Below are 72,089 nucleotides of genomic sequence, written 5' to 3'. Positions count from 1 at the left end.
CCATAGCAGTTGTAACTGGAGGACTACCTATGTAGTATGACAGCTTGTCCCACAAGGTCTAGTGGTATGAGCATGTTCTGGGTATCTGCTATCAAGCAATGCCATCTAATGGGATCCAGGAGGCATAGTGTCTGCTGAAACAGCCTTTCCCCTCCAAGATTCATTCATATGGTCCTGACCTGGAGGCCTTCAGTTAAGCATTAAAGCGTTGGCTCTACCCCAAGCTTTGGGCCTGAGTTCTGAGTCGATTTAGTGTGGTGACTGTCAGCTTACCATACTCTCTTAATGTGCTTTAAATGGTTATTGTGGTTATTTTATTGATTGTTGGGCACTTAACAGTTACATGCTAATTGGGCAGCCGTATCCATCTATGTAATGACTTAATTAAACCAAATGTAGATTCTGGACTAGAACATGATGACTTATTCCTACAAAAATAAAATATTCTGGAGACAGGTTTTTCCCTCTTCCCCCCCCCCTTGCAGTTCCTTGCCAATGTCCAAATCTCAGTCAACACTATAGCAAATGGTCTTAGTTCTCAGCTTTTCTTAGCCTCAGCTCACCATTTCTAGAATTCTGCTCCTGATTTTAAAATAACCGCTTTCTTCCCCAAAGCCAAATCTGTGGATATCTGCCTTGGTGTACACAATAGAGAGAATCTCTCCCTCATGGGAACGTGAATTGAAATCTTAACCAAGAGTCTTCCCAACTGATAAGATTGTGTTTGAATGGGATCACTACAAACCGCCTAGGTAGGGAAGTTCATATATTTGAATTATTCTCAAGCATGCGAAAAGTTCAATATCAGTGGTGGTGCAGTGGTTAGAATGCAGTATTACAAGCTAACTCTGCTGACTGCCAGGAGTTCAATCCTGACCAGTTCACAGTTGACTCAATCTTCCACACTTCTAAAGTCGGTAAAATGGGGACCCAAATTGTTGCGGAGCAATATGCTGACTCTGTAAATTGCTTAGAGAGGGCCATAAAGCACTATGAAATGGTATATAAGTCTAAGTGCTATTGCTATCTTCTAAGTTTCTCCTTAATCTTCTATCTCTCTGATGAGAAACATTTTTCATAAAGCCATCAAGGGGTATTCTGTCTTGTGTCTTCAGCTGAAAACTTGGACCACAGATGCTGCACTATGTGACAGAAACACCAAGTGACAGACCCATGATCTTGTGGAACATTTCTTATCCCATAATATGCCTAGTCTTGCTCTTCGAATCCAGGTTCTTATACGGTATCCTTTTGTGTAGTTTTCTTTGCTTCCTGTTGTTAGAGGGAAATTCTAATTTACCCTGTGATTTTTTACATGGAGAGGATTAGAATAAAAGAATCAGGAAGGCTGAAATGGGGCAACTTTCTGTCAGCCTTTCATGCTGAGGGCAAGTCACCCTCTGTAGATACTCCCTTGGCACATTTTGTAAAAGTTTTGAAACTGGAATGTGACAAAATGGATAAATAAGCTCACATTAGAAATGAAAGACAAGGAAGACTCTGAATATTACACAGTATGGGATAAGTGGTACGAGTGATTAAAAACAGATATAAAGATAAGGAAGAAGGATTATGGTGAATAAAGCAGGAGACCTTAGTAGATTGTCAATATGACTATAAATATATGTATATAGGATATATGTATTTGTTGATGTCAAAACGTTGTTAAGACTATGGGTGAGATTGTATTTTTGAAAACTGCAAAAAAAAAACAATTTTAAAAAAGTTTTGAAACCTATTTAAAAGTAAATAGAATTCATTTAATAAAAAATATTTTGTGTGTGGCTTTCTTCTAACAAAATAAGGAATTAATGCGTTATCATTTGCATTCATCTCAACCTGCTGGCATCTTGGAGGAAGAATTCAGTGTTTACTCAAATTGATGGAGATTCAGAGAAGCCATTTCAGGCTGTGTGAACATAAGTGGTCCCTGAGAACAACTCTCCAAGTGGGCTTATGCACTATGCAGCATAATGTGTGAGAAGCATTCACAGATGTTTATTTTCCACTCTTTAGAAAGTCTCATTTCAGCCATAGAAAACGTTACAAGAAGCATAGCTCCATTTTCCCCATTTACCCACAAAAAAGATTTTATATTTCACCCTATAATTTTAGCCAATGCTGGAATTTAATCATATGCAGCAAGGTTTGTTTTCTTTCCACTTTGTTTAACAATACACCAATTTATAATGTCCCATTATAAATGCTGCTAGTTAATTGTAATGTGTGAACATATTTAGGCAAAAAATAGAAAGGAACTATCACAAACATGAATTGATTTCCTACAACAGGAAGAAATTTGGCATGTGACTTCATCCAATTATAGTTTACTTTCTGTAATTGTTAATAGATGGGCACCATAATTTCCATGGTAGTTCTTCCTAATATTTATTCCAGTAGCCCACCTACCCATTCCATCAAGGCTCTTTGCTTCCCTTTGTAATGGTCTTCTAGAAACTGACATCTTCCAGATGTGTTAGCTTGCAGATCCAGGAAGTTCCAGTAAGGATCTTGCTGGATATTCTTGGAATTGCAAGAAATAGTTTGCAATTTGCCAATTAAATTTGCGATTTAATGTCTCTTGAACCTTCTTTTCCATGGGCAGCTCTGATACCTTTAAAGCTGAGGAAGGACAGCATGGGCAACCCACTACAAATTGTGCCAATGACAAAATATGTATCCCAGGACAAAGCTCAAGATCTTTTTTTATACTTGTGCTCACACTTTGGGATGTAAGTTGGCCAGTCACAGGGTTTGCTACATGATGTCAGGATTCACATTTTATCATTTGCCTCCTAGGGTGCAGGAAGGGGGTCAAAAACTCAAGGTGGCACTGTGTGACACTGTGACACTGTGGTGTATAAACCACAGTTTGTGACACATGTCAGATATAAAAAGGAGTGGAGACTTGATTGCATGGTGGTGGCTGCCATTCTCACCGCAAGTGGACACCCTGCTTGCCCTCCTTGCTGGTCCATGATTTCTTAAGGAAGGACAGATACAAGCTGAGATGGTAGTCATTTCTACTTCCCTTCTTCCACCTTTCATTAGCCACATCATGTTCATTTGCTTAGCAAAGCTTTATGTGCCTTTTTGTGCCTGATTGAACTTGCTTATTGATGTCCTTAATGGCGCAGCTATTAGAGTTTGCTACGGAAGCCAGTATTTGCTTTTCTGAAGCAGTGAACACAAATACCATCACACTCAGCATGGCTTTGTACTTAAAAGTGAACAGGCTCACTTCCAATAGAAATCATGCGTCAAGAAATCATCAGGATGGAAAGCATGGCCTTTCCCTGTGGTGATAGCAAAATATTATTAGCAAAACAACATGGCACATAGACCACAGAGAGAAAAATATAGCAAGTCGATTGGAAGAGGCAGCCCATTTAGATGTAATCTATATATATAAAAGCAAAGGACCACTCACGCAGCATCACGAAATCTCCAGAACCGTAAAGCCTACAAACTTGAAATTTGGCACGTATGTTCCTCTTGGCTTCTAGATGCTCGCTAAGAAAGGATTTTTCAAAATGACCATCACAGCATTAGTATTTTCTATATTATTATTAACACACTCTGATGCTAAAGAGTTCTACTCCCCCTCCCCACCTGAAAAGAACTCTGTTCCAACTGCCAGTTGCCTCACATTCCGTTACCTCACATTCCGTTACCTTAGCAACTCCACAGCCATTTGCACCATTCAGGTGACCCAAGGACACAGACAAACCTCCAAGTTGCCTCAACGATTCTCTAAAAGGATGAAAACTACGCTTCCAAACAGGAAGCTACTTTGGCATCAAAGGTTGTAGCATTTCTATTACCCACCATCCAGTCAGAGCTGAAGAGGCTTCTTGGATGAGAAGCAAAACATCTTCAAAGAAAAACCAGGAAGTCCAGTTGTCGCTTGAAGAAAAGCACCTTTTACAACACTTTTGCTGGATAGTTTAGATAGATAGATAGATAGATAGATAGATAGATAGATAGATAGATAGATAGATAGATAGATAGATAGATAGATAGATAGATAGATAGATAGATAGATAGATAGATAGATAGATAGATAGATAGATAGATAGAAAGAAAGAAAAGAATGAAGGAAAGGAAAGGAGGAAGGGAAGGGAAAGGAGGAAAGAAGGAAAGCTTGGGCTCCTGTATAGTCTGATCATAAAGTTTCGTCACAAAGCATGGGTATCCAACTAGTATCCTTCATATGTTTTCCTTCCTGCTCATGTAGTCCTTATATAGCTGAATCGGGAGTTATGCCTGTATCAGGAACAATTTTAAGATAAGAGTCAAGCGGACACAGAATAATACAAAAAGATGTCAAGGGCTATGAATTCCCAAAATGATTCTTAGGAACTCTGCAATAGCTGTTCTATTGTACACTGTGTGTGTACAGACAATGTTGCCATTTTTTTTTCTTGTCAGTTTATTAAAGGCATAACAGCTGATCTGCACATGAGGATTGTTTTTCAAATGTATTCTGTACAGCTTCAGAAGCGGTGGTGGAATGAGTGTGTCTGTGCTCTTATCTTTAATCTGGGATGAAGGAACACTCACCAAATGGCTTAATTGCACTGCTGCTCCAAAGATCTCTTTAAGATAACTGTCTTCAATCGTGTTTAAAAAAGCAGGATGCTTTACAAACCCTTATGTAGACTCCACTGCAACTATGAGTTTGTTTACTTTTCCACAGCTCCAAGCATTCAACTTCATGACACCCACAAACTCTCTTCAGATCTTGTCAGTCTTTATGTAAGAAGCCATTTTTCAGAGCATACATCTCCCAGCTTCACCTTATCCAAAGAGATGGTGTTGACTTGGGCTTAACTTCAAGTCACTGGTCTTCACTGCAGTATTACTTCCTCTGTTTGCAGAGGCGCAACAGTTTGTAATTTTCCTTCACCTGGAAGCCAGCATTTAGAATTTTGACAAAATATGGTAAGGGATTTTTTACAACATGGCTGTTGGAGATTACCTAGAATTGTCAGTAATTGGGAGGGGGGAATATCCAATAATTTACTGAGGAATGGTGCAGTGGCCTAGAGGTGGAGCTCTCACCTCACAATGAGGAGGCTGTGAGTTTAATCTTAGGTAGAGGTAGATATTTCTGTCTCTGGGCACACTGAGAATATATCTGCTGAACAAAACTCCACATTGGTGACAGGAAGGGCATCCAGCCATTAAAACACTCTGCTAGCTCCATTCAGTTGCCCAGACTCCATTATGGGGTTGTTAAAAGAAGATGATCTCCAATAACTTACTGGTCCTCTCTGACCAGTTGTGATTGTCACACAGCATTTATATGTGAGGAAAAGAAACAGAAAATTTGTGTTTTAGAGCATGGCTTATTGGAGATTAACAACAACAACAACAAAAAAAAAAAAAACCATGCCTGAGACTCACCACACAAAGCATAGCATGGTTCAGATTGTAACTTTGGTTGCAAAAATCTGAAAGAAAAACTGCATGGCTATCTAAAGCCAGAAAACATCACTTTTAAAGCAGGGCACGTTTGGAGGATGCCTCCATATTAGGACAGGGACGAGCTAAGGGTGACAATATCTTCTCAAGCTCCTCTCAATGTGACTGATGAAATGTTCCTTCTTGCAATAAGTGGACCATGCAGATGGACTGTTTGTGTCCAGAGCTGTAGGATTTTCACCTTTCTCAGCTGACAGATTGTCTGCTCTTAATCAAGTAAGTTTAAATAATATAGAAAAGTGAACTCGGGGAAATAGATTCAGAATCATTCATTCAAATGAAATCAGGGGCATGGTACAGGGAGGAGAGGACATTAACTTGAAATATTTTCTTGAATATTTATGCAATAATTATTATTGCATAAGAACAGAAATAAGAATAAAAGAAAAAGACTCTTAAATACTTATTTTCTGTTTTCTCTGACTTGTAACATGCATGTCTCTTCCTTAATAATCCTGAAAAATATAATACTTTATGGAAAAGATATATTGTTGATTTTGCAAGACCGGTTATTGAGAAATGAAGCTGTAGACACTTGACAGTCAGTTGAAAATGTGTGAGCTTCAGAAATAAAAGCCACTCAGCTTTTGATGAGGTCATGTCCCAAAGAGATTTCCTGTCATTTAAATGTTCATCTCATGCTAGCAAACCTACTAAATGAACTCCTCATACTCTATATCAGGTCTGCCAAACTCCCGGCCCACAGGCCTGATGTGTCATGCACTGGCCATGCCCACACCTGCTTTAGCAAAGGGGGGGAAAGTCCTGATACGTCACATGACAAAGCCGTGATGACAAGAGTTTGACACCCCTGCTCTATATTCTATTCCAGGAGTGGGCAACTACAGCAACTTGATGACCTATGGATGACCTATGAATTTCAACTCCCAGAATACCTGAGCCAGCCATGCAGGCTCAGGAATTCTGGGAGTTGAAGTCTATGGATCATAAAGCTGGCTCACTTGCCCACTCCTACTTATTCTAAACAATTTTGAAAGAAAAAGTTAATATTGCCAACAATATTTCCTCCATTATATTTTATCAAAGATTCTTCTCCCCACTTGCATTAAATCATGCAACTACTTCTGCATTAGATCTGAAAGACTGTCCAGGTGAGACTCACTAGATTAAATTGTTTATTTTAAAAAGGCAAATCATGTTATTTCTCAGTTTTAGATTTGATAAAGTCAAAGACAAGAATAATTTTAATAAAATTATTTTTCAATGGGTTTTTTAATGCACTGTTGGAGTACCATATTGCATTGTAATACTGCACTATTATGTAATATCTAGTACAGCAGTATTGGTATGGCTATGCTGTATAGAAATGAACAAAAGGAATAGAAAAATGGAAACACAAGTACAGGAAAAATAGGATTAGCAACAGACCTTGGCTGGAATCAAGGTCAAAAGCAGAGAAAACAATAAACAACCAAAGATGAAAACAAATTTAACTCAGCTATTTTCTAAAGGTGAAATATTTTGCAACTTTAGAGCTAAATGAATGTCCAAAGAAGTATGGTGACAGTGCTACTTTGAGAGATTGTGATAGATAGATTAGATAGATAGATAGATAGATAGATAGATAGATAGATAGATAGATAGATAGATAGATAGATAGACAGATAGATAGATAGATAGATAGATAGATAGATAGATAGATAGATAGATAGATAGATAGACAGACAAACTGAAAAAAGTTCAAATATGATTTGGCAGTCTATTAATCCTCTTTGGTTATCATCAGTTTGCAAAACATGTGGATTGAATGGATTACTTCCTGCTGATTCAAATTTACAAATGTGAACTTTTTTTTCTTCCCATACAGCTGTACTGGATCATAGAAATAGCACTTAGACTTATATACCACTTTATAGTGCTTTACAGCCCTCTCAAAGTGGTTTACAGAGTCACATATTTCCCCCAACAAACTGGGTCCTCATTTTACCCACCTCGGAAGGATGGAAGGCTGAGTCAACCTTGAGCCTGCCAAATTGCAGTAGGAGTAGCTTGCAATACTGCACTCTAACCACTGTGCCACTGAGGCTCAATATTTTTGGAACATGCACACATACACACCTACACTTGACCTAAGGTTTAAATTTTAAGGTGTGGCATCCTCCTAGCCAGAAGTGGGATTCAAATTTTTTAACAACCGGTTCTGTGGGTGTGGCTTAGTTGGTGGGCGTGGCTTGGTGGTCATGTTATTGGCTGGGCGTGGCCAACTCAATATCACTCACATCGAGGCACGCATCTCCTCACCTGGCCTCTCAAGACTGTGGGGATGCTGCAACAGTCGTAAGTGTGAAAAATGGTCATAAGTCACTTTTTTCAGTGCCATTGTAACTTTGAATGGTCACTCCACACAAGCAAAGTACCAGCAAAGGAGGAAAAAAAACTCCAGAGATGTTCCTGAGACAGGAAGTCTAGTCTTGCCAAGAATGTAATAAGGGTTAACAGAGAGGCAGTTTCTGTAAGCAACACCAGAATGTTTCCTTCCTGCCTTCCTTACAGGATTAGGCCAGTAATTTCTTCTAACAACCGGTTTTCCGAACTGCTTAGAATGTTAACTGTTATATCTGGAGGAGTGGGCGCAATAACGGAGACAAGGCATCGGGTAGTGACACAACTCTTTAATAGTGACTTCAGAACAGAGCAACCAACTTGGGCAGCAGCAGCTCTTTTATAGAGCTGGCTGCTGCCGCAATAACCAATGAGAACGAGTTTAACCGCACATAGTCTTCCAATCCGGGATGGCCGCTGTCAGCCAATCAGGTTAGCCGAAGGCAGCCAATCATGATCGCTTACTCGCGGACCAATCCGAACTGCAGGTTTACGAGCCTACAGTTGGAGCGAAGCTCGAAGAGTTTTTAATAATGAGTTTATTTAGTTAGTTCGTAACATTAACAACCGGTTCTAGCGAATAGGTGCGAACTGTTAGAATCCCATCTCTGCTCCTAGCCATTTGCTTTGAATACATGGCTTTTTTAAATAAGCCGTTTATCATCTTGAATAAATTCACATTTTCTGTGCAATGGGTAATAGCTATCCTTCCAAAGATTGCTTTGTTTACTTCTGTACCTGGAGTCTGTTTCCCTCACTTTCAAACACCAACTGCTCCAAAACCCCTTTTTAAAGGCAGGTTTCCCAGCGAGCTTTGTTTCACAGACAGGCTAAAAGATGTTTCTGAAAGTTCCAGGGCCAAATTACCCCCTTTGGGAATAGTGTGCCTGATTTGCCGGCTGTAAGAGATTGTAACAGGTGGCAGAGGCCATGCACCTGTTCTCTCTGTGCAGAGCTCAGTATGACAGGGCCTTTGCCTTCTAAACCATTACCGCATTCATATGATACACTTCCACAGTTCAGAAGCTTTATAATTGCAATGCTTTCAAGAGAACAGGTTGCCAAGTTGACTAGACATAATTAGCTCCATCTTTAATTCAGCAGGCTGGCTCTCCACTGACCGCAACATTGCCAGACAGATCCAAATATATGAGGGCTGAAAGATGAGAGAGCCTGTCACAGACTCGAAGGTATCAGGGATGAGTGGAAATCTAAGTTCTGTTGCCAGAAACAAGAGTGTCATGAACTTCCAAAAGAATCAGGCACCAGATGTAGCCGAAAATGTTCTCAAAGTATTTGTTGATGATAGTGTATCACCCTGATACTTCAGTGGGCGAGGGTTGTTTTTGTTAATATATCTTATGAAGAAATTGTCAGGAAATGGGGGGAAGATTAATCAGCCTGGACTTTATTCCTCATTTCTAAATTGTGACTTTCTGCAGCACTATTGGCTTTTAAAACAAAGGATATAGGCCCCAGGGGTTTGTTGTATACTAGACAACCCATGACCCATTGGGTTATCTTTCAGAGATATTTCATTACCAGAACAAAACAAACAAACAAACAAATTAATCATGAGTGGCTTGCTATTGTTTTGGATTTAAAATTAAGGATGAAAACACAATTTTATTAAAGAACAAAGATGTGTTGTTATAATAATGCGTTATTGTAATAAAATTTATTAATGCTTTTCTTTCAACAAAGGTCATTTTTGATGACAATAATTATGATTAATCTTCCATTCTTTAAGAATACTCTTAACATAAAGGTGGCATTCATCAGGTTCTGACCAGTTCTGGAGAACCGGTAGCGGACATTTTGAGTAGCTTGGAGAATCGGCAAATACCACCTCTGACTGGAGATTTTACAGTATCCTTCCCCTGCCACACCCACCAAGCCATGCCCACAGAACCGGTAGTAAAAAAAATGAATCCCACCACTGTCTTAATGTTTTCACTTCTTTTTCTTGGCTTAAAGTGACATACAGCTGAGCATGCTGGAATACCAGTTTCGCCAGATAAATCAACATATTCTCCATGGTTTGTCCTTTATGTATAGTAAGACCAAAGCATGACTGTATTGGGAACCATGACCACTGAAGAGGGATATCTTCTTCTTCTGATAAATTGAGCATCATTCTAGGAATTATGCAGAGGTGGTATTCAACAGGTTCTAACCAGTTCTGGAGAAACAGAAGTGGAAATTTTGAGTAGTTCGGAGAACCGGCAAATACCACCTCTGACCCACCCCCATCTATTCTCTGCCTCCCGAGTCCCAGATGATCTTCTTTTGTTGCCCTGCACAGGAGAATGGAGCTGGAAAGCAGGTTAGTGGGGTGGGGAGGGAATGGGATTTTGCAGTAACCTTCCCCTGCCATGCCCACCAAGCCACACCCCCAAGCCACACCACACCTGCCAAGCTACGCCCACAAAACCGGTAGTAAAAAAAAATTGAATCCTACCACTGGAATTATGACAGTGTTATTTTTGAATGTACCATTTAAATGATGGATTTGCTCTTGAAGAGTTACAGAAGGGTTCCATCTGTTCCTTGTTGGAAGAATTTTTTGGGCATTGAAGGATGCCGTTTGGAAGAGGCAGTTGTATTATCTGTTGTGCTTCCTGAACTTGTGTGCAGTAGGTTCATCATTGCTATATAACTTGAGGAGTTAATTAGGTAGAGGTAGCAAATTCCTTGTTTTGACCTTTTCCTTCATATAGCAGAAACTGGAAGTTTCTCCAGGGAATATGAAAGCATGACAATGAGAGCAGACTTTGGCCATGGCACCAACTTCAGAACAAATATAACACTGTGCGAGTCATGCATTTTGGCTTGCTGTTTTTCTACTGAGGTCGTTGTTGTTGAAGGTGGGTATTGCTGTGTTGAGGAACTGTCACAGTAATTAGTGTTGGCCACATTTCCCTTTCATCCTCCATCTTTTAATCTCCTCACTTTCTTTGTGATTCTGGAAATGCATAGCCATTTCATCCTCCACTTCTTCATCTCTCCAGCTCCTTGCTGCTACCCAATCAACAGGTTCTGACCAGTTCTGGAGAACCAGTAGCTGAAATTTTGAGTAGTTCAGAGAACCGGCAAATACCACGTCTGACAGTGGTGGGATTCAAATTTTTTTACTACCGGTTCTGTGGGTGTGGCTTGGTGGGCATGGCAGGGGAAGGATACTCCAGTCAGAGGTGGTATTTGCTGGTTCTTCGAACTACTCAAAATTTCCACTACCGGTTCTCCAGATCCAGTCAGAACAGTCTGACCTCTGACTCGCCCCATCCCCATCTATTCTCTGCCTCCCAAGTCCCAGATGATTGGCTGGGTCTTCTTTTGTTGCCCTGCACAGGAGAACGGAGCTGGAAAGCAGGTTAGTGGGGTGGGGAGGGGAGGGGATTTTGCAGTATGCCACACCCACCAAGCCACGCCCACAGAACCAGTAGTAAAAAAAATTGAATCCCACCACCATTCTCAATGTTTGGTATCATCTCTTGACCATGACATCCCCCCACTTTTTCCACATGGCATAATTATACTAATGATATTTTATTTTTTTTATTTTTTTACCACAATGTTGTATACCACAATGTTGTATGATTCTCACTTTAGAATCCCTGCCGGTTTCTCTACTGAGTTGTAAGAAGGTGTCAGAGGCATTTTAAAAACAAGATCACTTGATCTCCTGAGGGGTAGGGTGGAATAGGTCTATCTGGTTTTCAGTGGCCAAAGGAAAGTCCGGTCTCCTTAGTTTCAGAGTAGGAAGTAGTTGAAAAATGAAACAGGATGGGAAAAGACTAAGATGTAGTGGTTAATGTATTTAACTGACACCAGAGGGATCCATTTTTTATTCCATCTACAGCCACAGCAGCTCACTTGGTGATTTTCAGCCCAACCTACCTCATGGGGCTGTTTGTAAAGAAATATAAAAGGATGAAGTGCTATATATGTGCTTTGAGTTCCTGAACAAAGATGGCATAAAGATACATGTGTTTTTTGTGTGCCAGAGAAGGGGCACAAAAAAAACAATAAAAATATCCAGGCCTTTCTTTTTGCCCCTTATAATTCTTGCTTCTTTAAGAGCCACATAAGAGTCAATTCCTTGCTGCAGGGTGGGGGAAGGAGTGAGATTGTGAGATTGTCTGGGAAACTGTCACAGAATGTTGAAAATGAAGGTCATATGACCGCAGCAGCAGTCTAACAATGTAGCAACAGCCAGTAGCACCGAAGAAGCCACAGCTTCCCCAAATTTCATTCCCTTGGGAGTCAGTCCCACATTTGTATGTAACGTACATTCTGTACGTTAGCCCACTTTAGGTGCCTTGCTTCAAAAACGTTTCCCTACGATGCACTGTTTTACCCAGTTATGGTCATGTCAAAGATGATGATGATAATCATCATCATCATCATCATCATCATCATCATAATGCCCTACACATATTATTATTATTATTGTTGTTGTTGTTGTTGTCATTGTACATATATACACAATATACACATACAACAAAATTCACATAACACCCAGAGTCCAGACCCAACATGCACACACACATGACAATCCCCAAACACACCTCACCCACCAAAATTCCCCGCCCCCTAAAACGCACAAGCATCTACACAACAGACCAAGTAATACTGTCCAACAATTCAGTGATGGTTGTCCTTAAGTTCATTGTTAAGTGCAATTATAGCTCTGGGATAAAAACTGTTCAGAAAATGTGTGGTCTGAGTTTTAATTGTTCTGTATTTTCTGCCAGAAGGCAACAATTCACAAAGATGGTTAGCAGGATGGAAAGAGTGATAATGGTATATAGATAAATACATATCACACTCAGTTAACTGATAATCAATGTGGTACCTCGCTATAAGGTATATTTTGTGCTATGCTAGCTGCTAAGACACCACCAGTAATTCCAAAAAGGCAATCTGAAGAGAGCTGCAATTCATGGAAGCTTATACATTTTTATAAAATGTGTTAGATAAAAAAAAATGTGTTACTAGAATCTGCTTATGTAAAGAAATATATGAAATCATGGCATCCTCCATTCTAGGATTTTAAAACCTTCTTGCTAATAGCTCTTGAATTCTGCAGCGATTCTTTAAAATAAGAGCACTTGAAATGTAGGTTGTCGTCGCAGCGTTAGTTTTATTTACAAATATATAAGTAGATTAGTTCAAAACTAATGAATGCCAATCTGTTCATAGAAAGGCCCCACACTAAACTTGCCACTCATCTGTTTCTCAATGCAAATAGCAAATCTGCCTGGTTTGAATTCAACTCCCTATCGATGAATTGCAGTTTTAGAGAGACAATAGCTCGAAAATATGAATGATCTCAACCACAGTGATACAGACCTTTTTATCAATCTTTCTTGCCAAATTATGAGTTTAAGTTGTCATAACAAGTTTTTGCTTTCTTGACCAAAAGGGTGGCAGGTGCTTCATGGGGTTGACCAGAACAGTCAAGCTTCCATTGAGCATTATGTTTGAAAGCTGGCATGGTAGCACTTATGCCAAACCTCTGCCAATGTTCCTTAAAGGCTTTTTCACTTTTAGGTTATTATTTTCAGCCAACTTTTTTCAAGTATTCCACTCAGAGTCTGGTGCCCGTGAATATAAAATCAGAGTCCCAGATGGTGTCATCAGTGATTGCCAACTTTACATATTTTCTGTCTGGTTTCTGTTCTGTACCTTCAGTCCTATGACTGTTACACATGGAAAAATTAGGTGGCACCATGCAGCACAATTCAGTTAAATAAAACAGTTGCGATACGTTTAAGGGATGCTGCTTGCATCTTAATCTGGAATCATATCTGCCAGGCATAAAGAAAATTATGCATACGAAAAGACCTGGATAATGTAAAAAAATATATGCATTGGTATCAGAATTCTAGCTTGCATACGATATGACCAGAGACCTGTAAGCTATACTTGGCGCGGCCCACAAATCTCAAGCAAAATGGACTGTGAGTCATAGACTAGAAGACTTGGAAAGGGATGTATTTGTTGAGCTGATGTTTTTACAATAGTACACATATTCCTCTACATGGGATAACCTGCTGTGATCTACTTAGCATATCATATTTATACATGGCTGGTTCAATGATGTTTTATTGAATAACCTATTACTATCCTACCCACTTCCCAAGTCCTGCTGTTCTGCCTCATTGTGGGGAAGGGGGTATTCCTAGTTTATGCCAAGGGAGTTTATGCCAAGGGGGTATTCCTAGGAAATGCTGGAAGAATAGGCTGAGTATATAATGCCAGCAGGGTCACCCAAATTGTGAAGATTATCCCAGCTGCTCAGTTAAAGCAATCTGTTGCCCATATCAGACAGCGGAGATACAGGAAGATATTATTGGCAGAAGATCATTTTAGTGGCAATGGCAAAAGCATTATTTAATCGTGCAAGTGAGAGGATAAATGATAAACCGCTCCCTGTATTTTAACCACATGGATGTATACCGTATATGATTGGCAATACAGTGCCAGATGGACACCTCAGGATGGATGGTGCTTGTCAACTGAGAAAGAACTGAGGATGTTTCAGAGTATTAATAGTGTTTTTGACATTGCTTAGTTTAAAGTCTTTTGGACATCTAGCTGAGCAAACTACGGATTTCAGGAATCCAATGAGAAGATGCTAAACCAGTCGACGGTGAACCTTTTGGGTTCAGCATGTCAAAAATTGAGAAAATGCATACTTTGATTCTGCTGGCATTTCACACTCACTCACTCACACACACACACACACACACACACACACTCCAGACTCTCCTCTCTTTTGAACTATCTTTCCTAGGCACTCTGAAAGTCATGTGAGAAGGTCCTGCTTTCACGGCACCTATGGAGCCTCAGAAAAATCATGTAAGAACATGCACACGATTTTCAGATGCCTGAGAGGCTGAGTGAGAACAAGATCTTTTTGCACAACATCCAGAGGATCCAGAGGCCTGGTGTATCCCCAAAGTGGCACAGGATGTGAGGAGTTGGATTAGCAGGAAAGCATTCAATCCATTGTAAGTAAAATAGTTTCATTTTCATATATATTCTCAAGCCTCCACGAACAAAGCAAATATTCAAGCCCAGCATTGGGAAGCGCTGAAAATGTATCTTACCCATACCCATTCTGACGTTTTTCTCTTACAAATGTTTCTTTTACTTTTATTGAGAAAAAAAAATGCTCTTTTCAACCCTAAATGCTCACATATTATTGGCTGTTTTAATTCTTATGTGTAACTGAACAGATGAATTTTCCTTACCCAATCAAAATGTTCATTTGTACTCTATCCGGATATACAAACTGGAAAGTGTGTTTCGTTTTTGTTCTCTCTCCTGTGAACAGCCAATCAGACGAATGAACCATTCATTACTTGCAAATGTGGGCAAATAGGAATTGAAAATCAATTGATTTTCCTTGTCTCTGTGTCATAATTGGGGTCTAGAATTTGGCCAACACATGTCACCTGTGATATGTGTGTCATAGGTTTGCTATCATTGTTCTAAAGTGAGGATTCAGCAATGCTAGGCTACACTTAATTTCATTCATTGCAGTGACTAAGATTTTAGTCTTGATTTCCTGAATAAGCCATATTTGGCTTATGTGGGAATAAAACTTTGACTTGAGTATTGGGTAATGATTAGTCTAAGACCTTATACATACATGTCTGCTTAAAGGTCACCGAGATAAAGCAAGGAAATTAAAAGCAAACACCAGAAACAATTAAGCAGCTCAGACAAGTATAAACAATTCTATGTACTATATCTAATTATTGTAATCCACAATGTGAATGCTTACTATGTACAAAATTCTCAATAAAAAGGGAGCACTGAAAATTATTCTGGGCTTCCATCCTGAGTACACACGTTTGTGTCTCATTCTTTCCATGGGAGACCACCACAGGCTCATAGATGCTGTTAGGCCATAAAAATGAATATTGCAGTTTTCACATGATGCAAGTCTAAAATCAATCAATCAATCAATTGATGTTTAGCATTACCTGTAAACCAGCCCATCCTTGTTTATTTAACAAGTCAACATTAAAATATTTTCCTTTAGCATATTGTTTAAATCTTGCCAGTGTATCTCTATTTTTAATATAGTTATCAATGGAAGAATATTGGAGGAGGTGATGAAGGAAGGGATGTGGTTTGATTGTTACACACAAATCAAATTCCATACAATTTAATTTAAAGATATTTATATTTAAATTTCTCTTAAGAACCTATTCTGTGATTATAATAAAGCTAAGGGTGATTTTCTAGTTACAGCATTGTTAATCATTCTGTTTTAACAAATGAATACTGAATAGATGGAACTGGTATCCTTCCAAAACCAAATTAGATACCAAATAATGAAAAAAATTCTAAATGATAGAGCCATATGTTGGACAATATATTCATCTCAATATTAGTACTTTAAAAAATCTGAATTTGTCATCATATAAATTAAATGTTGTTTTACCAAGTATGCTTCATAATAAATTGGCCACAGTCCCTGAATATTGTGGAAAAGGAGAATCCATAGTAAGTGTTATCTACCCTGTTTCTCCAACAATACGGCCTCCCCCAATAGGAAGTCCCAGCATGTTTTATAGGCATGAAATGAAATTAAGCCCCTCCCCCCAAATTAAGGCCTATATTAAAACATGCGAAAAGGGGGGGAATGGTGGGGGGGCTTGCCGTTAGGAAGTACTTTTGTTGCACACTGGATATGGTGCTGCCTGCGTTGACCCCGATACGAACTGCCCCACCAACACTGAGGTCAACATCCAAGCCATCGCTGCCTGCCCACCCAAAGATGCAAGGGGGGGGAATTAAGTCACCCCCGAAAAGACGGCCTAACCATTTTTTTGGGGCTCAAAAAAAAATAAGACCCGGACTTATTATATGAGAAACACGGTAATTCTCCTTCAAGAATTCCATTATAGTTTACTGTGTTTGCTACATTATTTTCATCATGACAAAAGTGTCCCATATTATCATTGACTTATTTCTCAATAATATGTCTAATGTCCCATAGTCATAATGCTGGTGTTGGCAGGTAGGCCCTATTATATTGATACACCTGCCTGTAGACAGAAAGTATGCATAAGTGTGCTTTTGTACCTCATGTCAAATCATCACACAGGATGAGTGGTACCCTGCTAAAACAGAGCCTTATCTACAATGTCACCTGCACAAGAATAATAAACCTTGAGCTGCAATAAAACAGCAAATTACATTTCTAGACACCCACTTATGTTTATGGTATAACCGATAGATTAATATATTTCCTCTGCTGGAGCCTGATATTTATCAGTTATTTGGCTTCTTCTAGTCAAAATGAATCCAACGGAAGGACCGAATTGATAGTTGAAGGAACCATTTCATGTTAGGCAAGCAATTACATTGTAATGAAAACTAATTTAGTAGGAGTTAAGTTGCATCTTAAGTCCTCCTCCTCCTCCTCTAAAAATAATTACAATATTAATGTTAAAATAATTAGAGACTTTAGACTGGAATTGGTTAAAATGCTTTCAAACCATTTAATTCATGGGTGCTATTTCTTCTTTAATGAATTATATATGTCCAATAATACATTCACAAGAATGAACCCCTCAAGATTATGCTCAAAGAAACCAGGATGAAAAAGTAAGGCATCATTAAGTATCTGGAATTTATAATTTAAGATGGGCTAGTGAAATGAAGCAAATTATCTTCAGGACAAGTTTTCTTTTTGCAATCCAGATCTGTTCTACTGCTGAGATTGATTAAAATCTTGTGGTGTTCTATAATCTTTCATTAAAATCATCCAGAAGTATGGTACTACCCATACACATGTACCACAAACACCCATTGTTTCTGTATTTTATTTCATGCCCTTAGAAGAAAACTAAAACTATAGTTAGAAAACTATAGTTAGAACACTGCCCAGTACAGAATTATGGGCCAAGGATTTTCCTTACTGTAATCTGACAAAAATGAATAGAATAGAATTCTTTATTGGCCGAGTGTGATTGGACACACATGGAATTTGTCTTTGGTGCATATGTTCTCAGTGTACATAAAGAAAATATAAAATACATTCATCAAGAATCATAAGATACAACACATAGTGATAGTCATAGGTTACTAATAAGCAATCAAATCATAGTACAAAACAAATAAAACAATGTAAATTGTAAAGATACAGGCAACATAGACAAAAGTGGGAAGAAATAGGTACTAGGAAGGATGAGAAGAATAATAGTAATACAATCTTAGTAAATAATTTGACAGCAATAATTTGTTGTGGGAATTAGTTGTTTAGCAGAGTGATGGCATTTGGGGGAAAAACTGTCCTTCTAAACAGGATGCCATCTATCCGATAACAGATAACAGATAACCAGAGTTGGAAGGAACCTTATAGGTCATCTAGTCTAACACCCCGCCCAAGCAGGAGACCCTACCATTTATGACAGATAGGAGTCCAATCTCTTCTTGAAAGTCTCAAGTGATGCCACTCCATAACTTCCGAGGGCAAGCTGTTCCATTGATTGATTGTTCTCACTGTCAGAAAGTTTCTCCTTATTTACAGGTTAAATCTCTCCTTGTTCTCTCCTTCCATGTGTTTAGTTGTTCTGGTATATAGTGCTCTATAGCATCGTTTTGAGGGTAGAAGTTGAAACAATTTATGTCCAGGATGTGAAGGGTCTGAAGATATTTTCACAGCCCTCTTTTTGACTCATGCAGTATACAGGTCCTCGATGGAAGGCAGGTGGGTAGTAATTGTTTTTTCTGCAGTTCTAATTATCTGTTGAAATCTGTGTCTGTTTTGTTTGGTTGCAGAGCCAAACCAGACAGGAGCAGATGACAGACTCAATAATTCCTCTGTAGAACTGAATCAGCAGCTCTTTGGGCAGTTTGAGCTTTCTGAGTGGGCACAGAAAGAACATTCTTTGTTGTGCTTTTTTGATGATGTTTTTGATGTTAGGTGTCCATTTTAGGTCTTGAGATATGATAGAACCTAGAAACTTGAAGGTCTCTACTGTTGATACTGTATTGTCTAGTATTATAAGAGGTGGTTGTATAGGAGGGTTTATCCTAAAATCTACCACCGTTTCTACTGTTTTGAGTATATTTAGTTCAAGATTGTTCCGGTTGCACCACAAGGCTACTTGTTCAACCTCCCGTCTGTATGCAGATTCATTGTTGTCTTGAATGAGACCAATCACTGTTGTATCACCTGCAAACTTCAGTACTTTAACAGTGGGATCTTTTGAGATGCAGTCATTGGTACAGACCAAGGGTCTTCCAATTTGGCAAGTTTGAGACTTGTGGACTTCAATTCCCAGAATTCCTGAGCTAACAAGACTGGAAAAGGAATTCTGGGAGTTGAAGTCCACAAGTCTTAAAACTGTCAAGTTTGAAGACCCCTGGTATAAAGAGAGAAGTAGAGAGAGCACACAACCCTGGGGGTCTCCGGTGCTAATTGCACAAGTATCTAATGTGATATTGCCTAGCTTTACCTGCTGCTTCCTGTCTTTTAGGAAGCTTATGATCCATTTACAAGTATGGTCAGGTACAGCTAGCTGATTTAATTTAGTTAGAAGAATATCTGGAATGATGATATTGAATGCTAAGCTGAAGTCTACAAAGAGGACCCTTGCATAGGTTTTTGGAGATTCAAGATGTTGTAGGATGTAGTGCAGAATCATATTAACAGCATCGTCTGTCCATCTATTTGCTGAGTAGACAAATCGCAAGGGGTCTAACAGCAGATCCGTGATGGTTTTCAGATGGGCCAGTTCTAGCCTTTCAAAGGTTTTCATAACTACAGATGTTAGAGCAACTGCTCTGAAGTCATTCAGTTCCTTGATGGATGGTTTCTTTGGCACTGGAATGATAGTAGAGCATTTGAAGCAAGAAGGAATATAACATATCTCTAGTGATTTATTAAAGTTGCGGGTAAAGATGGGGACCAGTTGGTCAGCACAAGCTTTTAAGCAAGAAGCAAAAACAGCATAGTTTTTGACTCCAGAATAAAATGTCAACCTTCAGACTGATGAAATCATAAGAACTAATACCGTGTTTCTCATATAATAAGGACGGGTCTTTGTTGTTGTTTTTTGAGCCCCCCAAAAATGGCTAGGCCGTCTTTTTGGGGGTGACTTAATTCCCCCCCCCCCCTTGCATCTTCGGGCGGGCGGGCAGCGATGGTTTGGATGCTGACCTCGGCGTTGGTGGGGCACTTTGTATCGGGGTCAACGCAGGCAGCACCATATCCGGGTGTGCAACAAAAGTACTTCCTAACGGCAAGCCCCCCCACCATTCCCCCCCATTTTGCATGGTTTAATATAGGCCTTAATTTGGGGGGAGGGGCTTAATTTCATTTCATGCCTATAAAACATGCTGGGACTTCATATTGGGGGAGGCCATATTGTTGGAGAAACAGGGTAGTTCCAATTATAAGGCTAATTTATAGAAAACAGATATCTTCCTCCTATATAAAATAACACTCTCTAAAGAACAAATGCTTTTCCTTGTTTCCATGGAAACTTGAAATGTATGAAATTATTGTCAAAAATATTCTATAACAGAGATTTACTCTAAAGAAAACATTTCAACAATAAACTCAGAAAGTCAAGTTATCTGTCAGCTGCTTACACAATAATCATATTCCGGAGTTTTCTCTTCCATTTATTCCATGATCCCCAAGCATGCAGTGAAATCAGAGATTGCAAATATTCTTTCATGAATATTGAAATTTCTCTACATTGGGATGCACACATCTATGAGAAGAGCAAAGATACACTACCATGTATTAAGGCATCAATGACTGCTGGCTATTTTTCAATGCGACTATGAAAGTGGGTCTGTATCAGTATTGAATAAGTACAGTAAGTAACTTCGCACATAATTATTTACAATAAATGGCTAGTATAAAAATGAAGAGCTCTGACATTAATACACAATTTTAATGCAGTTCCTATCCTTTGTATACCACCATGGGTAATGTCTGTATGAACCTGATCCACAGGATGGGTGGGGATTTCTGCTTCTTTGAACCCCTGCATCAGGCAGAGCAGCTCTGCCTTGCATACACCCTCCCAAAACTGCTAAACAATTGCAAATAATCACTCTCTGTCTCTCTCTCTCTCTCTCTCTCTCATTCACCTTCCCATTCTCTCAATCCCATGCTCAGTCCTCTTGTCTCTGTCTGTCTCTCACGCACACACAGTCTCCCATTTGGTCTTTTTCTTGTATGTGGCTTGGGAGGGAGATATAACAGATGCCAGCTTCTAGTATAAACTTCATCCTTAACTTGCTTTTGCTTCTATTATGTTATCATCAATGCTTGGGTTTCCTTCCCCAAGCAGCCCTCTCTGGCATTCTCATCCCAAGGCCTGAACCTATGCAAATACAAAATACAAGAAGACAGCCTAGTGCTGGTATGATCAGTATACTATGAACTTCTGCAAAGACAAATTCCCTATATTACTGCATTTAAATTATGATTGGGGTCAAGAAGTAGTTGGCTTTCAAAGGGATGTAGCACCCCACCACCCCTCTGACAGAATCTATTCTCAAATAACCAGAGTTAACTAGCAAAATCTCTAGAGCTTTTGGAGGATGCCAAATTTGAGAGGGATTCTTTTAAAAAATATATATTAAAGATTATATTTTGTGTCAGGAAAACTTTCAAGGTACTTTTGTTCTGAAATAAAATTTCAATTTCTTCTCCAACATGCCCCCTTGACCCAGAAAAATTCCTCTGCTTTAAACAAAACTTTGAAAATATGTCTTTGTTGAAGCACTTGCCTACCAGCAATTTCACTCCAATGCTCTACAATCTCATCTACAAATTCTACTGGCACTGAGGCAGCCTCCTAACCACTTGTGGAAGATAAGTCATAGAATTATAGAGTATCCTTCTGCCACAGTGATGCTGCAGGAAAGCAGTTTTCCATTGGAAAACAGATCGCAACCATCTATGGGAATATTCTGATAGACCTGGAGGAGCGGCCTGAGGAAGATGACAGCCTGCATGGTTCCAGATAGTTTGCTATGAGACCGCCTTCTCCCATTTGGCCGTGGCGCACTCTACCTCCATGGCCATTTCTTCTTGGGCTGCTAGGGAGAACAAAACCCACCTGCCAACTAGGACTTTCTTTTTGTTCATCTTAGTAGGAATAGGATCTTGTGAAAGTAATCCACAGGACTGCTATTCCTAGAGGCAACACCTCCTTTTGGTTTGTGTCTTCTTTAGTAAGATTCTGCTTACGCTGACGAGAAAAACTGGGTGAAGATCCTTCACTCTCCTAATTTTCTTTCTCTTCCCTGCACTTCCCATTATTTCCACACCTCCCTCACAGCAACATTTGGTAACCATCACCTAACCCTCATAGGAGGACAGCAACTTGGCTGGCTTTGTTTTGAAGTGCAGCAACACTACCACTGGGGAAGCTCTGGTTGGAATCTCCTCTTCCGGATTCTGGAAACAGGTAATGATTTAAACCAGGGCTGTCCAACCTTGGCAACTTTAAGACTTGTGAACTTCAACTCCCAGAATTCCTCAGCCAGCATGGCTTCTAGAAGTTGAAGTCTATGGGTGTAAAGTTGCCAAGGTTGCACACCCTTACTTTAAGGTTATAGACACCTACAAACATTCTTTTGGCTGCAATTTTAAAAACAAAAGCATTTTGGGATGTCCAGGATATCTCTATCTAATATGGATTGGCTCTAATTCTGGAGATCCTGCCTCAGATGTTGCTTGACTTTCTAGTCATTTTCCTCAGTCTCTTTCTTCCTATTTGTGCTGTTTATGAAGCGTGGCCCAGCTTGTTATTAAGTGGTGAGACAATTATTCTTGGTTATTTCAACGCAGTCAACCAAGTCTATGATGCAGCCATTTTAATGGCATTTAAAACCTTTTGGCCCAGCTATGGCTTGTTTGTTACCATAGATACTATGCTTAGTTTGCACTAGCTTACATCTCCAAGATTCTTTGAATAGAATTATTAGATGCATAGAAATGCATCTTTATAAGATTAATCTTGTGCATTTAGGTTCTAGTTTGCATTTGCCTGATATGTGAATGCAACTTCACTTTCCTTCCATTATACTGTATAAATAATCTCATCTTTTATACATCTGCAGTTGCTGAGAATTTAAAGTACATCTTTGGTTTAACTAAAAAAGAAGTTGGTTTGTCTAACTCTTGTGTACATCAAAAGATATTATTCTGCTCAGTTAAAAATAGAATGGAAATTACATTGTTATTTTCTGTTGTTTGATCATTGCACCCACATTCATTAAAGCAATCAATTTTCATAATGTTATTTATTAGGCTTTATATACAACAGATTACCAAAGTGCCTGTATGCTCTATATTAAAATATAGAGCAGAAATGTACACAAATTTGTGTATTCATTTGAGGAGGTTGAATCCTTTGATTAATAAATATGCTGCAGTTGTTTTCAGATGTACATTAAACAATCTGTAGCATATATTTCTCCAAGTGACAAGACATCAGGAAGACTATAATGCCTAATTCAGTTGCTCAAACAATAATTGTTTAATTAACTTAAATAAAGACCCACCCTAAGTCTAATAATATACATATATGCCACAATGCAACATATAAGCTATTCATTTTATTTAATGGAACATGTCAGAGACAGCCAGTTATCTTTGACGTACAAAGTCAGCTTTGTAATGAGGTAGCCTACAAGGGTTTGACTCTCCAAGCATTTACTAATTTAATTTATTTAAGACATTTATACGGCTGCCCAGTTTGTTTAAATGTGACTCTGAAAGAAACAAAAATACAATTCCAGTTAAAATCACAGCAACTACAATTAATAAATAATTATTCCTGCCTGAAAGTTTATATGAGAAATAGAGAGAAACAGTTTAAGTGTTTGGACCTGTTGAATAATCCACAATCGTGGGGTTCTTGATGCTCCCTGAGCTTGGTTATTTCTTGCACACATTTCATTACCAAACTAGGTAACATCATCAGTGCTAGTAGGGTGGGGGAGATTGATCTCATTTTATATACTAGTGGGTTGCCGTGTCAGTGTTCATGGGGTGGTCTTAGTGGTTCCTCGATTGGATTGTTGTTTATTGTTCGCTTGTTTGTCTGTGTTGGTAATTTCTTACTTTTGTAAGTAAGTTTCACCCATCTTACAACTTTTCTTGCCATACTTGTTAAGTGGATCACTGCAGTTAAGCTAATAACACAGTTGTTAAATAAATCTGGCTGCCCCAAAAAGTTGCTCACATGATCTCAGGAAACTGCAACAGTCATAAATAAGAGTCAGTTGCCAAGCATCTGAATTTTGATCATAACCATGGAGAGGCTGCATACTATTTTTTCGTCTATCCCCGCTCCTCTGCAAGGCACTATTTTGAGCAGTAGAAAACAGGAGACCAAAAAAATGGCAAAAAAAAAAGTAGGTACTGAAAACAGACCAATCTTATCCCTTTATTCTCAAATCCAGTTTGCAGAGTTTGTGTTACTATGGAACAGCAGGTAGCTGGTGCTATTAAGGGATAGTCTGTGCTCTCTGAGGAAGATCACCAGCTAATTAGAGAGATCTCTTCCCACTACATAGACCAGAAATAGCTCCCCAAATCCTTGGATGTAGCCTTCAGAGTCCTTCAAACGCTACCACCAAGCAGTAATTGTTATTGTGATGAAAAGTACATGGAGAGTAATCATATTAGCTGTATTAGTTTAATTTACATGTAAATTGCATTTTCTGTCCTGGCCTTGTTTTAAGTTTTGAAGGGCAGTTCTCTGCATGCTATCCAAACAGCTGAGTTTAACCCTCAATCTGGGCCAAGCTGTTCAACTCCGATATAGATTCCTGGCTGTTCTTTACAACCCTGCTTCTCTCCATCATCCGGTCTGAATTGCTGTGTTGACTCTATACTCACAGAACTGAGCTCACCATGATTAAATATCAAGTCTGTGTTATATTTAGGGATATACGGTCATATACCAATCATTTATATTTCAAAGCAGGGTTTGAATGCTAGGAGCAATACAAGACTACTTTAACAAAGTCAAGAAAAGCTAACACATTTATTAACCAAGCGTCTGGTCAGCATATCTACACTGATAAAGGCCTTTACTGATAAATTACCTCTCATCCCTGCACAATATGGTGCACCAGATAAACTTCTTCAGTGCTGCCATTTCTTCCCTGGCAGACTTCCTATGCTCATCACAGAATTCTAGGAGTTGAATTTCCTCCTATTGCTTCCCCACATAGGAGGTTTTTTTTTTAAGGAGGTAACTTTCAGGAGGAGAAAAACAAGTTTATAAAATTATAAAATTGAAGAGGGGGAAATGAAAATAAAACCTCTTGTCATCAGGGAGAACAAAAGAAACTGATTTATGTATTGTCCAGTTAACCCAGTACTGTCTGTCCTGCTGGTCAGTAACTGTCCAGGATTTCAGACTAAGAGGGACATGTCTTAAATTGGATATATTGTAGTATGATGAAGCTTAGGAAACCACTTAACCACCTGGAAACCATTAAACCTGGATACCGTCTATACATTAGATGAAGATTACAGCAGAATTCCTGAGTTACAATTAGTTCCCATTGTTGTTAAATCTATGACTGACATCTCCTTTGGACCGCCAGACTTTGAACCAAGAACCAAGGACTTACCAAATGTGGCCACACCAACTAAAGCAGCTCTGCAGACTTCAATACTGTAAGTGCTATACAGTTCAACATGGGTTATTTTCAAGTCAGATACATCTCAGAACATCTCCATAAATGTTTAAGTACTTTTCATTGCAAAAGGCAGTACATCAGAAACTCTGCCATTATTGAAACACATTGAGGAATCTGGTAAGAAAATATTTCTGAAACAATGACCCAACAGGACAAGGGTGTTCCAGTTATGAATTAGTTTCAGGGAATTAAGGAGCAGCAAAATGTCATTAATACAGAGGGGAAAATAAGACTTCTAAACACTACTGCCAATTACATTTTGGCTACATGTCATAACATTTGTTTCTATTTATACATGGGGGGGAGGGAAATTCAATAGAAAAAATAATATTTATGAAAATAGTAACAATAATTGGGAAGCCATCTGTCAGCTATCTATTTTTTTGTTTACATTTTCTGCTCAACCATACTTTTTGTTTGAGTATTCAATTATACCTGCTATGCAAGATTTGATGAAGCCGTGTTTCTGAAGCACGGAAGATGTGATATTGCCAAATTGTTCAATTCCATAGAAGGGAAGGGTTAAAAGGGGATCCATCACTTTTGCTGCAAAAGGATAATGCCAAAATGCATTGCAGTAGTAAATTTTTCTTGTTGTGACATCTAAGAGCATTGTTTCCAATTAATTCAGAATATGAGGGCTAACTGCTTCATACTATATTCCACTCTATTGGCCGCCTCCAATGGAGAAATATTTTAAATGATGTCGTGACGTGAGAATATGACAACAGGAATATAGAAAAATCATCTAGACCAAAGGTCTCCAAACTTGGCAAGTTTAAGACTTATGGACTTCAACTTTCAGAATTCGTGAGCTAACATAACTGGAGGAGGAATTCTGGGAGTTGAAGTCCACAAGTCTTAAAGCTGTCAAGTTTGAAGACCCCTGATCTATACTATAATGCACCTGAGAATTCTTATCCCAAAAGAATATTGACCATATTCAAAGTATTGCAGATTATTTTCAAATTCCACAGTCGCTAAGCAAAGTGGTTATTAAGTGGTTCATCATGTGATCAGACTTGATTTTATGACAATTTTTACCAGTTTTTAACTGAATTCAGCTTCCCTCATTGCTTTTGCTTTGTCAGAAGGCAGCTGGGAATGAAGTTACAAGGATGCTGCAATGGTTGTATTCATTTTTACAGCAAAATCAAATCATCATTAAAACAATCATCATAAACCAGAGGTGGTATTCAGCAGGTTCTGACCAGTTCTGAAGAACCGGTAGCGGAAATTTGGAGTAGTTCGTAGAACCAGCAAATACCACCTCTGACTGGCTCCTCCTCCATCTATTCTAATCAGCTGATTGGCTGGGTCTTCTTTTGTTGCCCTGCACAGGAGAATGAAGCTGGAAAGCAGGTTAGTGGGGTGGGGAGGGAATGGGATTTTGCAGTATCCTCCCCCTGCCATGCCCACCAAACCACACCACGCCCACCAAGTCCTGCCCACAGAACCGGTAGTAAAAAAAATTGAATCCCACCACTGTCATAAACCATTTGTATCATATGGAATTCAAAGGAACAGAATCCTCAGCCAAAGCAATGTGAGAGATTCCACTTACCCTATGTAATATTTTAGGGCAAAATATTGTTTGACAATTATTGAATGATCATGTTATATTTGTGATAAAGTTCATTGCTTCACAATCACATTTTCATTCCTGCAAAGCAGAGGAACAGAGGGCGACTTTTTGAAAGTGAAGTCCAGTTAAGTAATAAGATGCTACATTCAGAATGGTGATGAAAAAGTCCACCAGTTGGGCTCTATTCCTTTACTCTTACAGTCTTACTAGGATTAAACATTTGCAAGTCCAATTAGCAGTGAAAATCTGTGTAAATAAAAGTTAAATTAAGCATTGCTATTTGGCTAAAACTTCCTGTCAGTTTTAAAATAGTAAAAGATGGTCACAATCTTTTTAAAAAAAGAAATGCAACCAGTCCTGCAATGTAATAATTGTGCTAGAGACATATGTAGGTTCAACAAGGCTAGGATATAAATATTCATTCATTTTTGACATGAATATTTTATTCCTAGGGTTCAGATAAAGTGTTTAAAATGTTTCAAATTTTAAACAGAAAACAGAAGATATCTGAGTACTAGAGAAATGGGACAAATTATAAACCTAAATAAATTATAGTGAATTTCTGCTGAAATATTGCACATATTTTTATAGTGGTGTGTGTATGTATGTATGTATGTATGTATGATGTAAACTGTGCTACATGCAGAAAGGAGACATGATTATGATGAGGACAATAATGATAATCATTCAGAATACTCCTTCTAAGATAAATTGAGTTACAATAGCCCTTGTGCATTTTTTTTCTTTTTGTAACTCTTCATGGTTTATCAAACATGCCTTGGCTTAGCATTTTAGTATCTTAGAAGTAATTTACATGTTCTTGATTAAATCTCACTCTGTCAGGACTTGATATATTGAATTTCTTCAATTTGCTCCAAATTCATTCAGTTCTGCTCTTACCCTTCATGGGATTTCTCATCATTGCTAGCTTTTTATCACTTTATTATTGGATCATCATGCAATTCCTCTCTTCACCTTCCACGGTGTTAATGAATGAGTGATCCTTGATATTCTTTTCAGAAGCCCATTTGACATTTTTCAACTAGTCAGTGCACAATATATAATTACACTGTTTAATTTTAATCCCATTTTGTATCAATTTGACAGCAGCTCCATCAAATATGAATATTATTAGCTTTCCCAGGAGAACTGCTATATTCAATATTAAATGCATTACAAACCTTTATGCTATACCATGTTATCAAAGAACAAAGTATTAACCAGAGCCATGTATAATTAATCATGCAGAAAATGATTTTTGTCAGTTACCCTTATTTCTATAGATACTTGTGAACTGACAGTTTATTAATAGTGAAATTAGCAAACCATGCAGCTTAAATCAGTATGATTCTCTTAGATTATAATTGAAACATTACTAATAGTCCTTGGGTTATGCCCACTCATTCATTAACTGTTTAAAGTTGCATCAGTGCCGAACAAGGGGGACTTACAACCAGTCCTCGCAATTCCAGCATCACAGTTATGTGACAATCAATGCTTGGCTTGCAATTATTCTGCTGCAGCAAACTGCGATCATCAGGTAATCACAATTTCCAATGTTCTCTGCCAGCTTCTAACAAGTACAGGTAGTCCTTGCCTTACGATCACAATTGAGACTGGAATTTCCATTGCTAGACGAGCAGTTGCTAAGGTAAGTGCACACCCAATTTTATGATCTTTTTAGTTACAGTTGTAAAACGAATTGTCCCAACTGTTAAGTGAATCACATAGTCATTAAGATAATTTGGCTTCTCCCATTGACTTTGCTGGTTGGAAGCCCCCTGGGAAGGACACAAATGGAGATCTTGTGACCCGGGATGCTGTAACTGCCATATATACACAAGCGGGTTGCCAAGTGCCCAAATTTTCATCTCGTGACTGCTGGGACGCTGTGATGGTCAAAAGTACGAGGACCAGATGTAAGTCACTTTTTACAGTGCCACCGTAACTTTGAACGGTTGCTAAACAAATGGTCTTAAGTCAAGGACTACCTGTAAAGTCAATGGGGAAGATAGTAGGAAGTCAGAAATTGCTGATGCAGCATTTTTTTGCCCACCCGTGTCCTGTAGTGCTTTCCCCCACAGAATTCCCCACAATACCCAAACGCTTGCCCATGTGCTCCTTAGAGATTGCCGGCATGGCCCCTATACCCCTGTCAGCCTACTTGCCTGGTACTCCCATGACTTTCCACTTAAAAGCCTGCACAGTCCTGGGATAACAACAGCAACGGGGTTGTGGCTGCTATCCAATGTGGTCATGTGGCAGCGTACTGTATGACCGTATTGCTTAGCGATGGAAATTCTGCTTTCAATTGCCCTTGTAACCCAAGGACTAACTATATCTTAGCAATTGTTAAATAGTCCACATGATTTTATGATCCTTTTTGAGGAACCTGGGGTAATTTTAAACAATTGTGAGAAGATCCTACAGTATAAATAAGCTCCACACACAGAGACTCAGATACACACAGAGAGAATAAGTCATTGATTATATTGCTTATACAATTAATTCATTCATATTCTGTTTTATTTTTAAGGAATGGTTAATTTAAATAAATTCATTTGGAAATTAATCTTTGTATACGAATTAGCAATAGTGACACAGTAAATCTAACTGCTAACACAAAACAATGTAACTTCATTTACAGTACAAACGTGCACATACTTTATACACATGCATATAAGCCAGAATAAAGACAACCTGAAAATAATCTAAGATTAAAAAAACCCACAATCCATTATATCTTCAGAACAAATAAAGAAATCAATAGAATAGAACAAGCTGTTTTAATTCTCTGTCATCTAAGGGTGCAGCCATATGGCTTCTGTTAAAATGTTGTCCTTTGGCCTGTGGACTGGCAGAAAATTGTGCCAAAATAAATTGTGCTGCCCTCTTTGCCAACACCTCTTGCATCTTGTTAATGAGACTACTAGGTGGTACCATTCTTGCTGTTTAATGAGGGACAAGTAAGAAAAGCAACTGGTGAATTCACAACTTTCTTTCCCTCCGACTTACTAATCAGAAAAACAACCAGTTGTTCTATTTAACCTTGTACGGCAGAGATGGCTATAGATTTTGTTTAGCTGTCAAACTTGGAAAAAAGCAGGTTGAAGTTTAAAGATGAATCTCACCTTAATGTGTATATACTCAATGCAACAAGCATGTGGCATAGAAACAATAATATATAAATAATAATATAAATATTATATTAATATAAACATTTTAATTGGCATTATCAAATTCACTGTCACCCAATTGCAAAAGACAGCTTTATTTGGAACAGCTTACATCCTGTGACAATACCTCAAACAAACATCAACATCTGCTTATCTCAAGTTCTTGGGAAGGCCTCAATAGGTGATAAAAATGCCAAATCCAATGTGCACATCTGGCTTTCCAAGCAATGAACTTTAAGATAAAATGATATCCATATTTTGCATATCTCTGCACCCTTCTACAGCTACCAAGCTACCCCCTTTACCCTCTGGTTCACAGGTCACATTTTGGACAGAGCAGACCACCGGTTTGAAAGAGGGGTCAAAGAGGCCATCTATGTCAAAACTGAACAGCCCTCTCTCAACAGAGGCGAGGGATACAACATCATCCATCTCCAGTCTATAACACAGTCCTTTCAACAATTCCAAAAAGGCTCCACACCCATTTGCACTACTCAGGTGACCCTGACCCAACACAGATACACCTCCAAATGGCCTCAAAGACTTGCTAAATAGAATGCAAATGACCACCTGTCTGCAAGGAATATAAATCCTTCCTTTCCCCACATCCAATCAGAGCTGAAGAAGCTTCTTGGATGAGAAGTGAAAGAAAAACCAGAAAGTTCAGTTGCCTCTTGAAAAAGTACTTTGGGGATAAATGACAACTCAATACCGAGAATACATGAGAAACTCAGAATAACCCCACCTTGATTCTGTTTGGTTTTAGAAGGGGTGAGAGAAACTGGAACGCTTTTGAGAGCTGGTTATTGTACCCTATAACAATAGAGTTCAAGTAAAAGATTCTCCAGTCCAGTCGTGTCCAACTCTAGGGGATGGCGCTCCATTTCTTAGCGAAGGGAACCAGTATTGCCCAAAGATGTTTCCATAGGCACATAGCTAGGGTGAAGTATATGCCAAGGCACAAGGAATGCTGTTACCTTCCCACCAAAGGGGTAGTTATTTATCCAGTGGTAGTTATTTATCTACTCGCATTTGCATGCTTTTGAACTGCTAGGTTGACAGGAGCTGAGTCACGTAACAGGAGCTCACCCCACCACTCAGTGCTCAGGTCTCAAACCTAAGCTATAAGCTTTCCAACTGATAAGGTCAATTTATTTAATTGCTGAGCCATCACAGCCCCTAGAGCAATGGTGCTCAACCTTCCTAATGCCGTAACCTTTTAATACAGTTCCTCATGTTGTGATGACCCCCAACCATAAAATTATGGCTCGGTTCCTAGGACCATCGAAAATACATGTTTTCTGATGGTCTTAGGCGACCCCTGTGAAAGGGTTGTTAGACCCCCCCACAAAGGGGTCATGACCCACAGGTTGAGAACCACTGCCCCAGAGAGTTCTGGTAGTCTGTGCTTTGTCTGTTCCCTGACCTGGCCTACCTCAAGAGCTGACAGTAGGCTAGCATAACAAATAGACCTAAACAGATCCCAATTCCTTACGACATCGTCAATCACATTGTAGATGAAGCGTGCTAGATCATGCTGACAACAAAAATTGCATAATACAATATTAAAAATGGTATTTAAAAAAATGGTACAGTTGAAAACTTTAACCTGGCTGAGTTGTGGGCTGGAGATGAGATAATAACTATTTAATGAGAACATGTCTTGTTAAACTATTGAATTCATGCAATGGTTTTGGTGACAACTGGGGGACTTGAAGACGAGCATAAGTGGAATTCAATAAGCTGAGCCCAGCCATGAAAAAGGATATGTCAAGATCAAAATAAAATTTATTTATTTTTTCTATTTCTTAAAAGCAAAGACTGGAACTAGACAATCTCAGTATACAATATTTACCCAAAAGGAAGATGAGGGTTTTTTTTCTCCTTCAAAAAACTATTTGTGATTTGGGGGAAAAGGGTAATCTTACCTTAGAACCAAAAGATAAAAGAAAAAAGGATAAGAACAGAACTATTGAAAATTAACACAAGATGCAAATTATTGCAGATACTGCAAAACCTGAATACTTAAGATACAGTAGTATTCCTGCCCCTAACAATAAGCCAGTCCTTCCAAAGACATTTAGCAAATTCACCTTAGCCATTGTTTTTTCTACTTTCCACTTTTCCAGTCATTTTGCCCAAGTTATTATTTGCTTGCAGCACATGCCCAGTGTATATGAATTTCCACTTGCTGATAATTATCTCAAGGGGGCAGTCGGCCAGCCTTTATTTCATCCAGGTTGATTGGTTGTTCTTGCAGTCCATGCTAGTCTTGGTGAGTGTCTCCAAATCCATAATCTAAAGTCATCTATGTTCTTTCTTTCATTCTAAATGTTCATCTTTTACAATCAGATGGTACCATTGGAAAAATCAGTACTAACACTGTCTTTGTTGCCAATTAAACATTTTTATCATCTATTAACTTGTCTGTCATTGCATTCCTCAAGGAATTATTTCTCTTTCCTTTTCTAACACACTTCCATTTTTTAATATTCTTGACTCGAGAAAATAAAATTGTCTAGCATCTTCAAAATAAAATTGTCTAACACCTTCAAAATAAAATTGTCTAGCATCTTCAAAATAAAATTATCAACAGTGAATTCACTAAGCTTGCTGATTGACATTACATTTGCCACCTTAACTTTTAACATTAATCTCAGTGTTTCACTTTTGTTTTCATAAAGAGTTCTTCTAATAGTTCATTTTCAGCTAACAAGGTGATGTCATTTATGTATTGCCAATATTTTTGACCTCTAATTTTGATTCAAGTTGTCACCTCTTCCAAACTAGTGGTTCTTATGTTTATTTTATTAAGGTAACCAGATGTGGAAACAATATGCATCCTTGTTTTGAACCACTTTTTTAAAAAAATCCTGTTTTCTTATAGTACTTTATCTTTTTTTTTTTTTGAGTGATATTCCACATTTTGTTTTAATATACCAGTAAGGCTCCACAAATCAACTACATATGTGCCCCCAGATACCTCTTAATTTAACTCAAATATTTTTATATTAGTAAGTCATGGTCTATTCCACTATCTTTCCCTTGAAGTGTCTTAACTGAATGGATTGGATTTCTCCACTTGTTTCTTTTATATATCCATCTTGATTCTAATGTTGTCCTTTAGTGATGTTCATGTGTAGAGTTTGTCCACAAATGTTTACTGAGGATAAAGAATAATCTTAATTAAATTCTAATGACTTACTGCCTGCATTGTTGCATTGGCTCCTTCCAAATGTTTGTGTGACTAAAAATTCTTCCATTATTACAAGGTTTGCATTTAATTACCTATTATAATACAATATTGTCTCTTAATGCTGCATTTAGTATCTCTTGCAATTGTGTAAAAATTGTATTAACTGTATTTCCACTAATTCTATTGGGTTATAGCACATGCTAGAAAGCCAGCTTGGTGTAGCTTTTAAGGCATAAGGCTAGGAACCAGGAGGCCATGAATTCTAATCCTACCTTAAGCACAAAGCTCTCTCAGCCGTAGGAAAGTGGCAATAGAAAACCATTACTGAAAATCTTGCCAAGAGAACTGCAAGGACTAGTTCATACAGTCATCCAGAGTAAAAAAAACTGACTTGAAGGAGCCCAATTTTTTTTTAGAAAAGGACATATTTAACAATGTATTATTGCCTCCCGATCCCTTCATATGGATATAATTTTTATCATATAAATATCTAGTTCTTACCTCTGTGTGTGCACCCTTGCTTATTTCTTTATTTACTCATTATGTTTCTATATTAATGGATTCAATAAAAATAACTCCTGGCACTGGTGGTTCACAACATAAAGGCCCATAAAAATGCAAGCCTCCGTAAAGTGATGGCCAATGATTTTCCAAAAACCCATGGGACATCTCTGTCTTTCACAGATTTCACAAGACCAAGAGTAAACATCCAAATGTAACTTAAAAAGATCTTATTTGATTCATAGTCAGCCTGACTTTACAAAAGCTTCTTAATAACTTCTCAAATTGTTCCTAAGTATTACAAACCAGATATTCCTTCTCAGATTTCATTTTATTGTTTAGGAGTTAAGAAACTGCTAATCTATATAAAACACAATATCTAGTAACTGAACAGATTAAGTAGAAGAATTGTAACTGTAATGCAGTGTTTTGTTTTGTTTTAATTTTGTTTAATTGCCTCCAGCAAGGCAAATATTATCTGTAGAGACAATGTCTTCCTTCCTTCCTCCCTCCCTCCCTCCCAGACTCAAGTCTTCCAGAAGAGATTTGCAAGGTTTGTAGATCTCTCTCTCTCTACCTACAGAAAGATATCCAAATTATCATATTTTTCTTGGCATGTTCTCCCAGAGACAAGATTATATCCTTAGTCCTGAATGGTTTCTTTGTCTGAGGTTTCCTCTAGAAAGGAGAACAGAAAAGAGAGAAGCCAAAGCAAATATATAAATATTTACTGAATTATACAAAGAGAACAGAGACTAACCCCTGACTGATCTCATTGCTCTGGACCTACAAAATTTATTTTATTTTATTTGTTTGTCAAACATGTGCAAGATAACAAGTATAGGTATGAACATAAACTGAAAAGAAGTAAATACAGATAAATGGGGACAGTAAGACAGGGATGGTAGGCACACTGGTGCACTTATGCATGCTTCCTTTATATTTCAGCCCTGTTTATCTAGGTAACAGTTCTTAGATTTTCATCAAGGTCATCTTATATACACTCTAGAATTACCAATGGATTCCAGGCCACATCAGCAGTAGTGAAGCTGGTATTCAGAGATGATTTCAGGATTTCTTAGTGTGGAGTTCTCCACCATCATCATGCCAGGTAAATGTTATCTGCTTTCTGTGTTTTAACAGGCATTCCAGCAGCTGCCTACTAAATAGTTTGACATCTGGGGACTTCATGGGCATACCAATGAAAAGGGAGGGGGGTATTTTTAGTTTCCAATCTAGCCTTGGGATTTGATGATAGTAGCCGCTCAAATATCTATCTAGTTTAATCTTGCCCAATTTCTTAAATACCTTTCTGACGTGCTAGCTATTTTGAACCCAAGATAGATGGATGCCGTATTTCTGCATTCTTCCTCGATTTCTTTCCCCCCTATTCATGGATAACCACACTTGGGAAGAAAAATCTGCATATTGGAACAGACTCCAAAAAAACAAAAACAAAAAAAACCCACCACCATTCCAGTTTCTGTAATGAATTGTTATTGTTGCTGAAGGAGTAGTGGGGCAAGTTACAGCAGGGCCGTTAATTAAAAGGCAATATTTGGAAGCCGTGCAGAGCTCAAGCTGTCCCTCCCCACATTTTAACAGCTGTAGGTTAACAACAAACTCTCCTTTTCCAAGCACGAAGATGCACCTGTTGATTTCCCCACCCACCGAGTTAGAGGTAGGCGCGGGAAGAGCCCTGCCAATAAAAAGCGCTCCTGCTGCCTTTTTGCCTCCAAAGTTGGACTGCGTTTCCAGATTCCCAGCACCTCCACCTAAGATCTCCACCCACCCACCCTCGCCACAAACACACATACACACACTCTCAAAACTCCATCGCCCGAGGGATTCAAGTGTCCCACTCGGCGCCCCTGCTTTCCTGTGCGTGGGGACCAGCAGGTCTTTCCTTAGAAGTTAACGCGATTCAAGGCGGGAGGGAAAAGAAGGCGCAGCCAGCTTGCTGAGGGGCTGATGGGTGTTGGCAACACCGCCTCCTTCCCGTCCTCCCTTCCTTCCTCTCTCTCGGGCTCTCCGAGGCTTGTCAGAGGCCTACAGCCTCAGCCTCCAAGCAGTCGCGGCGGGCGGGGGAGCGAAGTTCCAGAGGCGGCCACGGCACGCGTGTCGCCGAAACTCGCCTCGCACCTCCGCCACTTGCTCGGCGGCGAGGCGCTCCGCTCGGCTTCCTCCTTCAGGCGGCACCTGCTGCTACTGCTGCTACAGGAGCAGCAGCGGCCAAGGGAGGGCCGGCTTCAGTATTTCCTGTGGAAATCCCGGAGCATTCAGCTCCTCCTCTCGATTCTTCCCCCACCCCCGCGCGTGTTTGCGGGTTGGGGATTGAGGAAGGGAGGAAGGAGCAGAGCGCGTTGGCTGTTGTCGCTTCTGCCTTCTGCGTCTGACCGCCTCCCCCCCACCTTCCTCCTCCCCGACCTCCTTGTCGCTTTCTGCCGTTCGGCTGTGGCGTCCCGGCTCGGCCACCCACCCACCCACCCCGGCCTCCAGGAGCAGCGTCCTTCCGAGCCGGCCGATCTTCCCGCTTCCCCACGCGCGCCCCCTTTGCGTCTCCGGAGGGGAAAGGGGAAAAAAGAAGAAGAAGCAAGGGGGGCGCCGGGCTCCCGCAGCGCTTCCCCGATGGGCAGTTTGCTGAGCGGAGTCAGCTTCAAGGAGCCCACCACGGTGGAGGATTGTGACTCGACCTGGGAGACGGATTCGGAGCCGGAGCTGCAGGACCCAGGCGGGGAAGAAGGGCAACCGCTGGAACAGGCGGGCGGTGGCGGCGACGGCGACGACCCAGCGGCTGACCGGCAGCAGCAGCAGCAGTCAGAGGAACCGCTCCCTGCGGCAGGCGGCCGGCCGGAAGCCGCCGAGAAGCGCGAAGGGGCTGCTGAGGAAGAGGAGGAGGTGGTGGTGGAGAAGGAGGAGGAAAAGGAAGGAGGAGACGGGGTGGCCGAAGAAGACGAAGCTGAGGGCAGGGAGCAGGGAGAGACCGAAGCCCCCGGGCCCGAACAGGTAACCCGGGACCCTTGCAAACTTCTGCCGCGGGGGGGTTGGCGGGCTGAGAGGGGCGCGCTGGAGCTCTTCCTGGGCGCCTCTTGGACGGGGCCACCGGCCCTCACCTTGGCAGCGCTGTGCTCTCTTCCAAGGTTGAGTATCACTTTCCTGGTACGGGCGTGCGGATGAGGGCTCGTGGAAGCCAAGGTTACAAAAGCTGCCCGGCGCCATTCATTTTTGGCTCCTTTTCACCCTTGCCCCTGCTTCCTCACCTTTTCCCCTTCGCTTCCTCCCTCCGCGCCTCTTTAAATATTTGCATGCTTTGGTGACTTGGAAGCTAGGCGTGTCTACGGCATTCTCTCCCCCCCGCCTCGGTGTTAGAAAACGGGCTCGACGGGTAGGAGAGGTAGAGGAAAATATCGGGAGCGCGGGGTTAGTTGGCCATCTCTTACTCCAGCCGGTCATTCCGTCTGGGTTTGGTTTTTTTCCTTTCCTGTTGCTCTCGAGGCACGGTTGTGGAAAGAGGAACTATGTGGAGTGGGGTTGGGGTTTGTTGCTTTCCTTCTTGACAGACTGAAGAAGCCGGCCTGGTGTCTCTTGAAAAGATTGTGGTGGTTGTTAACATTAAGAATCATAATTCATGCCCAATCCAAGTTGCTTTCCCTCTGCAACCTCTACTTCAGAGAATGATGTGTGGGAAGGCAAAATGCAGTTTCAGAACTAAATATACTTGAGGGTCTCGTTGAGAGCAACCGTTTCTAGGCTTTTACCTACCCGACCGACATGACTTTCACTGTATAGAACTAAAATAACTTAATAGAACAGACTTCAAGAGATAATATATTGCTGTTCCCTCTTTCTGCTTTTATCAAATTCTCTGATGGTTCCTTTTCTTTAAAAAGAATGGATATATATTTATTTCTGTAGTCTTCTGGGAAATTCTTTAGCAAGAAGTCAGCTTTCAGTAGTGTTTTCAATTCACAATCTTAACGTGTTAAAAGAAAATAATTGCAAAATGTCTATTTTGACTATTTGAATATAGCACTGTATGATGACTTCTGTAAAAAATATAGGAGTTAAGACACACAGGGCCAAATTTCAGAGAGCTTTACATTCAAGATTTTCATACACACATTACATTCAAGATTCTCTCTCTCTCTCTCTCTCTCTCACACACACACACTCCCCGCTAAATTTAATGAAATTAAAACATTTCTGGAATTTAGCAAAGGACAAAATATATAGTAATAAATCTTTATGGGATGATAGAATTCAGATTACCATTTTCTCTTAAAATATGGGGAAAAAAAACATTCTATAAAGGCTATACTACAAAATTTTCACTATTATGTAATCATTATTTTTGAGCAGTTCTATCTTCTCTAAACATCTATTTTGGTTTTGGTTTTATTAAACTTGAAAATTATACTGTGCAGTTTTCAAACTATATTGTAGTTTCTAAATTTGAATTTTAGGTATAAGAAAACTTAATTTTGAAAATATAATTTCTACACTGAATTATGAGTTCCTTTGCAACTACTTCTCTTAGCTCTCCTTCACAAACATAAGTATATTTAAGTTACTGTGTCCTTTTTTGTTAACATTATAGTTGCTTTAAATAATTCACCTTTTGGTGATGGGTAGAAAGGCAGGATATAAGTATACAATAGCAACGTACACAGTTGCTATTGAGAAAATTTCCTAGATGAGTCCACGAAGTCTTCAAGATTTGAACTCTTCAAGATTTGAACTTTCATTTGACTTGAATTGACTATAGCAATTAATCTATGGAACTCTATTTGCACTAGGCTCAAGGACTTTGGCATTATTCAGGCAAAACTTAGCCTGGCATTATAAATTTGCTACCCCTCTCCTGGCACACCCTTGAATTTCAGTAATCATTTTAAATCCACTTGCATAATGTTAATAGTACTAGAATCATATTGTTGTAATCCTCAATCATTTCTTTCACTTACACATACTAGTTTGTAAGGGGCAGGATCTAGTAGAAACCTTGCCACTGAAAATAACCACTGCCCAGAGATTCTGAGAAAATAAACACAGTTTATAGCTAAAGATTGGTATTACCTATGTCTTTAGTAATTAATCTCTATATATAAAAGCGAAATATCACTCACACATCATCACAAAATCTCCAGAACTGTAAAGCCTACAAGCTTGAAATTTGGCACATAACAGTATTAGTTTGCCTCTTGGCTTCTAGGTGCTAAGAAAGGATTTTTCGAAATGACCATCAGAGCATTAGTATTTCCTATATAATTATTAACATGCTGTGATGCTAAGGAGCATACTCCCCCTCTAATACTCCCCCTCCCCACCTGAAAAGAAATCTGTTCCAAATGCAAAACACAAGCAGAGGAATTTCAGTTTTAGTTTCACAGCACCAAGCAGCTTTAGTACAGAACAGTTGAGCTAAGCCATGCCCAGGCTCCTTGCTGTTTCCTTCTTGCTCACATAGTAAATACTGCTTCAGTTTCCAAACAGCCCTCAACTCTCTCACAAACTGACAGGACACTAGCCAGATGAATACCGATGGATCCTGGTAGGCAGAGGCAGAATTTGTTTTCCTTACTTTCCTCCCCAAAAACTAAGCCCGACCACATAGTTTCATAGCGAAGCACCGGTATCGAGCTAGTAACTATATATTTCTTAAAAGATGCATCCCCAAGAAAGTGTCTAAACATATGCATAAAAGTCTTCATTCCAAGGTGTTTGAGATAGACAGATAGATCAATAGATATTTTAATTCAACATTGCCCAACTCTCAACAACTCTAGATAATGAGAAAAATAATTAGTGTTACTTAAATTGTAAAGGAAGACTAATAAAACTGTTACAGAAACAGTAAGATTATAATGTGATACAATACACGATACATAACAATGCAGTAGTATTAGTTTGCCTGGATATCTTCTTATGCAGTTGGTAAAGTTCCTGACTAGCTGAATATTTGTTGAGATGCAGAGATGCAAACCTCTCTCTCAGCTTTATTCTGGATCTCTGGGAGGCTCCAATCTTTAAAAATGATGGATAATGATTAAAGTGCTTTATCTAATACAATGTGGTTAAGAATAGAAGTGTGACTAATGAAAAGAAGAACCACTAAAACAGAAAGGATGCCGGCCTGTGTGCACTTACGTGGGAGTGAGCCTTCTTGAAAATAATGTGACTGATTTCTGAATAGATATACTGTATGTAGGACTGCACTGTAAGGGTGCTTATTATTTCCTAATCTGCAGCTCTGAACCAAACCCCAGCTGAAGTCTGTGTGAATGTTACTAACTTCAGAAAACAACAACCCTGATTCTGGATAGGCAGTTGCATATTCTTTCGTAAACATAAATAGCTACTTTGATCATTTAAAGTCTTCATGCAAGTGTATTTAATATTTACAAATATTTTACTCAAAGTATTTCTTGGACTAGGGTCAGTTTAAGTCACCAGACGGACTTGACTTACAAACACACACACACACAGACAGACAGACAGACAGACAGACAGACATCTTATTTAATTAATGTCTTGAAGCCATCGGAATAGCTACAATTAGTCCTTGACTTATGACTACAATTGAGCCCAACATTTCTGTTGCTAAGCGTGACAGTTGTTAAAAAGAGTTTTGCCCTGTTTTATGATCTTTCTTGCCACACTTGTTAAGAGAATCACTGTAGTTAAGTTAGTGACACAATTGTTAAGTGAATCTGGCTTCCCCATTGACTTTGCTTGTCAGAAGGTTACAGAAGGTGATCACTTAACCCCCGGACAATACAACTGTCATAAATTTGAACCAGTTACCAACTGTCCGAATTTTAATCATCTAACTATACGGGTATGCTGCAACGGTTTTAAGTGTGAAGAACGGTCATAAGTCACTTTTTTCAGTGCTGTAGTAACTTCAAATGGACACTAAATGAATGGTTGTAAATCAAGGGCTACCTGTAGTTTGGGAAATTTAATTTGACTGTCGTCATCAGTCCCACATGCTCAGTATGAAAGATAAGCAAAGATATGGATTCAGTCACTAGGACATATACGGTACATTATTTTGCTTAAGGACTTTTTCTTCTTGTTGGATAAAATATTTGCAACATCATTCTTGTTAGGAGGAAAAGTTACTTCAAACCGAATTCCACTGGTAGTTTCATAGACACATTCATGTAATTTTCTTGGCAACTGTACATAATTTGGTCCCCATTGGTTTTTTTTCCTGGGGTAGGTTTTTAATTTTTGCAATCTAGCCTACAACCTTGTTCCTTCTTAGTGGTCTCCTAACCAAACCTGCCTATATCAGCTGAGTGCAGGAGATTGAATGGTATCAAGTATTTAAGCAGGTTTTCAAGAATACGAGAAAGACGCTTATTTTTAAAGTGTTTGTTATTCTATAGATGCTGTAAAGAAAATATTGGTGATCCCAATCACCATTAATTATAAAAATTAATGTGGAATTACAGGTGTGTGTGTGTGTGTGTGTGTGTTAATAGAACAGGAAATGAACGGTGCAAAAATTTTGAACATTTGAATTGGTTTGGAATAGTTAATGCTTTGGTCCAGTGTGTCAGTCATACACTCATAACTTACTTACATATTAAAATGAGGTCCCCAGTATAATAAGGAAATGAAACACTCTTTTGTGAACTACCTGTTCACAATAAAACTACTTCTACCTGTTGTTTTATGTTTTATGTGACGATTTATTCAAGTTAGCTTTGAGTAGGGGAACAGGTGCACTGAGATATATTGCTCTTCTGTGTTTCAAGGTTCATACAATATATTCCTCTCTAAAACTGCTTTTACCCTTCTCCAGAAATGAGTGTGTGTTAAATTTATTCCAATATGACAAGGGTGTCAAACTTGCAGCGTCACATTGTCATCATTTGATATATTGTGACTTCCCCCCACTCTTTGCTAAACCAGGGGTAGACGTGGCCAGTGCGTGATACATCCGGCCCACAGACCACGAGTTTGACACCCTGCAATACACTGTTAATGCACAATATGATTTCTTCTCCTGACCTCTTTGTAATTCAACTCATACTTTCTGAGATCCATTCTGAAGGATCTCCAAACCTCCAGAACAGAGAAAGGGGTAGCTGCTCTATTGACACAAACCAAACATCAGCAGGAAAAAAAATTGAATCTTTCACCTCTGGTGATATAGACAACATACATATTCAATAAATCAATATCACATCCAATCTTATAAATTATTACTATATGATTTTTTCCATGGATAATAATTGTTTTCAGTTACAGTTATTGGTTCAGGTAGTCCTCAACTTATGACCACAATTGATTCTAAGATTTCTGTTGCTAAGTGAAACGTGTGTTGTTAAAAGAGTTTTGCCCCATTTTATGACCTTTCTTGCCAAAATTGTTAAGTGAATCACTGCAGTTGTTAGGTTAGCAACACAGTTGTAAAGTGAATCTGGCTTCCCCATTGACTTCGTTTGTCAGAAGGTCACAAAAAGTGATCCCATGATGTCGGAACATTACAACTGTCATAAATATGACATCTGAATTTTGATCGCGTAACCATGGAGATGCTGGAACGGTGTGAAAAACCCTCATAAGTCACTTTTTTCAGTGTCATTGTAACTTTGAAAGGTCATTTAGTGAACTGTTATAAGTCGAGAACTACCTGTATTCCATTTATAGCATCAGTTCTGTCATATTTCCATGTTATGAGGTACTTAGGGTGTCTAGAATACCTTAGTTATAGGAAGGTATTGAATGACATCATTTGGACTCACGCAGATCACAAAGCTCCTTTAAGTTGATGTAAATTATAGCATTTGACTATCCACGAACAATTAGTTAGCTTTATTATGCTGCTTCAGTACCAGAAATGGTCACTTCATTCGTTTGTTTGTTTGTTCGTTCTGTCCTTCAATTTCTATAGCTGCTCACCTCAGTCAATGACTCTGGGTGGTTTACAATTCAAAAATATATTATCATTAAAATACTAAAAACATTTTAAAACAATAAAAAATAAAATCCAAAATTAATATACATAGCAGCCAAGATATTTGGCCAGTTAGCAATAAAGCTAGGAAACAGAGGGGCCCTTGATACATTCAGCACCACAGACACAGGAACATAGGCAGGTTATTAGAAGGTGATTATGAAAGGCTGACAAGGTTGGAGCCATTCTAATCTCTAAAGGAAGAATGTTTCATAGAACAAGGGCCACTGTGGAAGAAACTCATCTTCTGGTCCCCTCAGCAGACACTCTTTGGCTGATGGGATCTGCAGCATGCCCATTCCATTAGATCGAGTTGGATGGATAGAGACTCTTGGAAAAAGGTGTTCCCTTGGGTAACCTATTAAGGTCACCCCATCCCAATTGAACAAAAAGTATTAGTAACTAGCAGATTATAAACAAGAATTCTAAGTATCTTAATATTCTAGCAAAAGAGTTGAGAAAAAAAGAACTTTAACAAATATTTTCAAAACTCCAAATCTGGAGCTGAGACCATAAGAATGCTACATAATTCTTACATGTTTTTTTTAATGTTGTTAATAAAGAAATATGTCAGGTTAACTTGTAATACAGAATGGTTTCGTTTTTTTAATATAATTGATCAGTGATTACTCAAAAATTGGTGCTTATTTATATATCATAGTTGTTCCAACTTAATGATCACAGGAGTTCACAGGACTGTCTGCAAAGTCCCAGTTATATGAAAATTATATGACAATGTAAATATGTGATAGTTCCTACGTTAATTAGATACATATAGGTCCTCTGATTTCCATAATGACAATTGTTTCAAAAAGTAGGAACACCACAATAAAACCTATAAAATTTACATCTATACCTTTGTTTATATACAAACTGGGTTTATATAAAAATTGGATTCATGTCAGGTACGAACAAATGGACCCTCATGTCTGATTGCTACTTTATTGTTCTATGCCTATTTCACAGGAACCTCCCCAAATTGGTAGCTTTCACCTGGGAAAGAGTAGATAAGATTCAAATGCATTGGCAGGAGGGGGTCAAATCTTGGCCTCTTGTGCTTACATAATGAGTCCAGACTGATTCCCTGCTTAAGTCCCTCTCTCGATTGAGACAGTTGTTCTCGAACAATTATTTACCCAGTTTCTATAACCATCCGTTTCAATCAACGACTCTGTTACATTGTTTACCTTAGTATGTTACAATCTGGATTATAAGCATTGTATGCCATTTAGCACAGTGTATAGACTTAATCCAAGCTAGTTTATTCAAGTAATTTTTTGAGAAAGGTAACCAGATTGAACAGTGCCATTGCTTGTTATCAGAGCCATAGAATGAGAAACATCATGTCTTGGTCTTGACGACAAATAAGATTCCTTGAAAAATCTTCCTGATACACATAGCTGTAAAACTTCCATGTTACCTACTTGTGGTGTTCATTAACATTTTGTTGGAGTAGTCATATCTGGAATTGGTAGACATTAAGTAGAGTTCTTTTGGAAGATCCTCCAAGCTTCAGCAGATCTGGGGTGGAAGATGTAAGAATCATGGCTGGAGAGGATCTCAAAAACAAGAGAAAAAGAACCCCGGGGTGGGGTAGGGAAATGGAAGAGTGGAATGTACAAATAATTCAAGTGGAGATGTAGAAATAGTATAAGTTCATGCTGCCAAATGTGCCATAGACAGGTGGTCCTTGATTTACAACCATTCATTTAGTGACTGAAGTTACAACAGCACTGAAAAAAGTTACTTATGGCTGATTCTCGCACTTAGGTTTGCCACAGTGTTCCCCACAGTCACGGGATCAAAATTCAGACTCAACTGGGATGTGTCTATGATGGTTGCGATGTTCTGGGATTTCCAGCTGTAGCTTCCAACAAGCAAAATGAACAAGTCTCCATCACTTTAACGACAGCAGCGTTTTCTTAACAATCATGGCAAAAAAAGGTCATAAAATCAGGTTCGACTCACTTAACAACCATCTTGCTTAGCAATGGAAATTCTAGTCCGAGTTGTGGTTGTAAATTGAAGATTACCGGGTAGGAGGATTTAAATTAAATGGTTATGCTAATTCTGCTGTTTCTCACTGATATATTTTTTTTCTTGCTCTTTCAGGGGGATGATTCAGTTGATGTGACAGCTAAACCAAAGAGAAGTTTTTATGCTGCAAGAGACTTATATAAATATCGTCATCAATATCCAGTAAGAACATTTTGTATTCTGGGAGATTTTATTAAAATAAAGTAGTATTAAACTTAAGTCCCGTTGCAGTTCCATGGGAGACCCTTAATTTTTTAGAAAAAATTATAGTGACCTTGGAAGTTGGATAATGGGGGATATTGGTGAATTCTATCAGCTCCTATAATTGTCATTACAAATACAAATTCCAAATATTTATTGATTAATTGTTTTTCTTAATGACACCTGTATAGAGAACTCAGTTGGGGAACAGTTACAATTTCTTAGGTTTTGCATTACAAAAGTTTATTATAGCTTCCATGTTGATTGAAAAAAAAAAGTTTATTGCAGAAAAGCCCAAGATTTAAAATTAAGAAACACAAACCCTTACAGTGCAATTACTAATTTGCCTCTGTTACATATCATATGGAAATCCAAAAAAATGACAATCTAAAAAAAGAGAAGCTGAAAAGAAAAGAGCTTGTAATCATTTTACGATTTATTTTATGTGTCAACTATTTGAGATAAATGCTTACTTGAAAGCAAGCTTTAACTTCAGTGGTTTTCTTTATCCTCTGAACATGTTTAAGATTGATTGATTATGTGTCGTCAAGTTGTTTTCAACTCCTAGCAATCACATAGATACACTCTTATATTTCTGAGATTTAAGACTGGTGGTCTGCGAGGAAATTGTGGTTGAGAAATGTCACCCCCCAGAGCGTCCCCCAAAGCAATTAATCCAGGCTGCACAGGAACACAAGGCTGCGCCGCCCACATGGTCCGCGGGAACCCTCCCCACCCATTCACTCCTACTTGTGGTATCTGGCAAACTTGCCTACTAAGTTGCTATTTTTCCTTTTTCCCCCCCAACCATCAGCTGTTCTGGGAGATTTAGATTAGCTAGAAAGCAGGAAATCGTTGGATTTCTTGCTTTCTAGCTAATCTTTAGATCTTCCTAACCTTCCTTAGGACTGAAGCTTCTATTATTCAGTGCATAATCAGGTAGCTGATGGCAGAAAGATAGATGTCTGAATGAATCTGTGATTCTGTGAGCAACTCAATCTGACTGCCTGCTTTGCCTGATTTTGGGTAAAAGTTGTTCTCTTTTTTATAAAAAATTCAATATTTACATAAATATTTATAATATTTACATACAAACTATGCCCAGCCAGTCACATGACCAAGCCACACCCACAAATTAGGCCATGCCTACAGAACCGGTTGTCAAGACATTTGAATCCCATCCCTGCCTCTGTGTGCATGTGTAGATGTGGGTGTGTGTGAGAGAGAGAGGGGAGAGGGAGAGGTTAGATCAGTTCTCGATCTCTCCCCCCCCCCCAACGTCAGCAAACCAGTCAGTCAAAATTCATATTAGTGGTCTTCGGGATTAAAAATTATGAGTTTGGTGGTCCCTGAGGTCCAAAAGGTTGGTGCCCCCTGATCAAGAACATACCCACCAACACTGACAAGATATGCTACAAGCATATAAATAGAGAGCAAGGCCCTCTCCCTTCTAGCACTGATGATGTTACCTAGCTGGGTAATTAAACGTGTGCAAGAAAACAACCAAGCTCAGAGAGCACCAAAGAACCCAAGTTCAACCCTGAGCCACAAATATTACCTTCTATTAGTAACTCATATTATACATTTACTATTACTATATTTTATTGGCTTATCTATGATATCTATGTGATATTGATAAATTGCCTAAAATGTTTAATCCATTTTACCTTGTTACATTTTGCTCATCAATCTTGTTTCTAGTCTAGTCTAGTCTAGCAAAATTGTATTTTGGATTATGTGAAACCATATCTGTAATAATTTCAGTTCCAGACTATTTCTTATGGAGCATTTTTGCATTTGTCTTCCTTCCTGCTCAGCAGAATTTTAAAGAACTGAGATACCAGAATGATTTGTGCAACCTCCGCTTTTACAAGAACAAAATTCCCTTTAAACCTGATGGTAAGTAATTGGTACCATGATCAATGCATTATTTATACGTAGTTCAGTTTCAGATCTATTTAAATCAGATGGCCCAAACAAGTTCTACTTTGCATTTAACTTTATAGCTCTATCTTGTGTACATTGACATGGAAGTATTTTATTAATTTATTTATTGAATTTATCACTTGAGTGTGTGTGTGTGTGTGTGTGTGTGTCTGTGTGTGTGTGTGTGTGTGTGTGTGTGTGTAGCGGGGGGGGCGGATAGAGAGAGAGATGCCACTCACGCATCTCCAGAATTGTAAAGCCTACAAACTTGAAATTTGGCACATATGTTCCTCTTGGCTTCTAGGTGCTCACTAAGAAAGGATTTTTCGAATTGACCATCAGAGCATTAATATTTTGTATATTATTATTAACACACTCTGATGCTAAGGAGTTTTACTCCCCCTCCCCATCTGAAAAGAAATCTGTTCCAAATGCAAAACACAAGCAGAGGAGTTTCAGTTTCAGCTTTAGTTTCACAGCACCAAGCAGCTTTAGTACAGAACAGATGAACAGATAAGCCACACCGCAGCTCCTTGCTGTCTCCTTCTTGCTCACCCAGCAAATATTGTTTCAGTTTCCAAACAGCCCTAAACTCTCTCACACTGATGGGACACTAGCCAGATGAATACCAATGGATGCTGCTAGGCAGAGGCAGATTTTTCCCCCTTATTTTCCTCTCCAAAAACTAAGCCCGACCACATAGTTTCATAGTGAAGTATGGGTATTGTGCTAGTAATATAATAAAATCGCCCCCCCCCCAGCTCCGCCGACAGCAGATCACACGAGCCATGAGATGGGCTCCATCCCCCTCTGGGTTCCCGAGGCCCGCTGGCAGAACCAGGTCTTCAGTGCCTTCTGGAAAAGTGTTAGAGTGGGGGCTGTTGTAATCTCTGGGGGAATGAAGTTCCAGAGAGAGGGAGCCACCACAGAGAAGGCCCTTCTTCTGGGTCCCACCAGGTGTATATCCCGCAGCATTCCCTGCTTTAGTAAGACAGTTGCGTTTATTTATCCTTCACCTTGTTTGCCAGGGTTCTCATCATGACTTTCTCCCCCAAAATAGGTCCTTGAGGCATTACCCTGAGTTTAAAACTTCGAACATCAATGTATGTGGCTGCAGTGAGGATTTGCTGTCCTACTTAATGGAGGAAAGAGATAAAAAATCCTTCCAGTGAGATTCAGCTTTAGGTTCTCTAGAAGTCTCAGGAAATCTCATGCTCTTCTGAAGGTCTTTTTTGGCACCATGATTCTGAAGTTAGCTTTGCATCACTGACAGTCTATGTACTTAGAATCATAGAAGGTAGAAGAGACCTTAGAGGTTTTCAACCGGTAAAGAAGGGCAAAGGACTTATTGTTTGATCTTTGGCTACAGTTAACCTCATATATTTCCTTATCCTTCAACCATTGAAAGAATATTAATGTATTCATTTTAGCAATAAGTACTAACCTAAAAACAATGCTTTTTATTTTATTTTTACCTTTACTTATGTTTACACTTCATTCCTGAATGTTATTTAGAAAGTTATGTTCCTTGGTATACTTATAGGGGTTTATATTGAAGAGGTCCTGAATAAATGGAAAGGAGATTATGAAAAGTTGGAACACAATCACACCTACATACAGTGGTTGGTATCTTTTATTTTTTTAATTTCTTTTTAATAAACTGGTTAAAGCCATTTCAGTTTCAGAAAAACTTGTATGTCTGTTTTGAATGTAGGTTGTTTCCACTCCGAGAGCAAGGATTGAATTTCTATGCAAAAGAATTAACAACCTGTGAAATTGAGGTAAAGCATCTAATTTATAATGTAATGCTAATACTTAAACATTTAAACTGGAATAATTTTATATATTTAATGCTCTTGATGTTTGTGCATTCTTGTAAAAAAAAATCTGTTACAGGAGTTCAAAAAAACGAAAGAAGCGATTCGAAGATTCCTATTAGCTTACAAAATGATGTTGGAGTTTTTCGGGATAAAATTAATTGATAAAACTGGGAATGTAGCACGAGCTGCTAACTGGCAAGAAAGATTCCAGCACTTGAATGAGTAAGTTATATCTTCAGAAAATGCTTGAGAACTGTTAGTATCAAAACCAGGCAATTCTCTCCAGGTTTGTTTTTCTAAGCAGTTACCATACTTTACTTCCTTCTTGGTCATCAATTGTGATGGTTGTAAATAAAGGTGGTCATGTGAACCACTGATTCACTATGGACATTGTTTTGCTGAAAGCTGGATGTAAGTGCCAATTTTTTGGCAAAAATGGAATAAAATGTAGTTTTGTGACTGAACACTACAAACAAACATAAATGTGGACATGTTGCTGAATGTCCAAAGTTTGGTCATGTCCAAAGTTTGGTCATAAGGGGAACACAACCGTTCAAACTTCAAATTCAGGTTGTAAGTAGCCCCAAGATTAGAACTTTAAAGAGTCGTAAGTTAAGGAGTACATATATGATGAATATGCTCAATGATATCAAAGGCAGAAGTATACATAATAGGCAAGGTTCATCTTATTTTCCTCACCTTTTTTTCTGATTCCAAGCCAGATACACTCTTATCTTTCTTCTTTTATATAGTGATGTTTTCTCCCACATTAAAAAAGAGATGTAATGTCAGTTTTGTCAAGACATAGAATACAATGAATATAGCATGGATACATATTATTTATCTGTGAGAATAGAAAGGCACTTCTCGGAAACATAATGTTTCCATAATGGAGTCTCTGTATACTTGTTCCTCGTTCATTGATAATGATATTTGGCTTGAACAGTGATGTCATTATCATAACCTTTGTTTGTCTATGCATCATTGGGTGTTCCTAGGATAAACAAATGTTGGAAGGTAGGTTTAAGAGGTGACACCTTTCAGACGGAATGCATGAATCAATGGTGCTAATTTTCTCCAAATTCTTTTAGGAAGAATAAAGTGTTGTCCTTGACTCATTAGTAGCATAAAAGTTAGAAAGACTAAACCATTTGTCAGCTAAATGTTACAGAACCTGGACCTAACCTGATCTGAATTCTGTCTATTCTGGAACCAAGATATTCTCCAGAAGCATCTGGTTCAACTGCTTTTACCTATACACTTCGTTGTTTAACTTCTATATTCATAGTCATGGCCTTTGCTAAGCTTGATTTTTGTCCTCTAACTTTGTCCATTGATCAATTTCCATTCTTATTTATAAGTAATAATCATGGAGATTCTGCAGCCATCCCATTTATGACACATACCGGCTCTATAGATGCTTAGCAGCACTGGTAACCTTTGGCTTTAGAAAAATCTCTTAAAATTAACTATTCAAAAATAAGTTTTGGTCTCAATTAATAATTAATATTAGAGCATTTGATCAAGGACTTGGTATGTTACCATTTAAGCATTCATTTCTAACTTTTCACTGTTGGAATAATCAGTTACATGAATGCTGAATAAGAACCCCCCAGGCCCCTAGTGGGATTCTTAAATATACAAACCATCCAATCAATAATTGTATACCTGCAGCCATTAAATTATATAAAGCCAAGATCATGGGCTTGCTGATATATGGTGCCCAGGTATGGGTTTACCCCTCTCTCTCTTGGGAGCGATTCAGTCTAGACTTTTAAAAATCTTTTTCATGTTCCTCTCTCAACCTCAAAAGCTCTTACATAGTATGTATGGTTGTATCTCACTTGGGACCTGCCTAAGAAAATGCCATGTCAGTTTCTCATTGAAAATAATGTTCTAGAGAACATCTGTAGGCAGGCACCCTGACTCTGATTTGGTATATTTTGGCTATATCGTTCTTTGGACCATCAAGGTTTTGGTTATGGAGGATTTGGCATTTAGGTCTTCAGAGTGACAAGAGCTAAATTTACTCATTTTCATTATCATGCAATTACTGATCCCTCTTGGACAATACTTAGATATTTTTATAATATCTTACATGTTTCTTACATTGGCCTAAATTGATGCATTGCTTATTAGGATGACACTAGGCAGATAAATTAGTCTTCCATATGGTAACCATATTTGTGTATATTCAGACACAGAAGTTGAGTCACTGAATTATATTCTTTAAATTGTCTGTTCAGTCACTCATAGCATTTGGCAAAAACCTGATTGTCAGAAATCTTAGTCATTTGACTAATAGCTTTCTGATTTCCCTCTGCAAGACCAAATATGGCAACCACTAAAAAGATTGCCAACTTTTTAACAACAACCATAGCTTGCAGAAATTTGCCTGATATCCCCCCTTTTAGTACCAATTGTTTCAGACCCAGTTTATCATGTGGTTCTAAGTTCTCTTTTTGTTGTTTATTGATCTCTGACCATCAATCAATCAGAGAAGAGGAATTCTACTTTTGTCAGATTTATAGTCCATCACATATAACCGATGATTGCAACTTATCTAGAAGACCTTTCATTGGATACTTTACATCCAATCCTTATTTCATCAAGGGTACAAGTAGTGATGATTTTTCAGCTACATTTTTTTCCTCTTGAGATAATTATTTTTTTTGTCCTGTCATTTTGAATCCGACTTATCTTTCTTTGCAGATCCCAACATAATTATCTGAGAATCACCCGGATTCTGAAGAGTCTTGGTGAACTTGGTTATGAGAGTTTCAAGCCTCCTCTCGTGAAATTAATTCTACATGAGGCTCTGGTGGAAGAAACCATTCCCAACATTAAACAGAGCGCTCTCGAATATTTTGTCTACACCATTAGAGATCGAAGAGAGAGGAGAAAACTCCTACGGTTTGCCCAACAGCACTACACACCTTCTGACCATTTCATATGGGGACCACCAAAGAAACAGAAGCCAGAAGGGAGCAAACCAAGTAAAAAGCTGGCTTCACCAGTGTCCCTTCGCAACAGCTCTACTTGTAAGCATAAAAAGACAAAAGAGCTCAAGAACGTATCTGAAATTTGTAACTCAAGGAATAAAACAAATGACGAGAAAAAAACAGAGCATATTAAAAACGGTACCGATAGTGATCAGAGTAAGAAAACTGGCTCGCCTGAAGTTGTTAAGCAGAGCAGTATGGTAAAAAATAGTAGTGCTGAATGTCACAACTCTAAAATGGACATTGTTGAGCCTTTGAATCAGAAGGAGACTATTTCTCACTTAAAAAAACATAAAGGCAAAAACAAGGAAAACGTTAGCCAAGACTGTAAACATTTGGAAGATACAGAAAAAGATTCATGTGAGACTAAAAATGATTCAACAAATATATCATCGGATATGCAAGACAATATATGTAAGGATAAAAACCTGGCGAGTTCATCTGTAAGAAATAAAGAGTGAAATCTTCTACTGCATATGACAAAATGGGTTTTCGCTAGTAGAAAATTGTTAAGAAACAAGAGGTCTTTGGTACTGGATCCAGTGCTCGCTACATCAGCTTAACCTTGGTGGGGTTGTGGCTTCTTTAATTTGTTTACGGTTTGTACTTCTCCCAGCTGTGTATTAAGCTTACAAACTGCATATTGCTAAAGTCTTAAGAAAAAAACCCGTTCCTTTAAATCTGTTTTCTATGCATAAAAATCTTAACATTGATTTTTAATGTGTATTTCATTTAAACTCTTTTAATGAATTTTAAGGTTTTGTTTTCAAAATATGGATGCGAGATAGACTTCCAAGGAGCCAAAGTTAATGTCTCTTCAGCAGATAACTATGCTAATGTTTATAGAGTGCCTACCACTACTTAAAAATGGGAATTTAGCTGTATTCTTATTTAACACAGAAAGTGGACCTCAGAGACTTGAGCTAAAGTCAAGCACAGCCTTGAATCACACTGGGCAAACTATATTAGTTCAGCTCTTTTTGAAGCTTGACTATAAGGACCCGTAATTAATTTCCCTAGGTTATTATGAGAAAATACAGAAGTAGCAAATTGCTACCATTTGCATACTAGCCTCCCAACATATTCTTACAGTTTTGTTATTGCCATTTCTCTTGATATCTCCTCTAATACAGTGTACTGAATGAAGTGTTGGAAAAGTAGGATTCAGAAGTGGTAAAGAGAGTACAGCATTTAAATGTTTTAAAATAAATAATAAAACCTGGTATGATATTCCAAATGAAAGGTTGGGCAGAGAATACATTTATCAGCAAAATTCTTGCGGATGTAAAATTGGATAAAAATGTGTTCTGGTTGCATGCTTTCTGCTTTCCATTATTATCTCACTTCATCCCTCACCCTTTTTGTTTCTGGTTTTTTTTTTTTTTGCATAGAGTTTCACACCTCTGAGAATGAAGGTAAGCATTTCGTCCATGTTTACTTGAGTATCTGGAGGGAATCATTCCACTTGAGAGGTTTCATTCCTGTGGATAGGGGCTTTTGTATAAAACACAGAAAAATTTAAAAGTTGCAAAGACCAAAAAAATTGGTGTAGCCAGCTTTTCTAGGGCAGAAAAACACTGTTTTAAGTATGACCTTCCTATAATTTCAGAATGGATTTAAAAAGCCCTTATATACAGGAGCTTTCATCTTTTCTCCCAACATCCCTGAAAATTCCTAACAACAGTGGGAATCTACTGAAGGAAAACCACCTTAGCATGTTGATATTTGCACAAGGAATCTCACTGTTTTCTTGCTTCTCCCTCTCTTCACCTCTGACCCAGGAAGTATTCCCAGGGAAGGAGCTACATGTCTAAAAGTTGAAGTCTATTAATGAGAAGGACTCAGAAGATGTTGCCAGAGCTAGGAAGATTTTTTTTCAAAGAATCATAGCTCTCTATCAACGTCATAATTATAGCACTCTTAATATAAACAGTTTAATTATCCTTCCCCGAATCAAAAGACCTTGTAGAAGGAAAGAGCAGAGAATGTGATAAAATTGTGGTCTATGTGATTGTGCTTATTTCTGATACTAGTTTGGGTTAAGAGCAGGAAAGAGCTTGTATGTATGTGTTAGCGCTTTTCTCCCACAAAATCAAGGAGTGTTTGCATGACATGCTAAAGTACAGGTAGTCCTCGGCTTACAACCACAATTATTTACCAAATCATTTGAAGTTACAAATTCACCAAATAAAGTGATTCATGACTGCTCCTCATACTTAATGACTGTTACAGCATTCCTGTGAACGTGTAATCAAAATGTGGGTGCTTAGCAATCGGTTTGTATTTACAGTGGTTCATTTCAGCCTCCCAGGATCATGTGAACTTCATTTGCGACCTTCCCAGTCAGCTTCCAACAAACAAAGTCAATGGGAAAGGCTGTCTTTGCTTAATGTCCGCATGATTCATTAAACAACTGCTTCGCAGCTATGGCAAAAGGAAGTTTTAAGTTGCATGACTTAAAAACTTAAAAAACCATCCTGCTTAAGCAATGGGAATTCTGATCGTAAATCAAGAACTAACTGTAAAGTAAGAGGGGAAGGAGGAGGCGTAATATAGATGGTGGTTGAGACATAAACAATACATTGCTACCAACCCACCTATCCCACAATGGTTTTGTCTTAAACCAGGTGCTCCAAGTCAGCCCTGTAGTGGGGCCATGGAAAAAGAGGGTTAAATATGTCACCATGCTGTCAGGGCACATTATTCTAGGTACTTGTTTCTAATTATTTTTCTCATTTTTACTCTTTCTGCCCATAACACTCAGATTGCAGCTATGTAGAATAAAATGGACATAAAGACCCTGACTGCAGTTTAAAAAAGTAGGAAGTGATAGTCGCTTATGGAAGTGAGACTTACGGCCTGACTGGTAATCTGCTATTGGTTTATAGAAGTTCAAAAAAAGGTACCATTAGGCTGCAAACACAGCTCATCAGTCCTGAAACTCATAATCTAGTAGAAAAAGTAAATAAACTCCCAAGTAATACGAATGTGCTATTAAGCTCTGTTTTCTCCCACTTCAGAAAATTCTGCTTTTGGCACCATATTCTGTTAAAATAATTTGAATGCAGCTTTTAGAAAACTTGACTCCCAAGTGTCCAGTGCATTGTCAATTACTGGAATTCAGTGAGCAGCAGCATGCCCCAACAAAGATTTGGTGGGCCTGTGCTGAGAATACTTGCATACATTTTGTCGTTGATGCACAGAAACAAAAAGTAATTGCAAATAAAGCTTTTGTGTATTTGTTGCTCCCATTCTCCAGCATTGACTGCTGTATGCCAACTGTGATTGGGTAGTCTTCTGTCTGCAAGCTTGCAGGATACATGCATTAAAGTATAACAGTATTGGATCCCTGTTTCTTAAGATTTTTCTTAAATATAAGCAATGCTGCCTTTTTGAAATGTGCACACTTTTTTAAAAAAAAGTACAGATTGAATTTTGTCCTGTTAATGTCAAAAATATAATTAAAATTGTATTCCTGTCTTTGGATCTGGCTTAGTAGATTGTTTTACAAGCATATGGCATGGAGGTGGGGAATTGGTACAAATTCTGCTTTGATAGTGATTCTTTTAGATGCTATACATGTGGCTGAGGCGCTTGCCAAACATGTATACCACGAAGCAGCTTGCAGATTTTTTTTTTGTTTTGTGTTTTTTTTTTTGTAAAACCAAGGAACTCTTTATGAATGCTTCATACTCTGTCACTTCTTGGCTGCCTTTCAATGCTGGCATGCAGCAATCTCTAGCAACAACAAGCATATAAAATGGCAGCACAATACAAGGTTCCTTAAATAAAGGAATATTAGAAATTATTTTGTAATCAAACATTATACCTCCCTCTCTGTTACGTACACCCACACTCCTACTACCCATTCACAAAAAAATGATGCAATTTCATTTTCAATCTTTGCTGGCTCAGTGTTGTGATTCAAACTCAGGCTGCAAACATTGGTTTTTAAGCTCTGGAATCTTAGCTATTTCTTCTTCATTTCTGGAGGCAGGTTTCTTCTGCATAGTTCCCTCATCAATTAAGATCAGACCAGCTTCTTAGGTGCAATCACCATCAAGGAAACCAGCTTTTGCCTGCTGCTGCAGCAGCACTTAAGCTTCTGCATGTTGTATCTAAACAACGTATCTATTCTGGGCATAGGGATGGAAAGTGCAAAGCCTTTATTCTCATTAAAAGCTGCTTTGATTTCTTTTGTGTTTGATGTTGAGAATTCAGTATGTTTCTCTATTTCAGTAGCTTTGTTTTATGTGCAACAACCACTTTCTCATTAAAGAAGAGAGGTGTAAATAGAGGTGAGAGTTAATTGGGGGGAAATGCAATTGGTTACAGTAGAGAGATCTGCATTCAAAATAACTGCGCCAACAACATGAGCTTGTCTGACCCCTTGGTTTAAATGCAATGACCAGAACATAATTTCCCTTTTTTTAAAAAAACCAAGTATTTTTGTGCTTGGTTGGTACATTTTCTTCTGCCAGCACCTCATATACCTCCTGGTGGAAGCTTGAGACTTTGGCAAGGTACAAAAATCAGAACATCCCCAAAGAAGGACACGACACTTCAAGGGCATAATGATTTTCCTTTAGTACTGAAATATTCAAGTTTCACCTACTAGATATGGATTTTGTCATTTAATAATAATACAGTTCAGTGTGTAATAAGTGGAGGTGTGCATCACACACACAACACAAAGAGCTTTGCTTTCAACTTGAAGTATTTTGGGAGTTTTGCCAAATGGTCCTTGATAGACTGTGGTTTGGGAGAACCAAAACTCAGAACATTTTTATTCTTCCAGCTACAATCTGGGGGGTTCTTAAGAGGCGAGTCAGGCAACATGAGCCCCACCTCTTTCCTCCCTCATCCCTCTCCCTGTCTTCTGCATTGTCTCATATGTTAGCCCAGTGGTCCCCAACCTTTTGGGCACCAAGGACTGGTTCCGTAGAAGTTTTTCCGTGGACAGAAGGGCCTGCATCCCACGAATGGGACACAGCCCAATTTCTGGCATGCTTCAGCCCAGTTCTGGTCCATGAACTGGAGGTTGGGGTGGCTAGCCTACTGCTGATTTTCCCAGCACTTCCCTTTCTCTACCTTCCCATATCTGCTGTTTATGGCCTGGGCTCTTTCCCATCTTCCTCCCCTAAACACTGATCCACCTGCAACTGGCTGTTCCACATTGAAACAAGTCACATTTTCCCAGTAATAAGTTGCTTCACGGCTCCTATGGTACGGTGAACTACCATTATAAAAGCACATCTTGTTCATTAAAAAGAGCACCACTTTTATTGAAACTGAGTGTATGCTTTATTCATAGGGAAGAAGCAGAACTCTGGCTTAAATTAATTTGGTTTGAATAACGTAAGATAATAAGTACTGTTTGACAACATTATAAATAGTTTAGGTTTTGGACCCCTGCATTATACATTGTACAGCATGTTGCATTCAGCAAACATGCCCGTAGATGTGTTTTTGTCACACATGTGCTAGAGACAAAGTCCCACTGACAACAGAAAAGACCTAGTTCTGAGTAAAGAGTGAAACACTGTTGGTTAGACATTCGCGATTTGGGAATCATGTTTAGCTCAAAGTCTTACTGTTTAGAAACAAAGAAAACTCAATGTCATTCGTGTGGTGGTGTTCTCTCTAATCCAGCTCATGTATTTGGCTTTGTTTTTGTTTTTAAAAAGATTGCGGTCTTTGAGTTTTACCTCCTGTGGTTTTGCTATATCTCTGTACAATATTCAGGATTCAAGTAATGTTCCATTCTCCTGAGTTTTGTTTGTGCAAAGCTGAAGTCCTTCCTGTATAAACGATATAACACAATCATGTTCTGTAGAAAAAACATCATGCTATCAAACTGAGCACTTCTCTGTTTATACAAAATGATGCCTTTTCACCATCTTTACGGTTTTAATAAAAACAATGATCCAAGATTTTATATTGGATTTACTTTAGCCAATTTTTGAACTTCCTTACTCCATAAATTCTTATTCCAAATGCACTTTATATAGATTTAGGGATTTTTATTGGAGCAATTCTGAGTTAAGAGTTTTGTATTAATCCCAAAAGAGATTGAAACTACAACACGGTTTAATAAAGCTCAATAATGGACACACACATTTTAATACTGTATTTGATGATACCTATTAGGTTTGCCACAATAAAATAATCTGATAAAGGCAGAGCTCTGTTTATCCTAAATTCAGCATGAGAAAGTGAACTGAAATTTTGCTTTAAACACTATTTTGCATCAATTACATATCCATGCACTCACTTAAAGTATTAAATACTGTTCCCTTGATTGCTAGTCTATTTACCTAGAAGTATTTTTGCAGGCCTTTAATGTGTGGCCATTGCTCATACATGGGGTTCTTTGCACGTGACATCACCTTAGGGAAATGTCCTTCTGGGCAATGTGCAGTGTGTGCAGTGCAGTGTGTGAGAATGCAATTTCATACACACCAATTGTCTCCCCTGTCAACCTGCATGTGGCATTTCTTCTGTCTTTTCCATTTACTTAATGGATAAAATACTACATGGCAAAATGGATACTTGCACCAACTTCAGGCTCTAAGTCAGAAATCTCTGGCCTTTTCTGATTGTTAAGGAAAATATTCATATAGAAACCTAATATTGTATACTGCTCCTAAAAATGGAACTCTTTGAGGCACTTGTGCTAAAATTGTAATTGTTCTGAATGAGACCTAATATTACAAAAACAATTAACACTGTTTTATGTACTGTAATTCAACTGACTTTAATTAAATAAGATCATTTTAATTTGTGGGTACTTTTTTCATTACATTGTTTTCATTACAATGAAGAAACAGTCACAGTTAAGACTACAGAATTCATCTGAGCCTCTTCCCATCCAGCTTCTGTTGAAGTTCTCTAATAAAAGAAAACTCCAGCTAACATGGCAATTTACACATTTGCTGACAGCTAATACAATTAAAAATTTCTTCCAGGTACCTGATCTAAACCAATTTTCTTATAGTGTTAGCAATATATGACACAGGGATACTTTGGATATTTGAAGACTGCTATCATATTTACTCTCCATATTTACCATCCAATTTCTTTATGACAAACCCATACTGGGACTTGTTTTGCAGCATATTTATCCAAGGGTTCACAAACTCGTTGACTGATAATCTATTCAACGGTTTCACCAAGTATGGAAGCCAAGTTGATAGCTTTACAATGTCCTTGATTCTCCTCTTTCCCATTCTTGAAGATGGGGACAAGATTTGCTCTCCTATAATTTTCTAGGACCTTGCTAGTCCTCCAGCAGCTTTCAAAGATAGTCAAGAGCCATTTTGCAGTCACCTATTGTGGTGAATGTAGCCTGGATTCCCAGAAGGGGGTGCCTTCCAGAGGAATAAGACACAGCAAAATTTAGATAGAAGAAGAGGGCCAAGTCAGCCCCTCCTTAAAAATTCTCAGTATATATCTTTAATGATTCAAGTAGCTTAATTGGGCAAGATTTCTATCTATAGGTGAGGAACAATAAAGACGACAGCTTAGAAATAATTCTGCATTTTTTGTTCTTTTTTGGAGCCCGACAGTTCCTTCAGTACTGTATAGGCTATGATCCATGCATCATTGGAGATATGAATTCAGTTAAAATAGCCAAATTTTCTCAAACTTTCTCCTTGCCTAATTTAAGCTGCAGCCATTCCTTCCCCCACAATAACATAATGGTGACCAGCTAGGGCTCCATTTCCCTTTTGAGAGAAGACAGATTCAAAATCATTGTTAATAAATGTTCCTTCCCACCACTCATTATCAACTGCATCCTCTTTGGCTTTCCTTTTTCTTCCAATTATCCCAAGTATCTTTTTCCACTGTTTTCTCTCGTAAGTCTCACCATTTTTGTAGTTTCTGGAGATTACCACACATTCTTGGTCATGCTCTTTGGCATTTTAGAAAATTTTGCCTGTGCTCCCCAGGTCTCTTTCAATTTCTTCCCAATTTCTTTCTTGTGAGGATTTTTTTGCAATTGCACCTTCAGCATTTTAATAGGATTTCCCACTCTCCCTGGTTGTGTTCTTCCAAACCACTGAATCTGACCCATCTTCCTTTGGAATATCTCAGAAGTTCTTCTGTATGCCACTCCTCAGTTTATCCCCTGATGTCATGAATTCAAGGATAAAACTTCCCCCACCATCACCAAGGTACCAAAAAAGTATTTTTCAGCCAACTCCTTGAGGACGAACATTAATTCAGGATGGCAGACATCACCCCCACACCCCGTTCTTTCTTCTACTTTCTGACAAAGTATCTGCACGAGAGGACAAAAATGAGTTGGACAACTCGCTTCGCAGATTCAGACTTTCAGTGGATATATCGAGATAATGAAAATTGCCCATTGCAAATGTGTGCGTTGGAGAAAAGGAGAAAGGAGAATACCACAAGCAAAACTCACAAATAAGAATAAAAAGCACAAGATTCCCAGGAGGGATTTAGTTTAACGAATGGATGGAACTAGCGCTGGTGAATAATGGGCAAATGGAGTAGAAGAATAAGTAGAATTGGCTTGTTTGTACAAGCAGTTGCAAACTGAGCTGAGAGGCAGAGCCTTGAAGCCCAGGCAACCTTTAAAGCAACAGCAACAATCTTGGACCAAACTTTTTCTCCTTCAGGCTGAAACTGGGAGATGCCAAAAGACTCCACAACGGCTTCAGCAAAACACCTAGAAAACACCAGCCAGCAATAAGGCAAGATAAATGGTGGTGGAGGCACTGAAAAAGGACCAGAGCTCAGGCTGAGGCGGAAAGTATATTGCACCCTACAGCTGGAGAACCGTTTCAAACAGGACTAGCTGAGTCCTGATAACTAACACTAATATGAGCAATTTGAGCTTGAGTTTCTGAGAAAAAGGAGGGAAACAGGGAAAATATATAGTGGATGCAGGACAATAGAACTTTTTCTTCTATTGATGCTTCATTCTGGACTATTAAAGTCAATATTATACACTGAGTTAAGCATCACTGCAGAATTAGTTTATCTTTCAATGGCTGGTTGCTTGGTTCTTTATATGGAAAGGCATATTCATTTCTTTTTAAATCCTGTCAGTTCTTTATTTGAATCAATGGAAACCAAATGGGAAATTTTGGAGGGGAAAGCAGTTTTATTCAGTAAAATTCTTTAAAATGTTTTTTTGTGCATATTTGAGAAAATTCAATAGAAGGGTTGGAACCAGTTGTTCCATCTGCTGCTGGAAACTCTGTGGGTCCAGCAAAGGTTTCCTTGGGAGAAAGAAGGTAGGAAAAATTTTTTGCTGATTTTTCTATAACTCCCCTAAAGCCGCCTCCTTAAGAGCCCAAAAATCAATGTTGGAGCTTGAGTCGAAGTGGGATTCTCTCTAGTGTAAATGCAGTATGTCAAATGGTTTAGGTAAAATACATCTTTCCCTTCTGTATCATGCTGGTGGGCCTCCCTTGCATCTTTTTCTGTGTATTCATTTCTTGAAATGTCTCAAATAAAATGCACCACAGGTTGTTTTGTATTGATGAATTGATTTTCTATTCAAGTGTTCCCTGTTTCTTCTGTACCTGTATGGAAAGTTGCATAATAAAAATCAGTGCAATGTTTGAAAAATTAGTAGGATAAATGCAAACCTTTTCAAATTCAAAATCGGTTGAGATTTAAATACTCTGAAACAATGGAGCAATTTCATTATAATTATTATATTCATTATATTTACAGCCGACCTAATAGTGTTCTAGTCCTGCCCTAAATATACTTTCATTAATAACTGAGTGGGCACGCATAGAATACAATTGTAGACATTTACATTAATTTCTGCTAGTTCCATGTTTTTTGAAATAATATCCATACATCAACACAATGTATTAACTCCCAATCTTTCTTCTTATTCCAGCCAGGTATATTCCATGGCAACAATTTCAAATTTTGGCATTTGTCAAACTTTGACGGATACAACCTCTCCATGGAATCTGATGGGTTGCTTCTGTTATTAGAGATCCTTGAATTTCAATATCATACTGTCAGCAGTTCATTGCTATGGAACCCAAAACTGTTCGTAATCTCTCCTTAAGAAGGATGCTTCCCTTGCTGCTGAGTCTATAGAAGTTAAGTTGGCAGAAAAGCACTCCTGCTGCTATCTGATGTTGGATGTTTATCTATTACATCTCCCACCCGCTCCTGAGTCCAATAAATTAGAAATGAAATGACAAATTTCTTGTTTTTTGCAGGCTCTACAAATCCCTGTTTAGATTATCCAGGATAACAGCAATTGAGTCAGGAAGGATAAGATCAGAGGGATGATTATTCATCTCCTCTTTCTGACTGGATAGTTATAATCTTCAGTCTGCCTCATCAGGATAATATAGAAAATAAATGTTTTCCTAACACAGAAATCAATATAACGGGGGGAGATGGAGTTATAATAAACTCAATCCTCTTTTCATTTCTCAAAATAATTTGACCCTCTGCAAATGTCATGTTGGATTTGGGTTGCCCTAACTGAAGTTAAAATAAAAGTTTTAAATACTTTATACAGGAATATTTACAGGCTTCTATCCTGCTATTTTTCCAGCCTACAATTGTCCAAGTATTTGTATTAGAAACCGAATGAAATGTTGATCAGAACTATTAATCACATCTAAAATTCTGCTTCATAATTAAAAATGCTTCCATTACAGGAATCTGCTGTAGCAGCAGTTTCCATAGAAATCTATGAAGAATAAGAATGGAAGAAGGGTGGTTGGCAAATTTTTGAGAAACCTGAAATCCCTCCCATTTCTTTTAGGGAATGGGCAGTGCCCATAGCAAGGTGAAGAGTTGGTGGGATGCGCCTGCTATTTTGGTAACAGAAACAGCATTTTCAATATTCCTTCTCAGTGCATTTTGGGAATTATCTTGTACAATGGGAGACTCATTATGGGAAAAACTCCTAACCTTGCAGGAGTCACACGTTGCTTTACCTTATGCAAATGTCTGACATCCTCGCTTGCTTTGGATGTCCATTCAGTGACACTATAGATTTGAAGAAGTGCCTGTGTAAATAGCATTTGGGGTGGGTGTAAGAAAGGGCATTATTGTATTTTGAAGAGCAAATACAGCTTTCAGACTAAAAACCTTCTTAGTAACTTTGTGTGAAGGAAGTGTTCCTGTTGTATAGTTTTGATTATTTTAAGAAATAGAGAATCAACTCTTGTTCTGTTGCTGAAGCAGATGGCCAATGTGAACAAAGAATTGGTAAGATAGAGGAAATGAGCCTTGGGGTCAAACTGGATAGCTGCTTGGTTTTGAAAAATTAAAGAATCCCAGCTTATTTGTGACAGGTTGTGAATTATTGCCTTCTGTAAAGAGCAGAAAGCAGTGTAATTGGCAAGAGCCACATTAGGGCTATGTAATGAGTTTTTCAGCTTTCATTGTGATTCTTTCAAGGCTGCTCTCTTGAACTGATGTAGCTGCTCAAGATTTTACCAATTGCATGTGTCTATCTTTTCAATCACTCTGTGAACTAAAGATCAGGTCTTGACTTTTATGACTGCTAGTTATTCCTACAATTGTGGTGGTCATTTACAGGCTCACTTTCTCTGTCAAGAATATTTGCCAATTTCTCGAGGTTTATCTTCCCCTCTGGCTTCACAATCCTTAATTAAGTTTGCTTTTTTAATAAAAAAAAAACTTAGGGATGTTTCCTATTATTTCTTTGTGGGTTCTTATGCATTCTTGACATTTTGATTGATGAGCTTCCTTGCTATTCAGTTAGAGTAATATTGATTTTAGCTGGCATCTTTGTCCCATACCTTTTATATGGCGGACTCTATAACCATTTCGATTATAACTGTAACCATTTTGATTATAGCTGTTTGCATGGCTCTATATTCTGCCTCAAAGCACTTTATCAATATGATTTCTAAGTCCTTTACTGGAACAAGTTTGTCCATACTCATCTTTTTTAAAATATATTTTTATTAAGAATGTTAATTACAACAATAAAAATGAATTCAAACAAAACTTAAAAGAGGACAGAATGAAAAGAAAGAATAAAAAGTGCAGAAGGAAGAAACTAAAAACAATATAATAAAAGAAAAAAATATACAAAGAAATTACTTTCAACTTTCATCATAATAAGTATAAACATAACTCTCTACCTCCCTATAGGATATATCTATTCCTCCCACATTCCATCCCTTATCTATAAGTAAATCCATAAAATATCAACTTTTCAAATCTAGTGTCAGCAAAAAGTCTGTAAAGGATTGCCAGAATGTTGCAAAAAAGTCTTATTTTAACCTTCATCAAATAAACTAACTTTATATTCCTTTTTTAACTTTAAATTGTCTTAATCTTCAATTTAATCAATTATTATTTTAGACATGATTTCTCTTTAATTCATTATTTCATCACACAAGTTTTTTTTTCCCCAATGCTTTAATAAGAATTTTTTGTAGGACCAATAAGAAAACATTCCAGGTCAGTCTCTTGATTTATCATTTGTATTTCCCTTTTAATTTTTAAATTTATATCCAGTAAACCATCCTTTTTCAAATCACTCTCTTGGCCAGTCACTATTACTGTTGATATTGTAGTTACTGATCTCTGGATCCATTCTTCAAAGAGCTCCTTTAGTATTTCCAGTGTCATAATGTTTTGTGTCACTTGATAAATCCCAGTATTAATAAACATCAAGCATAGGCTTGAATTTTTTTCTCCTACTTAAAAATCTTTACTCCCCTCTACTGTCCAATTTCTAAAATCATCACCTATCTTTTGTTATGCAATAGCCAGGTTAGCCAAAATACGTATGTTTCCCCTGAGAAGTTTATTTTCTATAATTGTTCCAAAATCTTACAGTAAACGTTAATATTACAAATTTATCTTGATCCTTAATCCATTTATAAATTTCTTAGATCAAAATCTTGTTCAGCTTTTTACTATTTGTTTCAAATTATTTAGATTCTTAAGCTTATAATTAATTTTCTTTTGTTCCCAGTTATAAATAAACTTATCTGATTAAGATATGGAGCACCTGGCTCTTAGCACTCCCAGCCGCTGCCTCCTCTGCTCCACATCTGGTTGTCTTGCACTCCAGCACATCTGGTTGTCTTGCACTGCCAAACCTAGAGAAACCCCACTGTATCCCTTCCTTCCTCCCTCCCTCCCTTTTCTCCATCCATCCATCCATCCATCCATCCTAATTTTACGCAATTTAAAGGACATTTTTCTCTATCATGCTTTATGTGCCTAAGCCATGCATCTATCGATCAGAGTCACTACAGAGAAAAAAGTATGACCTTGACATTCACATGTACCCTTTTTTTTGCTTCAGGGCAATTCTTCCCTTCCATGATTCTGAAGTCTTGTTCTCTTGTTCATCTGCCTCTTCTTGTTTACCCTTCGCTTCTCCAGCTTGAGGGGGGAAAATTACATTGGCTGCCAGTTTGTGTAATCTCATCAGCCAGACTGTTGGCTGGTTCATGATGTGCTGGGTTATAGGGCCAGTCTCTGGCATTGGATCTAAAGCGCACTCATCCTCAGCAAAAAAAAAAGTATTTGAGAAGAAGCAAGTCTGTTACCTTTCATTGGTATGCAATCTCTATGAGAATTGACTTTTCCTTCTAAAATATCTCAATCTCTATTTATAGATCATAATATTTTGTTATTTTCTCTAGCTGTTTTGGGATTGTTTGGGGCTGCATATCAAACAGTCATTTCTGCTGCATTATGTTCTAAGTGCCTATCTACTTGAATTTAGAAATCCCACATTTTGATTTCATTTTGTAAAAAAATTTCAGACACATCACTGGTTTTGGCAAACAGTAATGCCAAATGTTCTACCTCCATTTCAATGGAGTTTTTGCAACTCTGTAATTTTATTACAGACTAATAAGATGATCTACAGCTTCATTATGAGTTCTACAGACTTGGCATTTGTAAATGTTGGAAATGTATTCACATTTGGCTTTGGTGGCCTTGGCTTGCAGGACTTGTTACTGAGCAGCCATGATTGTTTCTCCAATTTCTTTTTTAAGCATTTCAGATTTCAAACATAATTGTGTTAGATGTGGATGTACTTTTTCTTCAGTATCCTGTGTATAAGGATAATGGAGTTGTTTGCTTTTATTGGTATTATCCTACTTTGATGTACATCATTCTTGTATTTTAATTTAGTTTTTGTTGTTTTTAGTCTTTATAATTTTTCAAAAGCAGACCCTATTTATTTTTCCTGAGGTAATCATTCTATGTTTTTCTTCTTCAGTTTGTTTTATTTGCAATAATACTCTACCACCTTTGCAATCTGTGTCACTTGAGATGTAGTGCATGATGGATGGTCATTAATTTCCTAGTTTTCCAATTAAAATTGTTCAGTTTGGCTTGAGTCCAGTTGTTGCTGATGATGACTTTGCTCATTTTGTGAAATGTTTTGTTACATTTATTTTTGCAGCCTCGATTATTGGTTAAACCAATACTGTTTATTTACAAAGGTGACTTCCCAATAGTACAAAACTTTCTGTTATTGATGAGTTTCCGGTTTGTCGGCTTCAGCGAGCGGCAGGGATTTGCGAAGCTGCGCGATCCCTGCCGCGTAGCCGTTTTGGGGCTCCGACCCAGACGGGTCGGAGCTAAGCTGCCCTGCAGGGGCAGCTGAAGGTAGGGGGATCCGGAGAAGGGTTTGGGGTGTTGCAGACCCCTCCCGGCCGGCAGAACCCCTTTTCCCAGGACGGTGCAGCGGCGGTCCGTAATGGCCGCCACAAAGAAGCTGGCAGCCGGGTAAGAATGCGCAGGAGGAAGTGGAGAAAGTGCTTGAGAGGAGAAAGTCTTTCTTGGTTCCTAGGACTCTAAGACATATTTAACAAAATTCCTGAAAAGTATGACTTTCTGAATGATACCTTCGAGAAGAGGAAAAAGCGGCAGTTTAATGGTGCTGAAAGGATAGCTTACCCTCTTTTTACGGAATAAAAAGTGAACATTAAGAAACCTATTTTTTTTAGGTGAAAACTGGCTCTAAGCGGTGAGTGGGAAAAGAGAGGACTAAAAAAAAAATATTTGTATGCTAAGACCTTGTTGGAGGAGATGCCTTAAGGATTGAAAGACTAAAATATATTGCAATAAGATTTTAAGAAACAGATTTGGACTTTCTTTTTCTTTAATTGATACTACCCCAGGAGAGAGAGAGTGGGAACTCTGTCTTGGTTTGGACTGACTGAGAACTTTGGGATTGTCTTATTTTTCCTTTGGAATATTCTGGCTGTTGTAAGAGAAAAGAAAAGAAAAGATTTATAATGGCTTCTTCTATTGAGGAACTGAGAAAAGATTATGAGCAAGTAAAACAAAATGGTAAAGCTGGTTTGAAAGAAGCCTTCCTTTTTTAGAAATGGCGCTTATTAATTATCAACAAACATTGCAACAGATGAAGACAGCAGAAGAAGAACAAAGAGAGGAAGCCATCTTTAATAAATCTCAGAACTCGACCAAGAGGGAAGGAAGAGGAAAAAGAAGAGAAATAAAGGACTTAAGATTTAAAAACATTTAAGAAAGGGAAAAATAAGGTGCAAAATCAATATAAGGATGGTAAACAAAAGGGAAGAGGAATGCGACAGAGAAGGGAAGCCAGTAAGGCAGAGGCTAGAAGAAGGGGGCTAGAAAGGTTTGTTGGGGAAGAAAGAAAGGGAAAAAGTGGAGAAAAGCTACAAAGTTTTGAAATTAAATGAGAAAAAGAAATTTTTTTAGGGATAAAGGATAAGTATAATTTCTTCAAAGAGATTTTGCAAGGTACATAAGATGATATTGTAGTATTGTATCAGAAATAGAAAATTTAAATGGCTTGAGAGTTGATAAGAGATTAAAATGTTGGAATGTTAATAATGATTGGTTTGAAAATATAATATGAGGGGAGATTTAGAATATTAAACTTTAATTAAAGAGTTTATTAAGATTATGGTATTGATGTTATTATAAAACTTTCATTATAGTATTTTGTTTTTAATATTTAAATCTATTGCTTAACTATGTATTTAATTGTTTTAGATGTATTATTCAGTTAGAATGTACCAAGCAAAATCGGATTGGGTATTTTAAAGATTAATTTGATTAATTTAGTGGGAAGATAGAAAGGCATCATACTCTGATTAGTGATTTCAGGAGAAATTTCTTTCTTTTTAAAAGGAATGAGACAAAGGTATAATAGAGAATGGACAAAAGATATAAATATAATGACTCAAATTAAGATGATTAATTAAGATAGAATCAAGAAGAGTGAAATATGTGGAGAAGTTAATATAGAAGACTTAGAATGGTAAATAAAATAAGTAATGATATGTAAGATGAGCCTGAATATAATTGAAGTCCATGAAAAGAGAGATACCTGGGTCCAAGTTACTTTTCAAAAGATCTTTTTATGTTTTGTGTGTTGTTTGATTATGTTGTTTTTTTGGGGGAAATTAATAAAACCTTGTAGAAATATAGAATGAGAATAATGGTAACTAAGTCAGAAAGAAGTAGATGAAATAATAATAATAAAATTGAATAAGAGTAAAGAGAAATAAAGGGAAATTGGATAAGAGGTTTTTGGTATGTTTATATGGAAATGGTTTAAAACAGAATTATAGTTTATCTGACTTGTTAAATTTATAATGGAAAAAGGTTTAAACATGTAATGGATAATGATGACTTGTGTGTTTTGAAAATTAATAAAACTTGTTTTTTTTGTTTTTTTTAAAAAACTTTCTGTTATTGTCAGCTTCAGGTCCAGAAACAGGCATTTCTGGAACTGCAGGAATGCTGTTTCTTATAGAATAGAATAGAATAGAATAGAATAGAATAGAATAACAGGATTGGAAGGGACCTTGAAGGTCTTCTAGTCCAACCCAAACCCTACACCACTTCAGACAAATGGTTATCCATCATATTTTTAAAAACTTCCAGTTGGAGCATTCACAACTTCCGTAGGCAAGTTGTTCCACTGTTTAATTATTCTGTCAGGAAATTTATCCTTAGTTCTAAGTTGCTTCTCTCCTTGATTAGTTTCCACCCATTGCTTCTTGTCCTGCCCTCAGGTGCCTTGGAGAATAGCTTGATTCCATCTTCTTTGTGGCAGCCTCTGAGATATTGGAACACTGCTATCATGTCACCCCTAGTCCTTCTTTTCATTAGATTAGACATACCCAGTTCCTGCAACCGTTCTTCATGTTTTAGCCTCCAGTCCCCTAATCATCTTTGTTGCTCTTCTCTTCTCGACAAAAATAGTAAAAACTTTCTGTTATTGTCAGCCCAGGTCCAGAAACAGGCATTTCTGGAACTGCAGGAATACTGTTTCTTATAGAATAGAATAGAATAGAATAGAATAGAACAGAATAGAATAGAATAGAATAGAATAGAATAGAATAACAGGATTGGAAGGGACCTTGAAGGTCTTCTAGTCCAACCCAAACCCTACACCACTTCAGACAAATGGTTATCCATCATATTTTTAAAAACTTCCAGTTGGAGCATTCACAACTTCCGTAGGCAAGTTGTTCCACTGTTTAATTGTTCTGTCAGGAAATTTATCCTTAGTTCTAAGTTGCTTCTCTCCTTGATTAGTTTCCACCCATTGCTTCTTGTCCTGCCCTCAGGTGCCTTGGAGAATAGCTTGATTCCATCTTCTTTGTGGCAGCCCCTGAGATATTGGAACACTGCTATCATGTCACCCCTAGTCCTTCTTTTCATTAGATTAGACATACCCAGTTCCTGCAACCGTTCTTCATGTTTTAGCCTCCAGTCCCCTAATCATCTTTGTTGCTCTTCTCTTCTCTATAGTATGGTAGAATAACAGAATCTTGAAAGCCTGACAAATTTTGTCCTGCTGGCCTTGTATTAATAAAATTAAGGTGGGGGCAGCTTTCCTTTTTCTCAGGACTGTGTGGTCTATTCTGAAAGTCCCCATCCATCTCCTGCCTCTTAGTGCTTCTTTCATTTCTTCCCTATCTCCAAAGTTAGTTCTACAATTCTTCATATAACCTAGCATTCACATCTGCTAGAGAGATGACCTTGCTGCCAGAAAAGAGATCCAGCAGGATTCAGGACTACAGGAGATGCATCAGCGTTCCCTCTTGGTCCCACCCAGTGGCATCTCTCCTCCTTGGAGTCTGATTCTGCTCGAAGCATAACAGACACGTCACCAACCTGCCCAGCCGGCAGATTATCAGCTGGCAGTATAAAGTTGATGAATCTGAGCTGGTGAGATTTGATTTCTATAATGAGGAGCCAGATTCTAGCCCAAGAGCACATTGGGAGTCACAAAGCGACCAAAACTTCTTGAAAGATCCACAGTACTTCTAATCAAACCATGGCAGCAAATGGGTCTATTTGAGATCCTCTGTTGAAAGCAATTCTGCATCTCAGTTCCTATCACTCTTGCTGCATTTGAACCACCCTGTGGAATTCTCTCGCCCTAAAACCCTGGATTATTACAGGAAACTCTCTTGGCTGTGGCTTTCTTTGGTTCCAGGCAGAAGTATGAAGTCATACATTTGGGAACTGGTGAATGGACTATTCTTGTGGTGGGATTAGGAAGAGGACAGAATAAACATTATTTTCAGTGAAGATTCAAATCTTCAGCCAAGCCAGTGAACATTTTGTTACGAACTAAGTTAATGCATTCATTAACAACCCTAATAGTTTTACTTCAACAGCTGGCTCGTAATCCTCCACTTCTGATTGGCCCGTGAATAGCGAGTCGTGATTGGTCGTTTCTGGCTGATCTGATTGGCTGACAGCGGGTCGACTCTGATTGGACGTTTCTTAGATCGGTAAACTCAAATCATTGGTTGTTTTGACAGCAGCCAGCTCTATAAAAGAGCTGCTGTTGCCCAAGTATTTTGCTCTGTTCTGAAGTCACTAATAAAGAGTTGAAGTCACAGTTCGATGCCTCGTCTCCGTTCCTTGTGCCCGTGCTCAGGACATAACACTGGCGACGAGGGTGGGATGCGGAGACGATAGAGCTGACTGAGCACGCATCGAGCATTACAGAGCACGTGGCTGAGAGTGCAAGCAACAAACGGCAGGATGACCAGCGGCGCCATACCACCCGCTCCATTTGACCCGGCAACCGAAGACTGGGACTCGTATATGGACCAGTTCCAGATGTTCCTGGAGACCAACAATCTGAAAGATGCTACTCCTGGCAAGAAACAAGCGGTATTCCTGACCCATTGCGGGCCCGCTGTTTTTAAAATGGCTAAGGCGCTTGCAAAACCCGCGGAGGTGAAGACAATGGATTGGGATACCCTCGCGCCGATCCTCCGGGCCCATTATGCACCCGCGGTGCCAACACTTATCCGAAGACACGAGTTTTACCAGAGGGACCAACGGAAAAACGAGAGCGTTGGAGACTTCATCGCAGACCTCCGGAACCTGGGAGGCCTCTGTGGTTTCGCAAACCTCAAGGAAGCCATGAGAGACCGAATAGTTCTGGGATTAGATGACCACACTGTGCAGAGCAAGATCATGGCGAAAGGAGACATCAGCCACACAGATGTCATCGCCGATGCTACTGCAGCAGAAGCAACCAGGAAGTCAGCCGCTCGAATGCGCCGAATGAACGCACCGCACCGCCAACTCGCTAGGGACAATACGCCTTCCTCTGAGAGGCACACTACTACCGCCCATCATGAAGACCTTGAATCCTCATCAGACAGCGAGGAGGAGGAGGTCAATCGACTCCAGTCCGAACGCAACCAACGAGACCAACGGAACCAAAGACTGCCGTGCCAATGCGCTGGTTGCGGGGCAAACCACCTGCGATCAGACTGCAAATTCCTCGACGCACTCTGCCGTCCCTGTGGGAAGAGAGGCCACATTGCAAAGGTCTGTAGAAGCAAGTGAGGATCCAGTCCAATCAGGAGGGAGAATAATCTCCGCCAGGCTACAGGCAACCCACCGGCAAATCGGGACCGCCTGAACCACCAATGGAACAACCACTACTACAGAAATCGAGCACCTGCCACTTCAACTAGACGAGAAGAGGCACACCAAACCATCACTATCGGCCACGCTTCGTCCCTGGATGCAAGGAAGATCCGAGTAAGGGTCGCTATTGAAAATCGACCTTGCGTGATGGAAGTCGACTCGGGGTCGTCCCTATCGATGGTTTCCTGGAAAACCCT

At 38.6% G+C, this 72,089-nt stretch overlaps 1 protein-coding gene across 2 annotated transcripts; it reads left to right on the top strand.

The window, feature by feature from the left end:
- The first annotated feature begins 32,424 nt into the window (after positions 1 to 32,424).
- Positions 32,425 to 55,443, top strand: OGFRL1 (opioid growth factor receptor like 1). 2 transcript variants are annotated; one of them, XM_026665218.2, is made up of 7 exons: positions 32,425 to 37,012; positions 45,090 to 45,176; positions 47,036 to 47,114; positions 48,685 to 48,763; positions 48,856 to 48,922; positions 49,038 to 49,183; positions 51,674 to 55,443. In XM_026665218.2, the coding sequence occupies exons 1-7, from the start codon at positions 35,978 to 35,980 to the stop codon at positions 52,422 to 52,424; spliced, it is 2,244 nt and encodes a 747-aa protein (XP_026521003.2). In that variant the 5' UTR covers positions 32,425 to 35,977; the 3' UTR covers positions 52,425 to 55,443. The 2 variants fall into 2 exon arrangements, with proteins under 2 accessions (XP_026521003.2, XP_026521002.2); XM_026665217.2 differs by having other exon boundaries at positions 47,033 to 47,114.
- Positions 55,444 to 72,089: the final 16,646 nt, after the last annotated feature.

Source organism: Notechis scutatus, chromosome 1 (assembly GCF_049901735.1).
Source record: "Notechis scutatus isolate UNSWTSFEM ecotype Mainland chromosome 1, rNotScu1.2, whole genome shotgun sequence".
NCBI lineage: Eukaryota > Metazoa > Chordata > Lepidosauria > Squamata > Elapidae > Notechis > Notechis scutatus.
The sequence above is the reverse complement of the archived record's forward strand: the minus strand, read 5'-3'. Positions and strand labels throughout refer to the sequence as shown.

What these genes read in the sequence shown, in the direction of transcription:
- OGFRL1 (XM_026665217.2), top strand. Translation starts at nt 35,978, where the DNA reads ATGGGTGTTGGCAACACCGCCTCCTTCCCGTCCTCCCTTCCTTCCTCT. An exon ending in TAACAACCTGTGAAATTGAG is followed by an intron (nt 48,923 to 49,037) that starts GTAAAGCATCTA and finishes AATCTGTTACAG; the next exon opens with GAGTTCAAAAAAACGAAAGA. An exon ending in AGATTCCAGCACTTGAATGA is followed by an intron (nt 49,184 to 51,673) that starts GTAAGTTATATC and finishes CTTTCTTTGCAG; the next exon opens with ATCCCAACATAATTATCTGA.